At 52.4% G+C, this 70,229-nt stretch overlaps 2 protein-coding genes across 6 annotated transcripts; both read left to right on the top strand.

Annotated features, from left to right (window-relative positions):
- The first annotated feature begins 30,365 nt into the window (after window positions 1-30,365).
- Window positions 30,366-37,531, top strand: LOC123351852 (latent-transforming growth factor beta-binding protein 4-like). The gene is made up of 10 exons (XM_044991525.1): window positions 30,366-30,576; window positions 31,336-31,491; window positions 31,878-32,033; window positions 32,728-32,883; window positions 33,644-33,799; window positions 34,186-34,341; window positions 35,036-35,191; window positions 35,954-36,109; window positions 36,495-36,650; window positions 37,347-37,531. The coding sequence occupies exons 1-10, from the start codon at window positions 30,366-30,368 to the stop codon at window positions 37,529-37,531; spliced, it is 1,644 nt and encodes a 547-aa protein (XP_044847460.1).
- A 1,825-nt stretch (window positions 37,532-39,356) lies between these two features.
- LOC123351403 (adhesion G protein-coupled receptor E3-like) lies at window positions 39,357-59,622 on the top strand. Of its 5 annotated transcripts, none has more exons than XM_044990717.1 (16): window positions 39,357-39,455; window positions 40,700-40,855; window positions 44,506-44,637; window positions 46,633-46,700; window positions 49,203-49,307; window positions 50,310-50,487; window positions 51,021-51,140; window positions 51,836-52,035; window positions 55,228-55,398; window positions 55,567-55,761; window positions 56,284-56,546; window positions 57,293-57,359; window positions 58,130-58,221; window positions 58,489-58,657; window positions 58,774-58,881; window positions 59,219-59,622. In XM_044990717.1, the coding sequence occupies exons 1-16, from the start codon at window positions 39,362-39,364 to the stop codon at window positions 59,264-59,266; spliced, it is 2,166 nt and encodes a 721-aa protein (XP_044846652.1). In that variant the 5' UTR covers window positions 39,357-39,361; the 3' UTR covers window positions 59,267-59,622. The 5 variants fall into 5 exon arrangements, with proteins under 5 accessions (XP_044846652.1, XP_044846654.1, XP_044846653.1 ...); XM_044990719.1 differs by having other exon boundaries at window positions 59,409-59,622; XM_044990718.1 differs by having other exon boundaries at window positions 56,311-56,546.
- The last annotated feature ends 10,607 nt before the right edge of the window (window positions 59,623-70,229 follow it).

Consider the following 70,229-nt stretch of genomic DNA (forward strand, 5'->3'; position numbering starts at 1 on the left):
GGAGTAGGTTTTACTTAAGCAGCCTCTGAGGCATATCAAGGTTTCAGCTGCAAAGAATGCAAAGCACAAGGGTAGCATTGACAGTGCAGACATTCTTTGAGGTGCAAGGTTAAATCCATTTGTCTTTTATTTATAATCTCATTTGCGAGGAAATTAGTGGCTCCGGCTTTCCATAGATTAATGCTGATCCTCACTTTCTACAGGAAACTCTTCAATTTTCCCATAACTTGCTAGTATTACATTTTTCCACATCACCAGTGTTGGAAAGTGACTGCTCAGTGCAACCAAAATAAGTGCTCAAGAGAGCCTGCTGGGAACTCGCTGCTTCACTTAACTGCATCCTCACAGAATGTGTGTGTGCATAGGCCCCAACTCCATGGGTGCTCAGCACCCACTGGGAGGCCCGTGGATCAGCACCTCCCCCTCCCTCCCAGCGCCCCGCGCCCGCTGCGATCAGGTGTTCAACGGCATGCAGGAGGTGCTGGGGGCGAGGGGGCAGAGAAGGGGTGTGGGGGTTTGGGTGTGGGTGGGAAGAGGTGGGGCAGGGGTGGAGGTTTGCTGGAAAGGGTGCATTGGGGGTCGAGCACCCCCTCCCCTCCAATGGGGGGTGGTAGTGTGGTATTGTCTGGGGCGGGGGGGTCCCACTGACTAAAACAGGAAGTAAGTGGCACAGGATCAAATAGGCTGAGCTAGCAATCCAAGGCAGAGTAGGGCAAGGTTATATCCCATAATATTCTAGGCAACTCTGCCAAGAGCACTGTACTACACTCCCCTCCTCCTGCCCCAGAGAGATGGGGCAGAGCCGTGGGCCGCCCCTTTCCCACCCTGAGGAGCAGCAGAAACATCCCTTTACTCCCCCAGAGCTGGCAGTGGGGCCCTCCAGATATTTACCTCGGCAGCCTGGGTGTCTCAGGAGGGGCAGACATGCTGAGCTCTTACCCTCCTGCCCCATCGCACAACCCCCCCATGCTGGAGGGGTGGGGAGGGGGGGTGCTGGCAGAGCCCTGCTGCTGGGCTCAGAGTTGATGCCCCAGTGAGAGGCACAGTGCAGCCAAATTTGGCCTCCAGGATCTCTCTCCCATCCTTCCCTGTATCACTGGTACCTACATGTATTACAATTACTCGTCTCTTCCTAATAACTGGAGTGCCCTCCCCTGGAGAGGTAGCCTCAGTGGGAGAGGATGCCATGGCATCCTCTGGAAGGTGCATCCAGTGTCTGTACAAAGGGAGCAGAGTGGGTCAGAGGCTCAGACCGCAGGGCATATTGCAAATATCACGGTTGCTATTCCCTGTTCACTCTCACTGGCTGTAACAACAACTGTGCATGGAAACCTTATGGATGGAGGCCAGGTGTGCACAAATGTCACTGGGTGATTGGGGGAAGCAGGTTCACCCAAGCCTGATTGTGGGGATGGGGGGGACATATAAAATCTATTTGGGGCTGCTTTCCTCCCAATGCACCCTTTCCTCCAGCAGAGAAGAACTCGTGCAGCTGCTGGATCAAGCATTCTCCACCAACAGCTGTTCTTCTCCCCCTCTCCACACTGCAACCTCCAGTGAAACATGAAAAACACTTAGGAAATGAAACACACAAAAGAAAGGAAATAAAAAGTTCTGCCAGTGACCAGCACATGCCCTCAACTTCTCCACTCCCGGCAGGCTGCACCGTTACCCTGGCTACTGCGCCACACACTGCAAGCTGAGCTCTGCCCCCCCCAGGAACGCCAGCCTGTCATCAGCCGTGTGTGCTCAGCCCTTCGCCAAGTGACTCTGCCAACAGAACCAGCTACGGCACCAAACAGCCACAGCCACTAGAGCTGGGGAAAAACTGAGCTGGGGAGGGAGCAGAGTTCAGGTCGCAGTGCGCAGCCTGTGGCGTATGGGGATGTGTAACCCAGCCAGGGGTAAGCAGGGAGCCTCACTAGCTCTTGGTATCTGGGATTAGCCTCCGTCCTTAGCTTGGTGGTCTGGTTCCAGCAGCCTCAATACTGAGTCTGAGCTCAGTTTCCTCAGTGTAGACGTCGGGTCGTTTCTGACGAGCTTCCTCATTCTCGATAAACTCCCCATTTATGAGCCATGGGCTAGTTTTGGGCACAACACCACCCCTCAATAGTTGGCAGTTCATAAAATAAGGCCAGATCCTCAGTTGGTGTAAATGGGGGTGTGGACTCCTTTGGATCGATGCCGATTTACACCAGTTGGGGATCTGGGAATATCTGTAGTTCTACACTGGTAACTTGTGATTGTGAATCTAACCCTTAAGGGCGCCTGTTCAGAACAGCTTTGCCGATGCTCATTCAGGCAGGGACAGCTGAGTTTACGCATGTCTTCAGGAAGGCACTCGAATGAGGAAGCTTTGGAGAATGAAGTCTTGGTTGTCAGGACAGTATAATGGGGCCCCAGTTAATGACCCCAGCGCACATGCCGTCATATACTCCGCTGGCCAATGGCAAACAGGAGAGCAAAGAAATGTCTTTAGCCACAGGGAATGTGTTGTTCTAAAGCAGACAGAGGAGGAAATAAGGCAGGTGAGCCACACCCCACTGCTCACCATAATCCAGACAGGACAGAGCAAACTACCAGGAAACACCTGAGAAAGGGGAAGTCACTGAGCAGAAACTGACTTTATGTGGCCAAAACCCACTTGTGTGTGCAGTGTTTTTCCTCAGTGGAAGGTTGACCTATTTGGAAGAAGCACGTTTGTGACACTGATTGGACCAGAGCTGTTCCTCTAGGAGGGGCCACAAGAAAAGGAGACCTGGTAAGACCCACACATGAGAGTGATCATAGGAGGAGGAGCTTGAGTGTATTTCTTTCCTCTCTTCACCTTGAGCTTATGGACACCTGGATGGGAGGACTGGAGAGTCCCAAGTCCTGAGGACTCTCCCTTGAAGAACCTGCCTTATGGGACCATAGACAAGGACCATCTGTCGGGAATCAGGGCCTGCAGCAGAGCCAGTCTCCAGGCAACCTAACGAGTGCAGCTGGCCTGTACCAAGCTGCCTGATTGGTAGGAAGGGTCAGCAGACAGGCTCCTAAGCCCAGCAGCAGCAGTTCACTAGCTGCTCAAAGCTTTTGCTCACAACTATGGTAGTTCTGGCCTTGGTGCAGCCCGGCTCCTGCCTTGTCTCTCTCCAAATAACCTGGTTCTGACCCTCAGCTCCGATTCCTCATCTCCAACTTCAGCTCCAACCCTGATTCTGACCCTGGATTTCGACTCCTAGATCCTGCTCTGACCACTAGACCTGACCACCCACATCCCACTCTCTGACACCGTCAAGCACGGATAGTCATTAGCTGCCTCTTCCATCTTCTTCCTGTGTTAACCCTGTTACTACGGCACCACCTGGAACAGGACTGATGTTCTGTCTGCGTCTCCCATACGACAGCTGCAGACAAGAGCTACAATCACAGCTGATACTTGGACATCACCATCTCACGCATAGGGAGACAGACTGTGAGCTGGATGAAGATCTGTTCTTCTGTTTGTTTCTGTTAAGAAGAGCCACAGCTCAGAAAGTGACTTCGGCATTACAGCTGCACCATCTTAGATAACTGCTTACAGCAAGAGTCATTAACAACCCAGGACACTGATATCTCTGACCAAAATGTTAGCAACCAGCCGCTTAGTATGGGCACCTCTTCAGTTTTACTGAATGCAGGATTAAAAAGGTTAGTTGTGACCTGATATTTCACACCAGTTAATTTTAACAAGAGGGAAGGAACACTGGCCAGAATAGGAAAATAACAGATGAAGAATATTTAGCTAAGTTAGATCTATGCAACTCTGCAGGGCCTGATGAAATTCACCCTAGTGTACTTAAGAAACTAGCTGAAGCAATCTCTGAAGCATTAACGATTACCTTCCAGAACTCATGGAGGGTGGGTGAGGTTCATAACAAGGGCACAGTTCAAAACAATGTAAAAAGCAGCTCTTAGGGAAATATAGACCAGAGAACCCAACTTCAATACCCAGAAAGATACTAGAAGAAATGATTAAACTACCAATTTATTAAAACCTGGAGGATAATAGGTGAAAAATAATAACCAACATGGATTTGTCAAGAACAAGTCATGCCAAACAAACATAATTCCCTTCTTTGATTGGTTACCCAATCTAGTGGATGGGGGGAAGAGGTGGCCGTGATGTAGCTTGGAGTTAGTAAGTCTTTCAACACAGTCCCACATGACATTTTCCTACTTGAACTAAATAAATATAGCATAGATAAAACTACCACAAGGAAAGTGCAAAGATAGTTGGAATTCCTTATTCACAAGAGAGGTATAAGGACTCACTGGCTTGGCAGCAGCACTGCAGAAAAGGGTGTGAGGTTTCTGGCAGACCACAAAAGGAATGTGAGTCTACAGTGTGATGCTGTTGAAAAAAGGCAAATGCCATTCTGGGATGTATTAACAGGAGTGGGGTGGGTCAGAGATGGGAAGTGACTATTCTCCTCTACTCGGCGTGGGAGAACCATGTCCAGGTTTGGGTGCTGCGCTTCAAGAAAGATGAGGACAAATTGTACAGAGTCCAGCGGAGAACAACAGAAATGATCCACATGTTCCATAGAATCTCTATGGATAGAAATGTCATGCTCTAGTAAAAATAAAACATTAGGGATCTATTATCGACCACCTGACCAGGACAGTAATAGCGATGATGAAATGCTAACGGAAATTAGAGAGGCTATCAAAATTAAGAACCCAATAATAGTGGGGGAGTTCAATTATCCCCATATTGACTAGGAACATTTCACTTCAGGACAAAATGCAGAGATAAAATTTCTCGATACTTTAAATGACTGCTTCATGGAGCAGCTGGTACGGGAACCCACAAGGGGAGAGGCAACTCTAGATTTAATCCTGAGAGGAGCGCAGGAGCTGGTCCAAGAGGTAACTATAGCAGGACCGCTTGGAAATAGTGACCATAATACAATAGCATTCAACATCCCTGTGGTGGGAAGAACACCTCAACAGCCCAACACTGTGGCATTTAATTTCAAAAGGGGGAACTATACAAAAATGAGGGGGTTAGTTAAACAAAAGTTAAAAGGTACAGGGACTAAAGTGAAATCCCTGCAAGTTGCATGGGCCCTTTTCAAAGACACCATAATAGAGGCCCAACTTAAATGTATACCCCAAATTAAGAAACACAGTAAAAGAACTAAAAAAGAGCCACCGTGGCTTAACAACCATGTAAAAGAAGCAGTGAGAGATAAAAAGACTTCCTTTAAAAAGTGGAAGTCAAATCCTAGTGAGGCAAATAGAAAGGAGCACAAACACTGCCAACTTAAGTGCAAGAATGTAATAAGAAAAGCCAAAGAGGAGTTTGAAGAAAGGCTAGCCAAAAACTCCAAAGGTAATAACAAAATGTTTTTTAAGTACATCAGAAGCAGGAAGCCTGCTAAACAACCAGTGGGGCCCCTTGACGATCGAAATACAAAAGGAGTGCTTAAAGACGATAAAGTCATTGCAGAGAAACTAAATGGATTCTTTGCTTCAGTCTTCACGGCTGAGGATTTTAGGGAGATTCCCAAACCTGAGCTGGCTTTTGTAGGTGACAAATCTGAGGAACTGTCCCAGATTGAAGTGTCACTACAGGAGGTTTTGGAATTAATTGATAAACTCAACATTAATAAGTCACCGGGACCAGATGGCATTCACCCAAGAGTTCTGAAAGAACTCAAATGTGAAGTTGCGGAGCTATTAACTATGGTTAGTAACCTGTCCTTTAAATCGGCTTTGGTACCCAATGACTGGAAGTTAGCTAATGTAACGCCAATATTTTAAAAGGGCTCTAGGGGTGACCACGGCAATTACAGACTGGTAATTCTAACGTCGGTACCGGGCAAATTAGTCGAAACAATAGTTAAGAATAAAATTGTCAGACACATAGGAAAAAATAAACTGTTGAGCAATAGTCAACATGGTTTCTGTAAAGGGAAATCATGTCTTACTAATCTATTAGAGTTCTTTGAAGGGGTCAACAAACATGTGGACAAGGGGGATCCGGTGGACATAGTGTACTTAGATTTCCAGAAAGCCTTTGACAAGGTCCCTCACCAAAGGCTCTTACGTAAATTAAGCTGTCATGGGATAAAAGGGAAGGTCCTTTCATGGATTGAGAACTGGTTAAAGGAGAGGGAACAAAGGGTAGAAATTAATGGTAAATTCTCAGAATGGAGAGGGGTAACTAGTGGTGTTCCCCAAGGGTCAGTCCTAGGAACAATCCTATTCAATTTATTCATAAATGATCTGGAGAAAGGGGTAAACAGTGAGGTGGCAAAGTTTGCAGATGATACTAAACTGCTCAAGATAGTTAAGACCAAAGCAGATTGTGAAGAACTTCAAAAAGATCTCACAAAACTAAGTGATTGGGCAACAAAATGGCAAATGAAATGTAATGTGGATAAATGTAAAGTAATGCACATTGGAAAAAATAACGCCAACTATACATACAATATAATGGGGGCTAATTTAGCTACAACGAGTCAGGAAAAAGATCTTAGTATCATCGTGGATAGTTCTCTGAAGATGTCCACGCAATGTGCAGAGGCGGTCAAAAAAGCAAACAGGATGTTAGGAATCATTAAAAAGGGGATAGAGAATAAGACTGAGACTATATTATTGCCCTTATATAAATCCATGATACGCCCGCATCTCGAATACTGTGTACAGATGTGGTCTCCTCACCTCAAAAAAGATATTCTAGCACTAGAAAAGGTTCAGAAAAGGGCAACTAAAATGATTAGGGGTTTGGAGAGGGTCCCATACGAGGAAAGATTAAAGAGGCTAGGACTCTTCAGCTTGGAAAAGAGAATACTAAGGGGGGATATGATAGAGGTATATAAAATTATGAGTGATGTTGAGAAAGTAGATAAGGAAAAGTTATTTACTTTTTCCCATAATACAAGAACTAGGGGTCACCAAATGAAATTAATAGGCAGAAGGTTTAAAACAAATAGAAGGAAGTTCTTCTTCATGCAGTGCACAGTCAACTTGTGGAACTCCTTACCTGAGGAGGTTGTGAAGGCTAGGACTATAACAATGTTTAAAAGGGAACTGGATAAATTCATGGTGGCTAAGTCCATAAATGGCTATTAGCTAGGATGGGTAAGAATGGTGTCCCTAGCCTCTGTTCGTCAGAGGATGGAGATGGATGGCAGGAGAGAGATCACTTGATCATTGCCTGTTAGGTTCACTCCCTCTGGGGCACCTGGCATTGGCCACTGTCGGTAGACAGATACTGGGCTAGATGGACCTTTGGTCTGACCCGGTATGGCCGTTCTTATGTTCTTATGATCAGAGGTTTAGAAAACATGAACTGTGAGGAAAGGTTGAAAGAGCTGAGCATGTTTTGTCCAGAGAAGAGACAGCTGAGAGGGGGACATGATAACAATCTGCAAATATGCAAAAGGCTGTTATAAAGAGGATTGTGATCTGTTGGTGCCCATGTCCACCAAGGGTAGGAGAAGAAGGAATTGCCTTAGTGAGCAGCAAGGGAGATTTAGGTTAGATATCAAGAAAAACTTTCTAACTCTAAGGATGGTTCAGCACAGGAACAGGTGACCTAGGGAGACTGTGGAATCCCTGTTATTGGGGGGTTTTAAGAACATGTTGGACAAACACCTGCCAGGGATGGTCTAGGGGCACTTGGTCCTGCCTCAGTGCATGGGGATGGATTGTTTGACCTTCTGAGGTCCCTTCAACTCCACATTTCTGTGATTCTGTGAAGTAGTGTTGGGCCCTCTGCACTGTGGTCAGTTTCCCCCATAGGTGCTCAGCAAAGTAAATGATTATGGGTCTGGGAGAAGTGTTAGGGCAGAAGGAAGGAGAGCAGGGCACGCTGAGAAGAGGGTGCTTTTCTGTGTGCAGTACTGTTGATTGATATGATCAGGACATGAGTCAACTTGGTTTCCTGTCTAATTTCCCCAAGATAAGGAGGCTGCAAAGCTCAGAATCCACAGAAATCGACCTGCCCTGACAGCATCTGAGCCACCATGGCAACCCGAGATGATGTGTATCCATTGGGTGAGTGGAACAAAGTCCATGAGCTGAACTCAGGTGGGACTAGGAGAGTCCAGAGGGGCCCAAGGGTCTGTCTGCACTGGAGCTGGAAAGAGAACGTTCCAGCTCGAGAAGACAGTTGAGGGGAGGAAGGAAACCGCCCCCATCACGAGCCAGTGAAGCGGAGTGGGTTGGGACTAGGTTGCTTCACTTCCTGCCACCTGGTGATTGCACAGTGGGCCCAACCCCGCATTCACAGGTGGCGGGAAGTGGAGTGACCCAGCCCCTGCCTGCTCCGCTCTGCTCCCCTGGCTCTCAGGCTTGGGACCTGGGGAGCAGGGTGAACCTCTCCCTAGCATTCACCAGTGGTGTGGCTGGGAGTCAGCGGAGTGGAGCAGGCTGGGTCCAGGTAGCTCCACTCCCTGCTGCCCGGTGAGTGCAGGGCATGCCCGACCTGTCTTGCTGTCCCCCAGGATGTAGCTCAGGGGAAGGGGGGCAGTGGGGCCATGGCTGGGTGGAAAAGGGGTGGGGTTTGGGACAAGAGGAGGAGCAGGATGGGGACAGTTTTCCTGGCCAGCTCAGCCAGCCAGGGGATCAGACTGGCCACTGGAGCAGCATGCAGCTGTGTAGGGTACCTAGAATTTTGGGGCAATTTGGTGCCCCAAATTTCCTGGTGCCCTACGGCGCTGTGTGGTTTGCGTATGGGCAAGGACGGTCCTCCTTGCCACTCCAGGCTTATATTACACTCTCAAGGTTACAGCTTTCCTCTGACCTTGGCTTGGTAACCACTTGCACCGCCTGAATGCAAAATACCCCTTTGAACCCAGGAAGGAGAACTTGGGAATTCCTTCTTGTGGGGTACCCTCAAGCCCTTTCACCCCCCCACTCACCCGGGGAAGAGCTGAGACAGAAAACAAAGAAAATTAGCTGTGGCTACAAGAACATAAGAATGACCATACTGGCTCACACCAAAGGTACATCCAGCCCAGTATCCTGTCTACCAACAGTGGCCAATGCCAGGTGCCCCAGAGGGAGTGAACCCTAACAGGTAATGGTCAAGTGATCTCTCTCCTGCCATCCATCTCCACCTTCTGACTAGGGACACCATTCCTTACCTATCCTGGCTAATAGCCATTAATGGACTTAAACTCCATGAATTTATCCAGTTCTCTTTTAAATGCTGTTATAGTCCTAACCTTCACAACCTCCTCAGGCAAGGTATTCCTCAGATTGACTGTGCGCTGTGTGAAAAAGAACTTACTTTTATTTGTTTAAAACCTTCTGCCTATTAATTTCATTTGGTGGCCCCTACTTCTTGTATTATGTGAATAAGTAAATAACTTTTCCTTATCTACTTTCTCCACATCACTCATTATTTTATATACCTCTATCATATCCCCCCTTAGTCTTCTCTTTTCCAAGCTGAAGAGTCCTAGCCTCTTTAATCTCTCCTCCTATGGGACCCATTCCAAACCCCTAATCATTTTACTTGCCCTTCTCTGAACCTTTTCTAGAGCCAGTATATCTTTTTTGAGATGAGGAGACCACATCTCTATGCAGTATTCAAGATGTGGGCGTACCATCGATTTATATAAGGGCAATAATATATTCTCCATCTTATTCTCTATCCCCTTTTTAATGATTCCTAACATCCTGTTTGCTTTTTTGACCACCTCTGCACACTGCGTGGACGCCTTCAGAGAACTATCCACAATGACTCCAAGATCTTTTTCCTGATTAGTTGTAGCTAAATTAGCCCCCATCATATTGTATGTATACTTGGGGTTATTTTTCCAATGTGCATTACTTTACATTTATACACATTAAATTTCATTTGCCATTTTGTTGCCCAATCACTTAGTTTTGTGAGATATTTTTGAAGTTCTTCACAGTCTGCTTTGGTCTTAACTATCTTGAGCAGTTTAGTATCATCTGCAAACTTTGCCAGCTCACTTTTTATCCCTTTCTCCAGATCATTTATGAATAAGTTGAACAGGATTGGTCCTAGGACTGACCCTTGGGGAACACCATTATTTACCCCACTCCATTCTGAAAATTTACCATTGATTGCTACCCTTTGTTCCCTGTCTTTTAACCAGTTCTCAATCCATGAAAGGACCTTCCTTTTTATCCCATGACAGCTTAATTTACGTAAGAGCCTTTGGTGAGGGACCTTGTTAAAGGCTTTCTGGAAATCTAAGTATACTATGTCCACTGGATCCCCCTTGTCCACATGTTTGTTGACTCCTTCAGAGAACTCTAATAGATTAGTAAGACACAATTTCTCTTTAGAGAAGCCATGTTGACTTTTGCCCAACAATTTATGTTCTTCTGTGTGTCTGACAATTTAATTCTTTATTATCGTTTCAACTAATTTACCCTGTACTGACATTAGACTTACCAGTCTGTAATTGCTGGGATCACCTCTACAGCCCTTTTTAAATATTGGCGTTACATTAGCTAACTTCCAGTCATTGGGTACAGAAGCCAATTTAAATGACAGGTTACAAACCATATTTAATAGCTCCACAACTTCACATCTGAGTTCTTTCAGAACTCTTGGGTGAATGCCATCTGGTCCCGGTGACTTATTAATGTTGAGTTTATCAATTAATTCCAAAACCTCCTCTAGTGACACTTCAATCTGGGACAGTTCCTCAGATTTGTCACCTACAAAAGCCAGCTCAGGTTTGGGAATCTCCCTAACATCCTCAGCCGTGAAGACTGAAGCAAAGAATCCATTTAGTTTCTCCGCAATGACTTTATCGTCCTTTTGTATCTCGATCATCCAGGGGTCCCAATGGTTGTTTAGCAGGCTTCCTGCTTCTGATGTACTTAAAAAAAAATTATTACCTTTGGAGTTTTTGGCTAGCTGTTCTTCAGACTCCTCTCTGGCTTTTCTTATTACGTTTTTACACTTAATTGGACAGTGTTTATGCTCCCTTCCATTTACCTCACTAGGATTTGACTTCCACTTTTCAAAAGATGCCTTTTTATCTCTCACTGCTTCTTTTACATGGTTGTTAAGCCACGGTGGCTCTTTTTAAGTTCTTTTACTGTGTTTCTTAATTTGGGGTATATATTTAAGTTGGGCCTCTATTATGGTGTCTTTAAAAAGCGTCCATGCAGCTTGCAGAGATTTCATTTTAGTCACTGTACCTTTTAATTTCTGTTTAACTAACCCCCTCATTTTCGCATAGTTCCCCTTTTTGAAATTAAATGCCACAGTGTTGAGCTATTGAGATGTTCTTCCCACCAAAGGGATGTTAAGTGTTGTTATAAAGCGGTCCTGTTATAGTTACCTCTTGGACCAGCTCCTGCGCTCCATTCAGGACTAAATTGTGAATTGCCTCTCCCCTGTGGGTTCCCATACCAGCTGCTCCATGAAGCAGTCATTTAAAGTATCGAGAAATTTTGTCTCTGCATTTCGTCCTGAGGTGACATGTTCCCAGTCAATATGGGGATAATTGAAATTCCCCACTATTATTGAGTTCTTAATTATGGTAGCCTCTCTAATTTCCCATAGCATTTAATCATCACTATCACTGTACCGGTCAGGTGATCGATAATAGATCCCTAATGTTATATTCGTATTATATAAGCTAATCAAACAAAAATCACAAACTTCTTAAAACACCAAAAATTCAATCCTGTTCTTAAAAAAGGTAAACTTTATTTTAAAAAAAGGAAAAAATACCTCTGGGACTTAGACTTTTTGGCTAGATCTGAAAAGAAACAATTACAAAAATGAAGCACCCAAAATAGCTTTCTTGGGGGTTCAGCTTAAAGGATACAAGCAAAGAAAAGCATCTGGGGTTAGCCCAGACGAGATCTACAAGCCAAAATAAAAAGAAATAAACCTGATCGTGTCTAGCTAAACATTCCTAATTTACTTACATATTTGGGGGGTTTCAAATAAGTAATTCTAGGTTTGATCTGATGAATTTTCATACCTGGTTCAAACCTTACACAGCATTGCTGCTCCATGTCTCCATCTCCAGAGAACAGACAAAGGGAAAGTTTCTTTCCTAATTTTAAAAAGTTCTAGCTTTCCCATTGGCTCTTCTGGTCAGGAGCCCAATTTTCTTTTTTAACCTTGGGGACTTTTTAACCCTGTACAGGTAAAGCAAGCAGAGAACAGCTACCAAGAGGGACTTTACAGCTAACTGGCTGGCTGGGTGTCCATCAAAGGGGGCTACCCCCCACTTCATTTATCACTGATAGCTTTCCACCACGTTCACAGCTACTGAATCCCAGGGGATAACTGCAGATCAGTTTGCAGCCCAAAGTCTTCCCCGATTCATCCTCAACTGTCCGTAGCCCCAAGGGACCATTCCAGCAGCTGGCAAGAGCCAGAGTGGAGGAGTACGTTGGCCACACCGCTCACCTCCGGGGATACCCACTGTGCCTGGGGGCTGTACCATAGAGCCAATACAGGAGGGGCATTTCCAGGTAGCTGGTTGAGCCAGCTTTCTGTAGGGGCACAATGCTGGGATTCCAAAATATTATGATAGTAATAATAGTTATTAATGAAAGAATTGACTTCATTGGATTTACACCAGAATCACAGTGGGGTAGATAAGCAAAATTTGGTTCATAGACAGGGGCCAGGAGACATATCTTTCTCTTTCTCTTTCTCTGTTGCTTATTTCTGAGTATAACATTTTTAAAATGTGTATTTATTTTTTATTTCTCTCAAGTATTTCTCCTTCTCGTTCTGTTCTCCTCTCTGCCACCAGGGAGCACTCAAGTGTTAACCATTAAGTTCCCAGGCTTGCAGAATGTAATGCTGTATGTGCCGCATTTGTGCCCATCATGAGAGTCTCACAGAATGTGTCTCTGCCATGAAGCTGATACAGTCTTGGCAGCTCTCAAAGGGGTTATTGGCACTGTAATGAGGGGTGAGGTCATTGGATCTGGGTCATTAGGACTAGCTGAATTGTTTAGGTGGGGGTTAAATCAATTTCTGAAGTGTTCACCAATATATACCGGGCTAATATAATATATCATATGATCAATAGGTATGATTCCCATTACTTATATTAATATGGATAGTATGTGCTTAATGCATATAACATTATTTGTATACACACTTCTATCAGTTACATGGCCTGGAACGGTGGCCTGTGTCTTACTATGTCTTGTTCACCTATGCTAAGTATCCCATCACACCTTGCATTAGCCAGGAAAACTGTCAGGATCAGCACATATGGGTGTTCTACCGTAGTAACAGGCAGGGAGTTACTCTCACTGGAATGTCCCAAAGATAAGGACAATATATATGGGACAAGCCTAGGAGGTGCCGTCACGCTTTTGGTAACTGGAATTCATGTGTCCAGAACAAAGAGCTAAAGGGTTTTGACGTTCCCCTCTGGTGTTATCTGGACCGGTGATCTGCTAGGTCACGCCAATCCTGGACTCTGGGAGCCAGCCTTACCCTGCTGTGCTGTGAGAACCCCCACTCCTGGGCTGTTCACGCACAGCCTCTGGCATGTAAGCTGCTCCTTGGATTTTGCTGCTGAATGACATTAGCCAATATCTCTGGTCCCAGACACTATCCTAGGAACCTCCATCTTGCAGTGTTCAGTTATGTCCCCTGGACACTACAATCTTATATGGGTTCATCAATTTAATAAAGAAATTGATATGTACCAGGCTTGTTATCCCAAGGGGAGTCTCTGACAGGCCTCAAACCAAACGCACTGCTTCTGGTAGAATAAACAAAAAATTTATTAAGTATAAACATAGATTTTAAATGATTATAAGTCAAAGCAGAACAAGTCAGATTTGGTCAAATGAAATAAAAGCAAAACACATTCTAAGCTGATCTTAACACTTTCAGTGCCCTTACAAACTTAGATGATTCTCACCACAGGCCTGTGACCAGTCCATGACCTGTACTATATACCCTTAACTAACATTGGGGAGCCAAGGGTGCCCTGGGAGGTGGCCTGGGGGCGCAGCAGGTGCTGGGAGGAGGTGGCCCGGGGGGGCAGCCTGGGAAGGATGTCATAGGTGCTGGGGAGGTGGTGGCACATGGTCCGGGACCCCTGCTGGTGCTGGGGGGAGGGTTGGTGGGGCTGACAGGAGCTGTTCTTGCAGCTCCTGGAGGGGGAGGAAGGCTGGGGGGCTCCGTGCACTGACCCTGCCATGAGCACCGGCTCCACAGCTCCTATTTGCTGGGAACCACAGCCAATGGGAGCTGCGGGGTCGGTGCCTGCAGGAAGAGGCAGTGCGCAGAGCCCCTTGGCCCTCCACCTAGGAGCTGCATGGACATGCCAGCCACTTCTATGGAGCCCCTCCCCAATGTAAGCAGCGCCCCGCACACCAACCCCCTGCTCCAGCCCTGAGCCCCCTCCCACACCCAAACTACTGCTGCGGCTGGGAGGTGCGGTGGCCCAAAACTGCTCCAGCAGCGGCTGCCCAGGGCCAGCCACACCAGCTGCTGCAGAAGTCACAGAGGTCATGGAAAGTTACACCCCATATTCTTCATAGGATATTGTTATGATATGAATCTGGCATAACAGATGTGTTCTATGCAAGATAGGTAATGTGAGGTATCATTGGAAAGACTATGATTTACTGAATATGATTATCCTATTTGCATGTATGTATCAATTTAAGAATATTGACTATGTAATACCTGGGGAACATCCACCAGACAGTAGGCAATCAGCCTTATTTGGCCATTTAAGATGGACAATAGAACTTTGAAGATGCTAATCTTCCACCTTCCTGAGAAGCTTCCTGGGATGCTGCTTTGACACTTCAGGGTCATGGGATCATGTCACCTGGTACTGGACTACTAGTATTTTTCCACTAATAGGGGGTGAGGATCAAACTAGAAAACAAAGGATTCCCGCCATATTTAAATCCTGTTTAAGGCAGGGAAGTGAGTTAATCAGGTTTCATTCTTCACTGAATCCCTGCCCAGGATGACTGCTGGAAACATCTTAGGTCCTGTTTACACTGGTAAGTTTCTGCTCAGTAAAGCAACTTTCTGCACTGTAACTCCCAAGGCATACACACTGCAAGGCCACTTAGTGCACAGAAACTGTGCTGTTGTAGCACTGTAAAAAAACACCTCAACAAGAGGCGAACGGCTATCTGCATCGGTGCCAGTATAGAGACCCTGGCCAATTCCAGCGCTTCAATTGGCCTCTGGGAGGTGTCCCACAATGCCCGTTCTTGCCTGTCTGGTCATCGGTTTGAACTCTACTGCCCTGCCCTCAGGTGACCAACCGTCATCCGCATCCCATAAATTCCTTTGGAAATCCCTTTCCTGTTCGCTTGGTGACCCGTGCAGTGGTCTCAGCACATCTTTCTAAGTGCCCATGCCTGCTCCACACACCAGGCGATCTCCCACTTGGAGCAATGCCGAGCTGCTGAACCTCATCACCATTTGCGGAGAGGAGGCTGTTCCGTGCCAGCTGGGCTCCAGCCATAGGAATTATAATACCTACGGACAGATTTCACGATGCATGACAGAAAGGGGCCGGGACACATTGCAATGCAGGGTCAAAGTGAAGGAACTGCGGAACGCCTATCACAAGGTGCAGGAGGCAAACCGCCACTCTGGTGCTGCACCCACAAGCTGCCGGTTCTACAAAAAGCTGGACGTGATACTTGGCACTGACCCCACCTCCACTGCAAAGGCCACTGTGGATACTTCAGTGGCTCGCGTGCCAGTCAAAAGTCGACCGAGCCAGTAGGAGGAAATCTTGGACAAGGATGTGGAGTGGGAGGGGGACACAGAGGCAGAGAATGACTTGGAGGTCAGAGATGCATGCATCCAGGAGCTCTTTTCCACCTCAGTGGAGGCTAGCCAATCACAGCTGTTGGATGTTGGCAAAGCGCAAACAGGAGAGGAGGCCCCAATACGTGGATTTGATTTTGGGAATTGCTGAAATGAGTTGTTGGGGGAAGGAGGGTTGCACTCAACACCCATCCCTCTGCAGTTTGGCCCTGCTGCATTGTACTTCAAAGGAGAAGGTTGGCTATAATCCCTGGACATACACAAATCTTTAGCCGTCCCAGGACCCCTCCTCCTCCTGGGACCTTCCCTTCCCCCATCCCCCTCACTGCTGATGTTTTTTATTTGTTTTTTAATAAAAGAATTGTGTTGGTTTGAGAGCAATCTTTGTTCTATTAATTGAAAGTAAAAAGATCCCTGCAAAGCAACATACCATTACGTTAAACCCACATATTGCATCGTCTGCATCAATCACCTCCTAGCATTGCAAGCACTGCACTCCTGAGCATAGCAAAAAATATTAGTGGCTTTCGGCTTCAAATTGCTACCTCAAGGCATCTCTGATCCTTATGGCCCTGCACTGCGCCCATCTAATAGCCCTGGTCTCTGGCTGTTCAAACTCAGCCTGAGCCGCTACAATGCAGCCCTGAGTGAAGCTTTCACCCTTTGCTTCACAAATATTATTGATCATACAGCATGTGCCTATAAGCATGGGAATATTGCCATCAGCCAGGTCCAGCTTTCCACAGAGGCAGCACCAGCGGCCTTTTAAATGGAAAAAAAGGACATTCAGTGTCTATTCTGCACTTGCTCAGCCTGTTGTACCACTCCTTGCTGCTGTCAATTTGCCCCGAGTATGGTTTCATAAACCACAACATTAAAGTGTAGGCGGGATCTCCCAGGATCACAATGGGCATTTCAACTTCCCCTACAGTGATCTTCTGCTTGTGGCTTCCTGCTTGCGGCTTCCTGAACAGGCCAGTGTTCCAAAAGATGCCTGTGTCATGCACAAGTATCAGAGGGGTAGCCATGTTAGTCTGGATCTGTAAAAGCAGCAAAGAATCCTGTAGCACCTTATAGACTAACAGACGTTTTGGAGCATGAGCTTTCGTGGGTGAATACCCACTTCGTCGGATGCCAGCCTGTGTTAATGTCTGTGAAATGCCCCTGGTGATCCACATGCGCCTGGAGAACCATTGAGAAATACCCCTTGAGATTAATGTACTCAGTGGCTAAGTAGTCTGGTGCCAGATCTGAAATAATCGTGCCATCTATCACCCCTCCAAAGTTAGGGAAGCCCATTTGTGCAAAGCCATCCACAACGTCGCCCACATTGCCCAGAGTCACGGTCTTTTGGAGCGGGATGTGATTAATGGCCCTGCAGACTTCCGTCAACATGAGTCCAACAGTCAACTTTCCACTCCAAACTGGTAGCATTCTGGAGTATCCAGCTTCCACAGTGCAATCGCCACACTCTTCTCCAATGGCAGTGCAGCTCTCATTCTCCTGTCCTTGTGCCGCAGGGCTGGGATGACCTCATCAGATAGTCCCATGAATGTGGCTTTCCTCATCAGAAATTCTGCAGCCATTGCTCATCATCCCAGACGTGCATCACGATGTGATCCCACCACTCAGTGCTTGTTTCCCGAGCCCAAAAGCGGCGTTCCACTGTGGTCAGCACCTCCGTGAATGCCACAAGCAATCTCGTATCGCAGCTACTACCCATGGCGAAATCAATGTCACACTCCTCTTGCCTTTGTAATTTAAAGAATAACTGCACTGCCATTTGTGACTTGTTGGTCAGAGCAAGCAGCATACTGGTCAACAGTTGGGATCCATTCCTGCAACCCGAAGAGACAGGATGCGCATTACACAAACTGTTGAAAGATAGTGCCAAATTCAGACATAAGCACAGGGAATGCTGGGATGCGAAGCAATGCATAATGGGGTACTCTGCCAGGACCCAAGATTCCCCCAGACCCTCTCAGCTTTCCCACAACTCTGAGTGGCAGAAGAGAAAGAGGTGCTCTGTGGGATAGATGCCCAGAGTGCACTGCTCTGAATACCGCTGCAAGTGCCGCAAGTGTGAACATGCTACTGACAGTGTGAACACACAACAGCCATTTCCATCACATGGAGTCGCACAGACGGGCTGTCCTCTCTCAAACTCTGCGCTAGCTCCAGCTCCAGCTATGGGCTGGATGCAGGAATCCTTGGGTCATTCTCTGGCCTGTGCAGTGCGAGTGGCCGGATCAGCCTGCTCCCTTCCTGGCCTTAGATTCTCTGAATTAATGGCTCAGCCTTCGCTTCCAGGGGAACTGTGATGCCATCACCTCCCCAGCTCCCTCGTCCTCCCCGAGGGGAGATCGGCCGGAGCTGAATTTCAAAGCTGCGCCCCCTTTCTAGCTCCCTTCCTAGGAAAACACAATGGGGTTCCACAGCCCGCTGGGCTTCCCCTTTGCACAGCACCTCGGGCACTCGGCCCCCGGGTCCTTTATCATCTGGTTCTTTTCACCCGCGTGTGGTTAATGACTCAGAGCAACAGGCTATAAATAAACACCAGCAGGAGGGGGCGGATCTGGGCCCATACCTGATCGAAAAGCAGATCAACAGCAGCCTGTGTTGTGCCCCATCCCTCCCTCGGTGCTTCCCCTTTCCAAGTGGGTCTGGCCATTGCATGGACGCACTGGATGACCTTGGGTAAGTTGTTACCCTTCACTGTGACTCAGTTTCCCCATCTGTAAAGTGGAGAGAATGCTCCTCCCTTTGCCTATTGCCATGAACTTTTTGGGTCACAGAATGACTCACTGTGTGTCTGTGCAGCACCGAGCGTGTCATGGCCCTGATCTCGGTCAGTTCTGGGCAGCACCTGGCACAATGGGGGCCCTGATTTTGGTGGGCTCTGGGTGCCACCTGGCACAATGGGCAGGGCCGGATTTCCGATTAGGCACTATAGGCATGTGCCTGGGGATGCCGGCATTCTATGGTTTGCATAAAAATTCAAATTTTGCCACTCTCAGGTCCCAGCACAGGGCAGGGCTAGCAAAGGGAGAGACAGCCCCACACAGCCCTGCTGCTGGAGCGCTCCTCCCTCCGCACGGCAGACAGTGTCACCTCCCAGCGCTGCCAGTGAGTGTGGTCCGGGGGCAGGGCTTGGGAGTGGGTCTGTGGGGGAGTTCATGGGGCAGCTCTGGGCAGACGGGGTGGGGGGTGCTGGCATTGGGCAAGTGGCACTGAGTGTTGGTTACCATCTGCCCATGGGGCCTCACCCTGTCTCTCTGCCTTCCAGGGCTCTGCATCGCCCTGTGCCTGTGGGGCACCGTGGCCCAGAATCATGGCGTACGAGGTAAGGCCGACTCCTCCTGGCTAACCTTCCCCAGCACTCCCGGCTGCCCGGGCTCCGGCCTCCGCCCGCTCCGGCCCCTTTCCCTTGTGGGAGGAGAAAAGAGTCAGGGGTTTGGGGAGCCGGGAGCAGCCCCTTGGCATGGGCGTCTTGGGGTGGGTTTACAGAGCACGGTGGGGGCGTGCAGGGGAGAGGAGAAGGCCCCTGTGTAGCCCTCCCCTTCCCTTCCCAGCCCTGTGGCCAGCAGAGAATAGACCCTGGGGTCCAGGGCTCTACACTGGGGGCTGGAGTGAGGGGCAGGTCCCCTTTGTAGCCCAGGGCCGGGTTACTGACCAGCCCGAATCAAACCCCTGATGGCGCAGATGTTAGAAGTGGTACTTGTAGGTGCCCCCCGCCCTCTAAAATTGGGCTGAACTGAAACCTGGGACCCACGTGCCCACTGCACCTGCCTGGATGGATACCAGCCAAAGGGGAATCGCTTCTTCACCGACCCAACGGAGACCTGTGATGGTAACGGGGCTCCCACGTTGTCCTGGGGGGGCTGGGGCAGAGCAGGGCATTAAGGGCCGGAGCAGCCAACTCCACTGACTGCAGGGCCTGCTGGGGGTGCTCAGCCCGGCTGGGGAATGAGGGGGGGCAGCAGCTCGGGTGAGGGCCGCCCTCCTGGGGATCAAACCGGGGCCTCCAGGGTGAGCAGCAGGAGCCAGGAGTGTTGGGCTCTGTGAATTAGGCACAGGGTGGGGGGGGCATCATACTGACCCGTCTGAATCCCAGTCTGGGCCCTAATCAGCCCCTGGGTATCCAGGGGCAGAAGAAACCCACAGATCCCTGCCCAGAGGAGAGAATGGGGCAGTGCTGGCTATACTATCCCTCACCCCACCCCACAGGGATCCAAGGAGGGAGGGGGGCAGAGGAGAGGGAGCTGGTCACCCCTCCCCCAACACACAGGGAGCCTGGAGCCCCAGGGGGACATCTCCCCACCCTCCTCTCACATGGGGGATGTGGGTGTTTGTGGGGCCGACCCCAGACCCCCCCGTACCTGGGACAGGAGGCTCGGGGGGGGGGGAGCTGTTTCCGACATTCCAGCAGCAGAAATGAGTAACTGAGAATCAGGCCCTTAATCACTAACCGCTCAAGGCCCTGGTCGCCTGGGTCCCGTCACCCAGCTCAATACGGGGGTTGGGGGGTGATACGGGGAACGTTTCCCTGCCAGGACTGTACAGAGCGTCCCCTCTTGCATTACAGATATTAACGAGTGTCTGGGGCCGAGCCCGCCAGACTGTGGACCCAACGCACACTGCATAAACGTGCCTGGGAGTTACTACTGCACCTGCAGTGATGGCTACGAGCCCAGCTCTGGGAAAGCCAAATTCAGGGACATGAGGGAGAACAGCTGCCGGGGTGAGCTCTCCCCTGACCCCACCTGCTGAGACCCCCCCCCCCCCACACACAAATGCTCCTTCCAGGCCTGGCGCAGCACCGGGGCTGCTGCCATCTTTGGCAGGGGCCCAAGGCCGTCAGCTGTGATGATATGTGACCCTTGCCTGCTCCTGCAGCACATGGGGCCAGGCTCACCCCTGTGCCCGGTGCTTGGATGAGGAATAAGCCCTCAGGGTTAGAAACAGATCCATGGAGCAAACTCCTTGTGCTGCAGAGATGTGCAGGGGAGAGGGGAGGGCCCCGTCGCTGGCCCCAAAACGCAGCATCTGGGCTGCTCGTGTCCCCCTGAGCTGGGAAGGGGCCTCGTGTATGAACCATGGAACTAGCACAGTGCGCTCTGCCCTCTATGGGCCCAGGGCACAGACCGAGAGGTCTCTCTGGACTTGCAGTGCAGTGGATTTGGAGACCCCTTTGCGCTGGTGAAGCTGGCGCATGCACCAATACCAGTCCCCTGGCAGGGGATACTCACATGCTGGAGTCTCCGCCGGGGGATGCTGGAAGCTGCCAGGTGCTAAATCACTTTGTGCTGGTCGCTGTCTGTGTTCCCTGAGCCCCCTGAGTCAGCAAAGCACATGCTTAGCTCCAGTCTTGCACAGCTATGCACTTAACTCAGCTCCAGTGGGTCTTAAGTGCATGGTTGAGCTCGTGATGACAATCCCAGGCATTAAAAAAAATCAGATCAGCTTAGAAAATCATGAGCTTTAGAAAGACCAATGAGCAAAGGGGCAGTGTGTGGATTGAATTGAATTGAAAAGGGGCAAATTCAAAGCAGATACAAGGAAATACTCCTCCACCTGAGGCAGCAGTAGCCTCTGGAACTCACTGCCACTGCGGCAAGGGAGCTGTGAATGTGTCGAGTTTTAAAGAGGGACTGGCTGTTTCTAAGGGGAATGACAATGCCTGGAGCTGTGCTAGTTAATGGACAATAACTCTGGGAGGGAGGGAAAAGCTCCCACTTCAGGGCTTAAGCTTGTCACAGGCAGGGGCGGCTCTAGGCACCAGCAAAGCAAGCACCTGCTTGGGGCAGCCCATTTGCAGGGGCGGCAGAACCAACAGGGGCTCTGGGAGCTGTAGTTCCTTGGTTAGCTCCCTGCCGATAGAGCCAGCCCTGGAGCAGGGAAAGAACTACATTTCCCAGCATTCCCTTGGTCACTACCAACTGGAAAGAAAGAAGGGGGACTTCATGCGGCAGCGTGCTGTGAGTGGTAGGGAGACCATACTTTAACATTCAAAAAACAGGACACTCCACGGGGAGGGAGGGTAGCCCCACCCTGCCACCATCCACCTCCTCCGACTGCCCCCCACAGAAACCCCAACCCATCCAACTCCCCCCGCTCCCTGATCACCCCCTCCTTGGACCCCTGCACCTAACTCCCCCCCAGATCCCCAAGCCCTATCTAAGCACCGCTGCTCCTTGTCCCCTGATTGCCCCCTCCTGGGACCCCTGCTCTTACTTCATTTCTCCCAAATCAAATATACTGATCCACTGTAACTTACTGTAGAAAGAGTAGGATAAAATTGAGCAAGAAATGCTTCCCAGTGGTTATTAGGACTGGAATTGCTATTTTCAACAGCCATTGCCTTTTTGTTTGTTTGTTTGTTTAAAAGGAAGACAGTGATATTGGATTGGCAAATTCCCCAGAGAAAGAAAGAGTGGAACAAAAGAATAATAAAGGCACCTCAACTTTTCCTCATTGATATAGGACAGTCTTATAATATGCATCCAGATATCCTCCAATCCCACAAGCTGAAAATTGTTCCACTGTACTGCAGTTCTGTAACCATATGGGAACCAATCCTGTCTGTGTTCTGTGCACATCCAAAATTCCTGCTGAATGACCCGCCCTGGGAGCGAGTTACCAGTGACCCAGGGCTGCAGCAGAAGGAGGGTGCAGGTGTCGGGGGGAGAGCCCAGGACTGGGGCGGCAGGCGGGTGGGGGAGGGCACTGGTAGGGGGAAGGGGGAAGCACAACGCTGGGGTGGCAGGGGGTGTGGGTGGGGGGAAGAGCCCAGGCTGAGGCAGCAGAGGAGTGCGGGGGGGAGCCCAGGGCTGGGACGGGGGGCAGCCAAAATTTTTTTTGCTTGGGGCGGCAAAAAACCTAGAGCCGGCCCTGGTCACACGAGCCCCCTAGCCCGCAAGCAGGTCCAGGAAAGCCCCTTGCAGACGTAAAGTGAGAGCTTGTGATGCTAACACAGTTTTCAATGCACCATATTCTCGACTGGCTGTTCTGCTGCCAGAGCAGCCAAGTGTAGCCTGAGTGTAGCTGAGAATCAGGCCTGTGACTGCTAAGCTCCCAGGGGCCCGATCGCCTGGGTCCCATCACCCAGCTCAGTACAGGTGGGTGGTACAGGAACGTCTCCCTGGCAGGACTGTGCAGAACATCCCCTCTTATGTTGCAGTTTTTGAGTGCCAGGGACACGCAAACTGCATCAATGTGCCTGGGAATTACTTCTGCAAATGCATCGATGGCTATGGGAAAGACAAGTTCATGCACGCGAGGGAGAACAGCTGCCGGGGTGAGCTCTCCCCTGGCCCCACCTGCTGAGACCCCCCTCGCACACACAAATGCTCATTCCAGGCCTGGTGCTGCACAGGAGTTGCTGCCGGCGTTGGCAGTGGCCTGAGTTGTCAGCGAGGCTGTGATGAGATGTGACCCTCACCTGCTCCCGCAGAGCATGGGGCCAGGCTCACCCATGGGCCTGGAGCTTGAACAGGGAATTAACAGACCCACGGAGCAAACTCCTTGTGCTGCAGTGATTTGCTGGGGAGGGGAGAGGGGACTCTCGCTGGCCCCAGCACGCAGCATCTGGGCTGCTCGTGTCCCCCGATCTGGGAAGGGGCCTCGTGTCTGGGCCATGGAAATAGCACCGTGCGCTCTGCCCCCTATGGGCCCTGGTGAGGAGAGAATAGCCACAGCACAGTGTGCCCCAGCCCCACCCCCGATCCTCCCCATGGGTCTTGGGGGGCAGGGAATAGCTGCAGTGCTGGGCACCGGCCTCGGCCCCTAGATCAGTGGCTAGGAGCAGGGTGGGTGCAGGACCCTGACAGCAGCTCCCCACCAGCTGGGGTGGCCCCTTTTGCAGGGTGGGGGATTCACCAGTGGCCGTTCCCTGCCAGAGCAGCTTAGTGCCGCCTGAGTGTAGCTGAGAACCAGGCCTGTGATTCTTAAGCTGCTGGGGGGCCCGGTCGCCTGGGTCCTGTCACCCAGCTCAGTGCCAGGGCTGGGGCGTGTGATAAGGGGAACATCTCACTGACAGGACTGTACAGAACATCCTCTCTTGTGCTGCAGATATTGACGAGTGTCAGGGCCCGAGCCCGGCAGACTGTGGACCCCACGCACACTGCACCAACGTGCCCGGGAGTTACTACTGCACCTGCATTGATGGCTACAAGCCCAGCTCTGGGAAAGCCAAGTTCACACACACGAGTGAGAACAGCTGCCAGGGTGAGGTCTCCCCTGGCTCCCACCTGCTGTAACACCCCCCCGCCACGACACACAAAATGCTCCTTCCAGGTCTGGTGCTGCACAGGAGCTGCTGCCGGCTTTGGCAGTGGCCTGAGGTTGTCAGCGAGGCTGTGATGACAAATGACCCACACCTGCTCCCGCAGACCCCCTACAGCACCCCACATCAGCTGGGGTGGCCCCTTTTGTGGGGTAAAGGATTCTTAAGGGGCCATTGCGCTCCCAGAGCAGCCTACTGCTGTTTGAGTGCAGCTGAGAGTCAGGCCTGTGATTGTTAAGCTCCCAGGGGCCTGGTCCCTTGGGTCCCGTGACCCAGCTCAGTAGAGTTAGGCGATGCAGGAACGTCTCCCTGGCAGGACTGTACAGAGCATCCCCTCTTGTGTTGCAGATATTGAGGAGTGTCAGGGCCCGAGCCCGGCAGACTGCGGACCCCACGCAAACTGCACCAACGTGCCCGGGAGTTACCACTGCACCTGCATCGTTGGCTACGAGCCCAGCTCTGGGAAAGCCAAGTTCACGCACGCGAGTCAGAACAGCTGCCAGGGTGAGCTCTGCCCTGGCTCCACCTGCTGAGACTGACCCCCGCACACAAAATGCTCATTCCAGGCCTGTCGCTGCACCATGGTGGCTGCTCACTTTGACAGTAGCCCAAGGTCATCAGTGAAGCTGTGATGAGACGTAATTCTCACCTGCTCCCGCAGAGCGTGGGGCCGAGTTAACACCGGCGCTCGGATGGGGGATAAACAGACCCACAGAGCAAACTCCTTGTGCTGCAGAGATGCGCTGGGGAGGGGGGAGGGGACCCTCGCCACTGGCCCCAGCACGCAGCATCTGGGCTGCTAGTGCCCCCCTGAGCTGGGAAGGGGCCTCGTGTCTGGGCCATGGAAATAGCACCGTGCGCTCTGCCCCCTATGGGCCCTGGGGAGGAGGGAATAGCCACAGCACAGTGTGCCCCAGCCCCACCCCCGATCCTCCCCATGGGTCCTGGGGGGCAGGGAATAGCTGTAGTGCTGGGCACCAGCCTCGGCCCCTACATCAGGGGCTAGGAGCAGGGTGGGTGCAGGATCCCTACAGCATCTCCACAGCAGCTGGGGTGGCCCCTTTTGCAGGGTGGGGGATTCTCCAGTCGCCGTTCCCTGCCAGAGCTGCCTAGTGCCGCCTGAGTGTAGCTGAGAACCAGGCCTGTGATTGTTAAGCTGCTGGGGGCCCGGTTGCCTGAGTCCCATCACCCAGCTCAGTGCAGGTGGGTGATAAAGGAACATCTCCCTAGCAGGACTATACATAGAATCATAGAATCATAGAATCTCAGGGTTGGAAGGGACCTCAGGAGGTCATCTAGTCCAACCCCCTGCTCAAAGCAGGACCAAACCCAACTAAATCATCCCAGCCAGGGCTTTGTCAAGCCTGACCTTAAAAACCTCTAAGGAAGGAGATTCCACTACCTCCCTAGGTAACCCATTCCAGTTCTTCACCACCCTACTAGTGAAAAAGTTTTTCCTAATATCCAACCTAAACCTCCCCCTCTGCAACTTGAGACCATTACTCCTTGTTCTGTCATCTTCTACCACTGAGAACAGTCTAGATCCATCCTCTTTGGAACCCCCTTTCAGGTAGTTGAAAGCAGCTATCAAATCCCCCCTCATTCTTCTCTTCTGCAGGCTAAACAATCCCAGTTCCCTCAGCCTCTCCTCATAAGTCATGTGCTCCAGCCCCCTAATCATTTTTGTTGCCCTCCGCTGGACTCCCTCCAATTTATCCACATCCTTCTTGTAGTGTGGGGCCCAAAACTGGACACAGTACTCCAAATGAGGCCTCACCAGTGCTGAGTAGAGGGGGATGATCACATCCCTTGATCTGCTGGAAATGCCCCTACTTATACAACCCAAAATGCCATTAGCCTTCTTGGCAACAAGGGCACACTGTTGACTCATATTCAGCTTTTCGTCCACCGTAACCCCTAGGTCCTTTTCTGCAGAACTGCTACCCAGCCATTCGGTCCCTAGTCTGTAGCAGTGCATGGGATTCTTCCGTCCTAAGTGCAGGACTCTGCACTTGTCCTTGTTGAACCTCATCATATTTCTTTTGGCCCAATCCTCTAATTTGTCTAGGTCCCTCTGTATCCTATCCCTACCCTCCAGCGTATCAACCACTCCTCCCAGTTTAGTGTCATCTGCAAACTTGCTAACAGAACATCCCCTCTTGTGTTGCAGATATTGACGAGTGTCAGGGCCCGAGCCCGGCAGACTGTGGACCCCACGCAAACTGTACCAACGTGCCTGGGAGTTACTACTGCACCTGCATCGATGGCTACGAGCCCAGCTCTGGGAAAGCGAAGTTCATGCACGCGAGTGAGAACAGCTGCCAGGGTGAGCTCTCCCCTGACCCCACCTGCTGAGTCCCCCCCCCCCCCCCGCACACACAAATGCTCGTTCCAGCCTGGTGCTGCACCGGGACTTTTTCTGGCTTTCACAGTGGTCCGAGGGCGTCAGCGAGGCTGTGATGAGACATGATCCTCACCTGCTCCCGCAGACCCCCTACAGCAGCCCCACAGCAGCTGGGGTGGCCCCTTTTGTGGGTAAAGGATTCCCAAGGGGCCGTTCCGCTGCCAGAGCACCCTAGTGCTAATTGAGTGCAGCTGAGAGTCAGGCCTGTGATTGTTAAGATCCCAGGGGCCTGGTCGCTTGGGTCCCGTCACCCAGCTCAGTGAAGGTGGGTGATACAGGAACATCTCCCTGGCAGGACTGTACAGAACATCCCCTCTTGTCTTGCAGATATTGACGAGTGTCTGGGCCCGAGCCCGCCAGACTGCGGACCCCACGCAAACTGCACCAATATTTCTGGGAATTACTCCTGCAGCTGCACCAATGGCTACGAGCCCAGCACTGGGAAAACCAAGTTCACCCAGACGAGTGAGAACAGCTGCCAGGGTGAGCTCTCCTCTAGCCCCCACCTGCTGAGATCCCCCCTTCCACAGACAAATGTTCCTTCCAGGCCTGATGCTGCTCCCGCTTGGATGGGGGATAAACAGACCCACCCAGCAAACTCCTTGTGCTGCAGAGATGTGCTGGGGAGAGGGGAGGGGACCGTCGCTGGCCCCAGCACGCAGCATCTGGGCTGCTAGTGTCCCCATGAGCTGGGAAGGGGACACGTGTATGAACCATGGAAATAGCACAGTGCGCTCTGCCCCCTATGGGCCCTGGTGAGGAGAGAATAGCCGCAGCACAGTGTTCTCCAACCATGCCCTTGATCCTCCCCATAGGTGCTGGTGGCAGGGAATAGCTGAAGTACAGGACACCATGATGACACCCCGAATCTTCCCGCTTTTGGTCCTGGGTGGCAGGGAATAGCTGCAGTTCTGGGCACCCTGACCTCAGCCTCTACATCAGGGGCTAGGAGCAGCCTAGTGCCGCCTGAGTGTAGCTGAGAACCAGGCCTGTGATTGTTAAGCTGCTGGGGCCCCGGTCGCCTGGGTCCCATCACCCAGCTCAGTGCAGGTGGGTGATACAGGAACGTCTCCCTAGCAGGACTGTACAGAATATCCCCTCTTGTCTTGCAGATATTGACGAGTGTCTGGGCCTGAGCCCGGCAGACTGCGGACCCCACGCAAACTGCACCAACGTGCCTCGGAGTTACTACTGCACCTGCATCGCTGGCTACGAGCCCAGCTCTGGGAAAGCCAATTTCACGCACGCGAGTGAGAACAGCTGCCAGGGTGAGCTCTCCCCTGCCCCCACCTGCTGAGACCGCCCCCCCTCGCACACACAAATGCTCGTTCCAGGTCTGGTGCTGCACCGGGACTTTTTATGGCTTTCACAGTGGACTGAGGTTGTCAGCGAGGCTGTGATGAGACATGATCCTCACCTGCTTCCGCAGACCCCCTACAGCAGCCCCACAGCAGCTGGGGTGGCCCCTTTTGTGGGTAAAGGATTCTCAAGGGGCCGTTCTGCTGCCAGAGCAGCCTAGCACTGAGAGTCAGGCCTGTGATTGTTAAGCTCCCAGGGGCCTGGTCGCGTGGGTCCCGTCACCCAGCTCAGTGCAGGTGGGCAATGCAGGAACGTCTCCCTGGCGGGACTGTACAGAGCGTCCCCTCTTGTGTTGCAGATATTGATGAGTGTCAGGGCCCGAGCCCGGCAGACTGCGGACCACACACAAACTGCGCCAACGTGCCCGGGAGTTACTACTGCACCTGCATCGTTGGCTACGAGCCCAGCTCTGGGAAAGCCAAGTTCACCCACGCGAATGAGAACAGCTGCCAGGGTGAGCTCCCCCTGGCCCCACCTGCTGAGACCCCCCCTCGCACACAAAATGCTCGTTCCAGGCCTGTCGCTGCACCATGGTGGCTGCTCACTTTGACAGTAGCCCAAGGTCATCAGTGAAGCTGTGATGAGACGTAATTCTCACCTGCTCTCGCAGAGCGTGGGGCCGAGTTAACACCGGCGCTCGGATGGGGGATAAACAGACCCACAGAGCAAACTCCTTGTGCTGCAGAGATACGCTGGGGAGGGGGGAGGGGACCCTCACTGTCCCCAACATGCAGCATCTGGGCTCCTAGTGCCCCCCTGAGCTGGGAAGGGGCCTCGTGTCTGGGCCGTGGAAATAGCACCGTGCGCTCTGCCCCCTATGGGCCCTGGTGAGGAGGGAATAGCCACATCACAGTGTCCTCCAGCCCCACCCCCGATCCTCCCCATGGGTCCTGGGGGCAGGGAATAGCTGCTGTGCTGGGCAACGGCCTCGGCCCCTACATCAGTGGCTAGGAGCAGGGTGGGTGCAGGACCCCTACAGCATCTCCACAGCAGCTGGGGTGGCCCCTTTTGCAGGGTGGGGGAATTCTCCAGTCGCCGTTCCCTGCCAGAGCAGCCTAGTGCCGCCTGAGTGTAGCTGAGAACCAGGCCTGTGATTGTTAAGCTGCTGGGGGCCCGGTCGCCTGGGTCCCATCACCCAGCTCAGTGCAGGTGGGTGATACAGGAACATCTCCCTAGCAGGACTGTACAGAACATCCCCTTTTGTCTTGCAGATATTAACGAGTGTCAGGGTCCGAGCCCTGCAGACTGCGGACCCCACGCAAACTGCACCAACGTGCCTGGGAGTTACTACTGCACCTGCATCGATGGCTATGAGCCCAGCTCTGGGAAAGCGAAGTTCATGCACGCGAGTGAGAACAGCTGCCAGGGTGAGCTCTCCCCTGGCCCCACCTGCTGAGTCCCCCCCCCCGCCTTGCACACACAAATGCTCGTTCCAGATCTGGTGCTGCACCGGGACTTTTTCTGGCTTTCACAGTGGACTGAGGTTGTCAGCGAGGCTGTGATGAGACATAATCCTCACCTGCTTCTGCAGACCCCCTACAGCAGCCCCAAAGCAGCTGGGGTGGCCCCTTTTGTGGGTAAAGGATTCTCAAGGGGCCGTTCTGCTGCCAGAGTAGCCTGGCACTGAGAGTCAGGCCTGTGATTGTTAAGATCCCAGGGGCCTGGTTGCTTGGGTCCCGTCACCCAGCTCAGTGCAGGTGGGTGATACAGGAACATCTCCCTAGCAGGACTGTACAGAAGATCCCCTCTTGTCTTGCAGATATTGACGAGTGTCTAGGCCCGAGCCCGGCAGACTGCGGACCCCACGCAAACTGCACAAATATGTCTGGGAATTACTCCTGCAGCTGCACGAATGGCTACGAGCCCAGCACTGGGAAAACCAAGTTCACCCACACGAGTGAGAACAGCTGCCAGGGTGAGCTCTCCTCTGGTCCCCCACCAGCTGAGATCCCCCCTTCCACAGACAAATGTTCCTTCCAGGCCTGGTGCTGCTCCCGCAGAGCACGGGGACAGGCTCACCCCTGTGCCCGGCGCTTGGATGTGGGATAAACAGACCCACACAGCAAACTCCTTGTGCTCCAGTGATGCGCAGGGGATAGGGGAGGGTACCCTCGCTGGCCCCAGCGCGCAGCATCTGGGCTGCTAGTGTCCCACTGAGCTGGGAAGGGGCCTCGTGTATGAACCATGGAAATAGCACCGTGCGCTCTGCCCCCTCTGGGCCCTGGTGAGGAGAGAATAGCCACAGCACAGTGTGTCCCAGCCACACCCCCGATCCTCCCCATGGGTCCTGGGGGGCAGGGAATAGCTGCAGTGTTGGGCACCCTGACCTCAGCCTCTACATCAGGGGCTAGGAGCAGGGTGGGTGCAGGACCCTTACAGCAGCTCCACACCAGCTGGGGTGACCCCTTTTGCAGGGTGGGGGATTCTCAAGTGGCCGTTCCGCTGCCAGAGCAGCCTAGTGCCGCCTGAGTGTAGCTGAGAACCAGGCTGTGATTGTTAAGATCCCAGGGGCCTGGTCGCTTGGGTCCCGTCACACAGCTCAGTACAGGTGGACGATGCAGGAACGTCTCCCTGGCAGGACTGTACAGAGCGTCAACTCTTGTGTTGCAGATATTGACGAGTGTCAGGGCCCGAGACCGGCAGACTGCGGACCCCACGCAAACTGCACCAACGTGCCCGGGAGTTACTATTGCACCTGCATCGATGGCTATGAGCCCAGCTCCGGGAAAGCCAAGTTCACACTCGCGAGTGAGAACAGCTGCCAGGGTGAGCTCTCCCCTGGCCTCACCTGCTGAGACCCCCCCTCGCACACACAAATGCTCCTTCCAGGCCTGGTGCTGCACAGGAGCTGCTGCCGGCTTTGGCAGTGGACTGAGGTTGTCAGCGAGGCTGTGGTTAGAGGTGACCCTCTCCTGCTCCCGCAGAGCATGGGGCCGGGCTCACCCCTGTGCCCAGCGCTTGGACAGAGAATTAACAGATCCACAGAGCAAACTCCTTGTGCTGCAGAGATGCGCTGGGAAGAGGGGAGGGGTCCCTCGCTGGCCCCAGCATCTAGGCTGCTAGTGCCCTGCTGAACCTGGGAAGGGGCCTCGTGTCTGGGCCATGGAAATAGCACCGTGCGCTCTGCCCCTATGGGCCCTGGGGAGGAGAGAATAGCCACAGCACAGTGTGCTCCAGCCCCACCCCCGATCCTCCCCATGGGTCCTGGGGGGCAGGGAATAGCTGCAGTGCTGGGCACCAGCCTCGGCCCCTACATCAGGGGCTAGGAGCAGGGTGGGTGCAGGACCCCGACAGCAGCTCAACAGCAGGTGGGGTGTCCCCTTTTGCAGGGTGGGGGATTCCCCAGTGGCCGTTCCCTGCCAGAGCAGCCTAGTGCCGCCTGAGTGTAGCTGAGAACCAGGCCTGTGATTGTTAAGCTGCTGGGGGCCCGGTCGCCTGGGTCCCATCACCCAGCTCAGTGCAGGTGGGTGATACAGGAACATCTCCCTAGCAGGACTGTACAAAACATCCTCTTTTGTCTTGCAGATCTTAACGAGTGTCAGGGCCCGAGCCCGGCAGACTGCGGACCCCACGCAAACTGCACCAACGTGCCTGGGAGTTACTACTGCACCTGCATCGATGGCTATGAGCCCAGCTCTGGGAAAGCGAAGTTCATGCACGCGAGTGAGAACAGCTGCCAGGGTGAGCTCTCCCCTGGCCCCACCTGCTGAGACCCCCCCTCGCACACACAAATGCTCGTTCCAGGTTTGGTGCTGCACCGGGACTTTTTCTGGCTTTCACAGTGGACTGAGGTTGTCAGCGAGGCTGTGATGAGACATAATCCTCACCTGCTTCCGCAGACCCCCTACAGCAGCCCCACAGCAGCTGGGGTGGCCCCTTTTGTGGGTAGAGGATTCTCAAGGGGCCGTTCTGCTGCCAGAGCAGCCTAGCACTGAGAGTCAGGCCTGTGATTGTTAAGATCCCAGGGGCCTGGTCGCTTGGGTCCCGTCACCCAGCTCAGTGCAGGTGGGTGATACAGGAACATCTGCCTAGCAGGACTGTACAGAAGATCCCCTCTTGTCTTGCAGATATTGACGAGTGTCTAGGCCCGAGCCCGCCAGACTGCGGACCCCACGCAAACTGCACCAACGTGCCTGGGAGTTACTACTGCACCTGCATCACTGGCTACGAGCCCAGCTCTGGGAAAGCCAATTTCACGCACGCGAGTGAGAACAGCTGCCAGGGTGAGCTCTCCCCTGGCCCCCACCAGCTGAGATCCCCCCTTCCACAGACAAATGTTCCTTCCAGGCCTGGTGCTGCTCCCGCAGAGCACGGGGACAGGCTCACCCCTGAGGCCGGCGTTTGGATGTGGGATAAACAGACCCACACAGCAAACTCCTTGTGCTGCAGAGATGCGCTGGGGAGAGGGGAGGGGACCCTCGCTGGCCCCAGCACGCAGCATCTGGGCTGCTCGTGTCCCCCTGAGCTGGGAAGGGACCTCGTGTATGAACCATGGAAATAGCACCGTGCGCTCTGCCCCCTCTGGGCCCTGGTGAGGAGAGAATAGCCACAGCACAGTGTGCTCCAGCCCCACCCCCGATCCTCCCCATGGGTCCTGGGGGGCAGGGAATAGCTGCAGTGTTGGGCACCCTGACCTCAGCCTCTACATCAGGGGCTAGGAGCAGGGTGGGTGCAGGACCCTTACAGCAGCTCCACACCAGCTGGGGTGACCCCTTTTGCAGGGTGGGGGATTCTCAAGTGGCCGTTCCGCTGCCAGAGCAGCCTAGTGCCGCCTGAGTGTAGCTGAGAACCAGGCTGTGATTGTTAAGATCCCAGGGGCCTGGTCGCTTGGGTCCCGTCACACAGCTCAGTACAGGTGGACGATGCAGGAACGTCTCCCTGGCAGGACTGTACAGAGCGTCAACTCTTGTGTTGCAGATATTGACGAGTGTCAGGGCCCGAGACCGGCAGACTGCGGACCCCAGGCAAACTGCACCAACGTGCCCGGGAGTTACTATTGCACCTGCATCGATGGCTATGAGCCCAGCTCCGGGAAAGCCAAGTTCACACTCGCGAGTGAGAACAGCTGCCAGGGTGAGCTCTCCCCTGGCCTCACCTGCTGAGACCCCCCCTCGCACACACAAATGCTCCTTCCAGGCCTGGTGCTGCACAGGAGCTGCTGCCGGCTTTGGCAGTGGACTGAGGTTGTCAGCGAGGCTGTGGTTAGAGGTGACCCTCTCCTGCTCCCGCAGAGCATGGGGCCGGGCTCACCCCTGTGCCCAGCGCTTGGACAGAGAATTAACAGATCCACAGAGCAAACTCCTTGTGCTGCAGAGATGCGCTGGGAAGAGGGGAGGGGTCCCTCGCTGGCCCCAGCATCTAGGCTGCTAGTGCCCTGCTGAACCTGGGAAGGGGCCTCGTGTCTGGGCCATGGAAATAGCACCGTGCGCTCTGCCCCCTATGGGCCCTGGGGAGGAGAGAATAGCCACAGCACAGTGTGCTCCAGCCCCACCCCCGATCCTCCCCATGGGTCCTGGGGGGCAGGGAATAGCTGCAGTGCTGGGCACCAGCCTCGGCCCCTACATCAGGGGCTAGGAGCAGGGTGGGTGCAGGACCCCGACAGCAGCTCAACAGCAGGTGGGGTGTCCCCTTTTGCAGGGTGGGGGATTCCCCAGTGGCCGTTCCCTGCCAGAGCAGCCTAGTGCCGCCTGAGTGTAGCTGAGAACCAGGCCTGTGATTGTTAAGCTGCTGGGGGCCCGGTCGCCTGGGTCCCATCACCCAGCTCAGTGCAGGTGGGTGATACAGGAACATCTCCCTAGCAGGACTGTACAAAACATCCTCTTTTGTCTTGCAGATCTTAACGAGTGTCAGGGCCCGAGCCCGGCAGACTGCGGACCCCACGCAAACTGCACCAACGTGCCTGGGAGTTACTACTGCACCTGCATCGATGGCTATGAGCCCAGCTCTGGGAAAGCGAAGTTCATGCACGCGAGTGAGAACAGCTGCCAGGGTGAGCTCTCCCCTGGCCCCACCTGCTGAGACCCCCCCTCGCACACACAAATGCTCGTTCCAGGTCTGGTGCTGCACCGGGACTTTTTCTGGCTTTCACAGTGGACTGAGGTTGTCAGCGAGGCTGTGATGAGACATAATCCTCACCTGCTTCCGCAGACCCCCTACAGCAGCCCCACAGCAGCTGGGGTGGCCCCTTTTGTGGGTAGAGGATTCTCAAGGGGCCGTTCTGCTGCCAGAGCAGCCTAGCACTGAGAGTCAGGCCTGTGATTGTTAAGATCCCAGGGGCCTGGTCGCTTGGGTCCCGTCACCCAGCTCAGTGCAGGTGGGTGATACAGGAACATCTGCCTAGCAGGACTGTACAGAAGATCCCCTCTTGTCTTGCAGATATTGACGAGTGTCTAGGCCCGAGCCCGCCAGACTGCGGACCCCACGCAAACTGCACCAACGTGCCTGGGAGTTACTACTGCACCTGCATCACTGGCTACGAGCCCAGCTCTGGGAAAGCCAATTTCACGCACGCGAGTGAGAACAGCTGCCAGGGTGAGCTCTCCCCTGGCCCCCACCAGCTGAGATCCCCCCTTCCACAGACAAATGTTCCTTCCAGGCCTGGTGCTGCTCCCGCAGAGCACGGGGACAGGCTCACCCCTGAGGCCGGCGTTTGGATGTGGGATAAACAGACCCACACAGCAAACTCCTTGTGCTGCAGAGATGCGCTGGGGAGAGGGGAGGGGACCCTCGCTGGCCCCAGCACGCAGCATCTGGGCTGCTCGTGTCCCCCTGAGCTGGGAAGGGACCTCGTGTATGAACCATGGAAATAGCACCGTGCGCTCTGCCCCCTCTGGGCCCTGGTGAGGAGAGAATAGCCACAGCACAGTGTGCTCCAGCCCCACCCCCGATCCTCCCCATGGGTTCTGGGGGGCAGGGAATAGCTGCAGTGTTGGGCACCCTGACCTCAGCCTCTACATCAGGGGCTAGGAGCAGGGTGGGGGCAGGACCCCTACAGCAGCTCCACACCAGCTGGGGTGACCCCTTTTGCAGGGTGGGGGATTCTCAAGTGGCCGATCCCTGCCAGAGCAGCCTAGTGCCGCCTGAGTGTAGCTGAGAACCAGGCCTGTGATTGTTAAGATCCCAGGGGCCTGGTCGCTTGGGTCCCGTCACCCAGCTCAGTACAGGTGGACGATGCAGGAACGTCTCCCTGGCAGGACTGTACAGAGCGTCCCCTCTTGTGTTGCAGATATTGACGAGTGTCAGGGCCCGAGACCGGCAGACTGCGGACCCCAGGCAAACTGCACCAACGTGCCCGGGAGTTACTATTGCACCTGCATCGATGGCTATGAGCCCAGCTCTGGGAAAGCCAAGTTCACACTCGCGAGTGAGAACAGCTGCCGGGGTGAGCTCTCCCCTGTCCTCACCTGCTGAGACCCCCCCTCGCACACACAAATGCTCCTTCCAGGCCTGGTGCTGCACAGGAGCTGCTGCCGGCTTTGGCAGTGGACTGAGGTTGTCAGCGAGGCTGTGGTTAGAGGTGACCCTCGCCTGCTCCCGCAGAGCATGGGGCCGGGCTCACCCCTGTGCCCAGCGCTTGGACAGAGAATTAACAGATCCACAGAGCAAACTCCTTGTGCTGCAGAGATGCGCTGGGAAGAGGGGAGGGGACCCTCGCTGGCCCCAGCATCTAGGCTGCTAGTGCCCTGCTGAACCTGGGAAGGGGCCTCGTGTCTGGGCCATGGAAATAGCACCGTGCACTCTGCCCCCTATGGGCCCTGGGGAGGAGAGAATAGCCACAGCACAGTGTGCCCCAGCCACGCCCCCGATCCTCCGCCCTGGGTCCTGGGGGGCAGGGAATAGCTGCAGTGCTGGGCCCTGGCCTCGGCCCCTACATCAGGGGCTAGGAGCAGGGTGGGTGCAGGACCCCTACAGCATCTCCACAGCAGCTGGGGTGGCCCCTTTTGCAGGGTGGGGGATTCTCCAGTCGCCGTTCCCCTGCCAGAGCAGCCTAGTGCCGCCTGAGTGTAGCTGAGAACCAGGCCTGTGATTGTTAAGCTGCTGGGGGCCCGGTCGCCTGGGTCCCATCACCCAGCTCAGTGCAGGTGGGTGATACAGGAACATCTCCCTAGCAGGACTGTACAAAACATCCCCTCTTGTCTTGCAGATATTAACGAGTGTCAGGGCCCGAGCCCGGCAGACTGCGGACCCCACGCAAACTGCACCAACGTGCCTGAGAGTTATTACTGCACCTGCATCGATGGCTATGAGCCCAGTTCTGGGAAAGCGAATTTCATGCACGCGAGTGAGAACAGCTGCCAGGGTGAGCTCTCCCCTGGCCCCACCTGCTGAGATCCCCCCTCGCACACACAAATGCTCGTTCCAGGTCTGGTGCTGCACCGGGACTTTTTCTGGCTTTCACAGTGGACTGAGGTTGTCAGCGAGGCTGTGATGAGACATGATCCTCACCTGCTTCCGCAGACCCCCGACAGCAGCCCCACAGCAGCTGGGGTGGCCCCTTTTGTGGGTAAAGGATTCTCAAGGGGCCGTTCTGCTGCCAGAGCAGCCTAGCACTGAGACTCAGGCCTGTGATTGTTAAGATCCCAGGGGCCTGTCGCTTGGGTCCCGTCACCCAGCTCAGTGCAAGTGGGTGATACAGGAACATCTCCCTAGCAGGACTGTACAGAAGAACCCCTCTTGTCTTGCAGATATTGACGAGTGTCTGGGCCCGAGCCCGGCAGACTGCGGACCCCACGCAAACTGCACAAATATGCCTGGGAATTACTCCTGCAGCTGCACCAATGGCTACGAGCCCAGCACTGGGAAAACCAAGTTCACCCACACGAGTCAGAACAGCTGCGAGGGTGAGCTCTCCTCTGGTCCCCCACCAGCTGAGATCCCCCCTTCCACAGACAAATGATTCTTCCAGGCCTGGTGCTGCTCCCGCAGAGCACGGGGACAGGCTCACCCCTGTGCCTGGCGCTTGGATGTGGGATAAACAGACGCACACAGCAAACTCCTTGTGCTGCAGAGATGCGCTGGGGAGAGGGGAGGGGACCCTCGCTGGCCCCAGCACGCAGCATCTGGCCTGCTAGTGTCCCCCTGAGCTGGGAAGGGGCCTCGTGTATGAACCATGGAAATAGCACCGTGCGCTCTGCCCCCTATGGGCCCTGGTGAGGAGAGAATAGCCACAGCACAGTGTGCCCCAGCCACACCCCCGATCCTCCCCATGGGTCCTGGGGGGCAGGGAATAGCTGCAGTGTTGGGCACCCTGACCTCAGCCTCTACATCAGGGGCTAGGAGCAGGGTGGGTGCAGGACCACGACAGCAGCTCCACACCAGTTGGGGTGGCACCTTTTGCAGGGTGGGGGATTCTCAAGTGGCCGTTCCGCTGCCAGAGCAGCCTAGTGCCGGCTGAGTGTAGCTGAGAACCAGGCCTGTGATTGTTAAGATCCCAGGTACCCGGTCGCTTGGTTCCCGTCACACAGCTCAGTACAGGTGGACGATGCAGGAACGTCTCCCTAGCAGGACTGTACAGAGCGTCCCCTCTTGTGTTGCAGATATTGACGAGTGTCAGGGCCCGAGCCCAGCAGACTGTGGACCCCACGGAAACTGCACCAACGTGCCTGGGAATTACTCCTGCACCTGCATTGATGGCTATGAGCCCAGCTCTGGGAAAGTGAAGTTCATGCATGCGAGTGAGAACAGCTGCCAGGGTGAGCTCTCCCCTGGACCCACCTGCTGAGACCCGCCCCCCGCCTCGCATACAAAAATGCTCGATCCAGGTCTGGTGCTGCACCGGGACTTTTTCTGGCTTTGGTAGTGGCCTGAGGGTGTCTGCGAGGCTGTGATGAGACATGATCCTCACCTGCTCCCACTGACCCCCTACAGCAGCCCCACAGCAGCTGGGGTGGCCCCTTTTGTAGGGTAAAGGATTCTCAAGGGGCCGTTCTTCTGCCAGAGCAGCCTAGTGCTAATTGAGTGCAGCTGAGAGTCAGGCCTGTGATTGTTAAGCTCCCAGGGGCCTGGTCGCCTGGGTCCCGTCACCCAGCTCAGTGAAGGTGGGTGATACAGGAACATCTCCCTAGCAGGACTGTACAGAAGATCCCCTCTTGTCTTGCAGATATTGACGAGTGTCTGGGCCCGAGCCCGCCAGACTGCGGACCCCACGCAAACTGCACCAATATTTCTGGGAATTACTCCTGCAGCTGCACCAATGGCTACGAGCCCAGCGCTGGGAAAGCCAAGTTCACCCACGCGAGTGAGAACAGCTGCCAGGGTGAGCTCTCCCCTGGCCCCCACCAGCTGAGATCCCCCCTTCCACAGACAAATGTTCCTTCCAGGCCTGGTGCTGCTCCCGCAGAACATGGGGCCGTGCTCACCCCTGTGCCCGACGCTTGGACAGAGAATTAACAGATCCACAGAGCAAACTCCTTGTGCTGCAGAGATGCGCTGGGAAGAGGGGAGGGGACCCTCGCTGGCCCCAGCATCTGGGATGCTAGTGCCCCCCTGAGCTGGGAAGGGGCCTCGTGTCTGGGCCATGGAAATAGCACCGTGCGCTCTGCCCCCTATGCGCCCTGGGGAGGAGAGAATAGCCACAGCACAGTGTGCCCCAGCCCCACCCCCGATCCTCCCCCATGGGTCCTGGGGGGCAGGGAATAGCTGCAGTGCTGGGCCCCGGCCTTGGCCCTACATCAGGGGCTAGGAGCAGGGTGGGGGCAGGGCCCCGACAGCAGCTCCACACCAGTCGGGGTGGCCCCTTTTGCAGGGTGGGGGATTCTCCAGTGGCCGTTCCCCTGCCAGAGCAGCCGCCTGAGTGTAGGTGAGAGTCAGGCCTGTGATTGTTAAGCTGCTGGGGGCCCGGTCGCCTGGGTCCCATCACCCAGCTCAGTGCAGGTGGGTGATACAGGAACTTCTCCCTAGCAGCAATGTACAGAACATCCCCTCTTGTCTTGCAGATATTAACGAGTGTCAGGGCCCGAGCCCGGCAGACTGTGGACCCCACGCAAACTGCACCAACGTGCCTGGGAATTACTCCTGCACCTGCATCGATGGCTATGAGCCCAGCTCTGGGAAAGCCAAGTTCACACACGCGAGTGAGAACAGCTGCCAGGGTGAGCTCTCCCCTGGCCCCACCTGCTGAGACCCCCCCTCGCACACACAAATACTCGTTCCAGGTCTGGTGCTGCACCGGGACTTTTTCTGCTTTGGTAGTGGCCTGAGGGCGTCAGCGAGGCTGTGATGAGACATGATCCTCACCTGCTCCCACTGACCCCCTACAGCAGCCCCACAGCAGCTGGGGTGGCCCCTTTTGTGGGTAAAGGATTCTCAAGGGGCCGTTCTGCTGCCAGAGCAGCCTAGTGCTGCTTGAGTGCAGCTGAGAGTCAGGCCTGTGATTGTTAAGCTCCCAGGGGCCTGGTCGCTTGGGTCCCGTCACCCAGCTCAGTGAAGGTGGGTGATACAGGAACATCTCCCTAGCAGGACTGTACAGAACATCCCCTCTTGTCTTGCAGATATTGACGAGTGTCTGGGCCCGAGCCCGCCAGACTGCGGACCCCAAGCAAACTGCACTAATATGTCTGGGAATTACTCCTGCAGCTGCACCAATGGCTACGAGCCCAGCACTGGGAAAGCCAAGTTCACCCACGCGAGTGAGAACAGCTGCCAGGGTGAGCTCTCCTCTGGTCCCCCACCTGCTGAGATCCCCCCTTCCACAGACAAATGATTCTTACAGGCCTGGTGCTGCTCCCGCAGAGCACGGGGACAGGCTCACCCCTGTGCCCGGCGCTTGGATGGTGGATAAACAGACCCACACAGCAAACTCCTTGTGCTCCAGTGATGTGCTGGGGAGAGGGGAGGGGACCCTCGCTGGCCCCAGCACGCAGCATCTGAGCTGCTAGTGTCCCCCTGAGCTGGGAAGGGGCCTCGTGACTGGGCCATGGAAATAGCACCGTGCGCTCTGCCCCCTATGGGCCCTGGGGAGGAGAGAATAGCCACAGCACAGTGTGCCCCAGCCACGCCCCCGATCCTCCGCCCTGGGTCCTGGGGGGCAGGGAATAGCTGCAGTGCTGGGCACCTGCCTCGGCCCCTACCTCAGTGGCTAGGAGCAGGGTGGGTGCAGGACCCCTACAGCATCTCCACAGCAGCTGGGGTGGCCCCTTTTGCAGGGTGGGGGATTCTCCAGTCGCCGTTCCCTGCCAGAGCAGCCTAGTGCCGCCTGAGTGTAGCTGAGAACCAGGCCTGTGATTGTTAAGCTGCTGGGGGCCCGGTCGCCTGGGTCTCATCACCCAGCTCAGTGCAGGTGGGTGATACAGGAACATCTCCCTAGCAGGACTGTACAAAACATCCCCTTTTGTCTTGCAGATATTAACGAGTGTCAGGGCCCGAGCCCGGCAGACTGCGGACCCCACACAAACTGCACCAACGTGCCTGGGAGTTACTACTGCACCTGCATCGATGGCTATGAGCCCAGCTCTGGGAAAGCGAAGTTCATGCACGCGAGTGAGAACAGCTGCCAGGGTGAGCTCTCCCCTGGCCCCACCTGCTGAGACCCCCCCTCGCACACACAAATGCTCGTTCCAGGTCTGGTGCTGCACCGGGACTTTTTCTGGCTTTCACAGTGGACTGAGGTTGTCAGCGATGCTGTGATGAGACATGATCCTCACCTGCTTCCGCAGACCCCCGACAGCAGCTCCACACCAGCTGGGGTGGCCCCTTTTGCAGGGTGGGGGATTCTCCAGTGGCCGTTCCCCTGCCAGAGCAGCTTCCTGAGTGTAGCTGAGAACCAGGCCTGTGATTGTTAAGCTGCTGGGGGCCCGGTCACCTGGGTCCCATCACCCAGCTCAGTGCAGGTGGGTGATACAGGAACGTCTCCCTAGCAGCACTGTACAGAACATCCCCTCTTGTCTTGCAGATATTAACGAGTGTCAGGGCCCGAGCCCGGCAGACTGTGGACCCCACGCAAACTGCACCAACGTGCCTGGGAATTACTCCTGCACCTGCATCGATGGCTATGAGCCCAGCTCTGGGAAAGACAAGTTCACACACGCGAGTGAGAACAGCTGCCAGGGTGAGCTCTCCCCTGGCACCACCTGCTGAGACCTCCCCTCGCACACACAAATGCTCGTTCCAGGTCTGGTGCTGCACCGGGACTTTTTCTGGCTTTGGTAGTGGCCTGAGGGCGTCAGCGAGGCTGTGATGAGACATGATCCTCACCTGTTCCCACTGACCCCCTACAGCAGCCCCACAGTAGCTGGGGTGGCCCCTTTTGTAGGGTAAAGGATTCTCAAGGGGCCGTTCTGCTGCCAGAGCAGCCTAGTGCTGCTTGAGTGCAGCTGAGAACCAGGCCTGTGATATTAACGAGTGTCAGGTCCCGAGCCCGGCAGAGTGTGGACCCCACGCAAACTGCACCAACGTGCCTGGGAGTTACTCCTGCACCTGCATCGATGGCTATGAGCCCAGCTCTGGGAAAGTGAAGTTCATGCACGCGAGTGAGAACAGCTGCCAGGGTGAGCTTTCCCCTGGCTCCCACCTGCTGAGACCCTCTCCCCCCCCCACACACAACTGCTCCTTCCAGGTGTGGTGCTGCACTGGGACTTTTTTTGTCTTTGGCAGTGGCCCGAGGCTGTGATGAGACGTGATCCTCACCTGCTCCCGCAGACCCCCTGCAGCAGCCCCACAGCAGATGGGTGGCCCCTTTTGTGGGTAAAAGATTCTCAAGGGGCCGTTCTGCTGCCAGAGCAGCCTAGCGCTGAGAGTCAGGCCTGTGATTGTTAAGATCCCAGGGGCCTGGTCGCTTGGGTCCCGTCACCCAGCTCAGTGCAGGTGGGTGATACAGGAACATCTCCCTAGCAGGACTGTACAGAAGATCCCCTCTTGTCTTGCACATATTGACGAGTGTCTGGTCCCGAGCCCGCCAGACTGTGGACCCCACGCAAACTGCACCAATATTTCTGGGAATTACTGTTGCAGCTGCACCAATGGCTACGAGCCCAGCACTGGGAAATCCAAGTTCACCCACGCGAGTGAGAACAGCTGCCAGGGTGAGCTCTCCCCTGGCCCCCACCAGCTGAGTTCCCCCCTTCCACAGAGAAATGTTCCTTCCAGGCCTGGTGCTGCTCCCACAGAGCACGGGGACAGGCTCACCCCTGTGCCCGGCACTTGGATGGGGAATAAACAGACCCACGGAGCAAACTCCTTGTGCTGCAGAGATGTGCTGGGGAGAGGGGAGGGGACCCTCGCTGGCCCCAGCACGCAGCATCTGGGCTGCTAGTGTCCCCCTGAACCTGGGAAAGGGCCTCGTGTCTGGGCCATGGAAATAGCACCGTGAGCTCTGCCCCCTACAGGCCCTGGGGAGGAGAGAATAGCCACAGCACAGTGTGCTCCAGCCCCACCCCCGATCCTCCTCCATGGGTCCTGGGTAGCAGGGAATAGCTGCAGTGCTTGGCAACTCATGGCTCATTCAGCCATTGCCGTCTGCACTGGTATTGCAGCACTGGGCATCACCTGATCTGCTTGATAACTTTAGGAAGCAGCAGGCGCGTGTCCTGGCAGGGCTGCTTTTCCCTTCCCAGCTGGAGCGGCTCATTCCGGACAATAGCCACTTGCTCCTGTTTGCTGACCGAGTAACCGAACTCCTGGCTGTAACCAGCCCCGTCACCCCAGTGCCCAAGATGCAGCTCCTAGATCAGCCTGACCTAGCGCTTTCTCTCTCCTTGCAAACATTGACGAGTGCCAGCGAAACGCCACAATCTTTGAGCCCCACGGGAACTGCATCAACATGCCAGGGAGCTACATGTGTAAATGCAGTTGGGGATTTGGAAAGAGTCAAAAGGATACGTGTAAGATCTGCACAGGTACAACAGGAGCTGGAAACAATTGTGGCACAGGCATGCTGCTTCTGGCTTTTCTGCAGTGTTGCTAACGCGTGGCCTTGCCTTAAAGCCCCACCTCCTGGAGTCACGTGATTCTGCTTTTGGCTAAAATCAAAATTAGGCCCAGGTCCACATGGCGGAGGAAAAACTGCAAAATGTTACGCTGGGGTGACCAAGAGCTCCCAAACCAGAGTCATCCAAAACGAAGCCAAAATGGATTTTAAAAAAATCTTGCAGTTTTTAAACCGATCTCGTGACTTTTTTGCAGCCTGACTCATGGTTTGGGGCTTTTATTGACTGCTTGGCATTGGCAATGCTGTTAATGCATCATCACTGAACTGACCTAGGATCTCTGACACTAACCCGCATGCCTGGATGGGGAAACTAACCAGGTTGCCCTGAGGTCTCGCTCTTTCTCTGCGCCCCACCCGGGCAAAGTGTCTGTTCTGACTCCCAGCCTGTCTTACAAATTGGAAACCGAGCCCCGGGGTTGAAGGTCGCCATGTCTCTTGTCATGCTGCGTAATTCCACCGAGGCACGAGAGTAGGGGAGGTTGTTAGAAGCTGCAACATCCCCCCAAACCTGCAATCAGAGCCCAAGATGCTCTTTCGTAGCACAGCACTGAAGTGGGGGAAGGTCAGATCTTTGCAAAGCAAACTGGGCTGAGAAGGAGCCGAGGACTCTGTTGGACAAAAGGCTCACAGGTTTCTGGAACCCATTAACCGAACCCTCAGCAGCTGCTAAGGCTGGGGAAGGAGCTGACATCCCAAAGGAACCAGCTTGGGTCATCAGCAGGAATCAAACCCAGGATCTGTCTACTGAAAGGACACATCTCAGCTGCTGGAGCTAAGGGAGTAACTCCATTAGCCAGTCATTGTAGCAGGCTGTTATCTACTTATGGGAACCAGCCACTAGAGCAGGACAAACTTGCTCTCTCCTTGTTCTGAGGCACAGCATCATCATCAAGAGGTCGGCACATACAGGTCCCCTCACAGGCATGGCGTAGGCTCGTTGCCTTCCAAGAGGTTTAACAATGGAGCAAAAGTTAAGTTTTCTGCCAAAGGAACAAGGGATTTTTTCCAGCCCTGATGCACTCCCGGCCGTGAGCCAGGAGACACAAAGCTCCTCTCAGTGAGGGGGAGCAGAGGGTAAAATCTGCATGGTGAGGCAGGGGAGATACATTCTTGGCCTTCTCTGGAGGAAATAAGCTGAAAGGGACAGGTCTAGTGGATACGCTATGAGAACTGGGTTCTAGTCCCAGCTCTGTTCTTGCTGAGTGTCCTTGGGCAATTCCCTGCCTCAGTTTTCTCTCCCACCTCTTGTCTATTTAGTCTAGAGGCTCTTTATGGCCGTGTGGGTGCAGTGCTCTGGGTGCTGCTTTTATGCAAATAACGACCGAGGGGAAGGGGCGTAGCGGGAAATAGCAAAACGCTGCCACGGGAAAGAGAGAGAAGAGGAGTCTGAGAAAGAGCTGCTGGAGCACGGCCCAAGGGAAGGATCCGTGAGCGCTCTGGACTCTCCCCACTGATTGACTTGTTTGCTGATGTCCAGGTGAAGGGGATTTTAGCCACAAGGATTTCTGTGAGAAGCAGAAGCGTTATGGATAAATATCGGGGAGAGTTTAGCTTTCTTCAGGGGCCCTGCCCCTACTTCCTCAGGAAGGATCGCCACCAATTAGCAGGGAAGAAAGCAGAATTGAATGGGGGAGGAGTTAGATGGAGCAGACAGACTGACAGACAGACTAAGCCCCCTAAGCCCCCTAAAATTGGGGGCTCCATGTCATTCACCCCAATGTGCTCCCAGCCATGCTGTGTGTGACACCCTCCCCCCCGCTTTCCCCTCTCAGACATCGACGAGTGCAACAAGACCACAGATATCTGTGGGCCCAAGACCATGTGCATCAACACCAATGGGAGCTACCGGTGTGAGTGCCTGGCTGGCTACATCCCCTCCAATGGGAACACGACGGTGTGCAAAGGTGGGTCCTGCAGCTGGGAACATGGAGGAGGCACCTGGGGGGCTGAGCAGCGTCTGGGGCTATACAGGCAGAGGTCTTGCCTAAGGGGGCAGGGAGCTGGGAATGGGTCTGGGGCTCTCACCTTCCCCCAGCCCAGTCTGTCCGTCCACTGGGGTGTTTCCAGTTATGTCAGAGCCACAGGCACCAGCATGCCCAGGTCTGGCTTGGGGAGCGGGTTAGGGGCCACATCAGGGCCAGGCTGGAATGAGACTGATCCGTGCCGGAGCCAGGCCGGGGAGTGGGTGAGCAGGGCCCCCAGGGGCGGAGCGTCTCTTCCCTAGGGCTGCCAACTGTCTAATCACACAAACCAAAACACCCTTCTCCCTCCCTTTCTCCAAGGCCCCGCCCTGCCCACTGCATCCCTCTCCCTCCCTTTCGCCCACTCTTACTCACTTTCACAGTATGGGGCAGGGGTTTGGGGTGTGGGAGGGGGTGCGGGCTCTGGGCTGAGCCTGGGGAAGGGGGCTGGGGTGCAGGTGGGTTTGTGGGGGGAGGGTTGTGGGGTGCAGGCTCTGGGAGGGAGTTTCGGTAAGGGAGAGAGCTCAGGGCTGGGGTAGCAGGTTGGAGTGTGGTAAGGGGTGTGGGATCTGGGAGGCGGCTCACGGCTAGGGCAGAGGATTGGGGTTGCGGGAGGGGGTAAAGGTTGTGGGCTCCAGCCGGGTGGCGCTTAGCTCGGTGGGTCCCGGTCGACAGCAAAACAGGCCTAGGCAGGCTCTCTTCCTACCCTGGCCCTGCACTGCTCCCGGAAGTAGCTGGCAGGTCCTTGTGGCTCATGGGGGGTGGGTCAGGAGTCTCCGCGCACTGCCTCCACCTGCAGGCACCGCCTCCGCAGCTCCCATTGGCCACAGTTCCAGAGTATCTCCAGATTTACCCCAGTGTGAGAGCAGAATCTGGACCCACCGGGAGGAGGCCTAGGCTGTGGGGGGCCCTTGTGAGTGAACTTAAGCCATCAAAAAAAGTTTTCTCTCAAGTGGGATCCCCTGCTGGCTATCAGATGTGCTGGGCGTTCCCAGCCCCCAGTGATTTCAGTGCCCAGAACCCGTGACTATGAGGCCAGGCCCGTTAGGCTCTGGTGGCTCCCTTCTCCTCCCATGTGAACTCAGAGCAGGCCCAGCCTCTGCTGGCAGGGAGCAGAGAGGGCGCTGGCCAAGCCCTCTGGGTGGGAATCTCAGTGTCACCAACCCCAGGAGCGCAGAGATCAGGAGTCAGACCCCCAAAATCAGTAGATTGGCCTCAAAATTGTGGGATTTTTTTCCTCTCATCGTGTCGGGTCTGTATTTTGACTTATGAAGCCACCCTCCCGTGTGCTGGTGGCCATTCCCGCACTGCCCGCTCTTCCCTGGGTAGGTTACAGTGGTTCTGTCCACACAGCAGGAGATCTCTGGTTCCTGACGGCACAGAGCCTCCAGCTTCTCCACCAATCCCCCCACATTATGGTTAATTCATTCTGTGCCCCTCACCCAGCCCAGCAATTAGTTCTGCTCCCTGCAGCCTGCACATGTGCCTCTGCACCCCCCGGGCACCTCAGCTCCTTCTGCAGCCTCAGGGGTTCTTCACCCCTGTCCAGGCCTGCTGCTTCAGGTATGGAGCTGGGGGGACAGAGAGAGCCCAGTGCAACAACAACGACGGGAGTTACCAGTCTGCCTGCCCAGCCGGCCAAATCCCGTCCACTGGGAGCTGGGTCCAGAACCAAACCACAGGAGCAGCAGGGACAGGAAAAGTGGACTGTAAATGGAGGGGGGAGAGAGAGAGAGTGAGACGGGGAGGAAGGGAGGGAGATGGGAGTTTTGTAGCAGCCGCATGTTAAACTATTGGCAGGGCAGGACTGGCATGTGGACAGAGAGCGGCCATCGGGGCTGGGAAGAGAAGGGGATTTTCCCCTAGGCAGGAGTGAGTTAATATGAAAATCTGATGTGAAAACTCTAATGACTGCTCCTCTCTTCCCATCGCTCCAAGTCCCCAGCATTAACTCCAGTGTTCAGTTCGTGGCCATCAAAGAGACGTTCAGGAATTTCTCTCTGCAGGTACGTTTGACCCCATTGTTCATTTGTTGGGGATTTTGCTCTGTGTGTTTTACCACCAATATGGAAATTCCCAGACAAAAACCTTTGCTGTTGCTATTACGGTGACCCATGTAAACCCCAATCCAAGATCAGAGCAATACTGTGTTTGTTCCTTTCATCCCTGGGACTCGATCCTCCTCATCCTTCTAGGCTAGTCCCATCTACATGCGATCAGCTATTCAAGTCCTTCTCCATTCCAGTTTGTCTTGAAGCAGTTCCTCAGAAACTCCACAGCTCATCACATCCTTTTGTATGACAGCCTGAGCCCCCCATCTAGTCTGGAGTCTCCCAATCCTCTTATCTTCTGCATCTAAGTTTAGCACCTTGTTTCCTGTTTGTTCTTCTGACCTTCTTGTCACAGGCCCACACCATCTGAGCGTGGATCCCTCAGCATCTCTATCATTGGTCCTATTTTCACTTGCCCTAATTCCCTCATGTCAAACATGGCCCGTCCTTGTAACTCCAAGCATCCATTTTAACATTTTCACTTCCTCTGTCTTCATGAATAGCTCCTGGCTCTTCCTCAGTCCCCTGATTTTGGAACCATACAAAAGTGCAGGCCTGATGACCATCTTCTAGATCTTACTTTTCTATTTGACAGATGTTCTCCTTTCTCAGAGAACCCCCTCACTTCTCTCCCTTTACTCCATGACTTTCCCAGTCTGCTTATACGTTTTTTGTTGAGTTCATCGTTTTCCTGTGATATCATAGTATTATAGGAATAGAAGGGACCTTGAGAGGCCATCTAGTCCAGTTCCCTGCAGTGATGGCAGGAATAAGTATTATCTAGACCATCCCTGACAGGTGTTTGTCCAACCTGCTCTTAAAAATCTCCAGTGATGGAGATTCCACAATCTCCCTAGGCAATTTATTCTAGTTCTTAATTATCCTGACAAGAAACTTTTTCTAGTGTCCAGTTTAAACTGTCCTTGCTGCAATTTAAGCCCATTGCTTCTTGTCCTATCGTCAGAGGTTAAGGAGAACAATTCTTCTCCCTCCTCCTTGTAACAACCCTTCATCTATTTGAAAACTGTTATCATGTCCCTTCTCAATCTTCTTTTTTCCAGACTAAACAAATGCAGTTTTTTCAATCTTCCCTCATAGGTCGTGTTTTCTAGACCATTGATCACTTTTCTCACTCTTCTCTGGACTTTCTGCAACTTGTCCACGTCCTTCATGAAATGTGGCACCAGAACTGGACACAATACTCCAGTTGAGGCCTAATAGAATTTCATCCTATTTTCTTCAGATCATTTCTCCACTTTGTCCAGATCATTTTGAATTTTAATCCTATTCTCCAAAGCACTTACAACCCCTCCCAGATTGGTATCATCCACAAACTTTATAAGTGTTCTCTGTGTGCCATTCTCTAAATCATTGATGAAGATACTGAACAGAGCCAGACCCAGAACTGATCCTTGCAGAAGCCCACTGGATACGCCCTTCCAGCTTGACTGTGAACCACTGATAACTACTCTCTGGGAACGGTTTTCCCACTAGTTATTCACCCACCTTAGAGTGGCTCCATATAGGTTGTATTTCCCTTGTTTGTTTATGCGATTACGTGAGACAGTGTCAAAAACCTTACTAAGGTCAATATATACCATGTCTACTACTTCCCAGCTATCCACGAGGCTTTTTACCCTACGAAAGAAAGCTGTTGATTTGATGGGATTTGTTCTTGACAAATCCATGCTGACTGTTATTTATCACCTTGTCAAGTATCACAGGGGTAGCGGTGTTAGTGTGGATCTGTAAAAAGCAACAAAGGGTCCTGTGGCACCTTACAGACATATTGGAACATAAGCTTTCGTGGGTGAATACTCACTTCGTCAGGTGCATGTGTCATATTGACCTTAGAAAGGCTTTTGACACTGTTTCACATAACCTCATAAACAAACTTATCAACTTATTATATTCTAGGGGGTTTCAAATTGATATTGAACCTTCTAAAACTTCTGTAGCTTTGCTAGTGGCTGGTCCGCAGACTTACACACCCATTGTCTTCCTGCAGGAGAGCACTGAATCTACAGACCATGTACTGTGATTTCTTCTGCTGATTTTCATGCTGTTTCTTTCAATATGCACCTGCATGTCTCTCTGCATCTTCCTTCACTTCCTCTTTTCTCTCCCCCACAAGCACTACATCAGCTACAAAACTCACGTGCCAAGGGGCCACTCTCTGGCTGCTTTCTGTCAATGCATCCAGCACCCATGTGAACAAAAAGGGGCTTTGTCCCAAGCCTTGATGTATTCCAGCTGTTACTAGAAACTGTTCCCTTTCTCCACATGAACCTCTCGCTGTGGCAACAGCACCATCGTACATGTCTTGGACACGTCTGGTATAAAAGCTTTATTCACTCAATGAGGGGTGTCAGGATCAGGCCCTGCATAAGGCAAACACCAATGTTGGTCGCCCTTCAGCGCCTGCAGAACTCACCCTCTGCCCGGGTCTCTCTGCAGGGAAAGCGGAGCGGTGAAAGCAGCATTTTTTCCTCTTTCTTTAATTCGACCTTCGACATTTTGATGTCCATGTTTGGAGACGGGAATGTGACGTTATCACTGGAGGTGAGAGGCTCCGCCCCTTGAATGTGCCCTGCAGACTAGTGCCCCTGTGTGTGCCCCAGAGCCCTGTGTGCTGCTGTGCCAGGTTAGGAGTCTCACTGGGGGAAAGGAGACATGTAGATACTCCTCAGAAAAGATCTGTGCCCTCCTCTGCTGTGGGGAGGGTGGGTGCACCCTCAAGTGGTGTTTGTGTCTGTGTGCACATGTGCTCTAGTGGTGTGAGTGCATGTTGGTGTTTGTCCACCCACATGCCCCCTCTAGTGTTCAGAACTGTTGTTGTTCATCACAGGTGCTATACCAGGGGTCGGCAACCTTTCAGAAGCGGTGTGCCAACTCTTCATTTATTCACTCTAATTTAAAGTTTCACGTGCCAGTAACACATTTTAATGTTTTTTAGAAGGTCTCGTTCTATAAATCTATAATATATAACTAAACTATTGCTGTATGTAAAGTAAATAAGGTTTTTAAAATGTTTAAGAAGCTTATTTAAAATTAAATTAAAATGCAGAGCCGCCTGGACCGGTGGCCTGGACCAGAGCGATGTGAGTGCCACTAAAAATCAGCTCATGTGCCGCCTTCAGCACGCATGCCATAGGTTGCCTGCCCCTGTGCTATACTGTTAACAGTTAATGGGGATTCTCCTTCAGCTCATCTGTCAGTGAGATGCCAGACATTTCTGAGCAGCTGCCAGATGCAGCATAGAGACAGCCTAGGAAGCCGTGGGCTTGTGACAATGTTGTTCCCTGGCATCTGTAATGGAGGGATGGGGGAGCAGGAGCGAAGAACGAATGACAAAGGGTTCTAGCCCCAGTTAGCTTCAGGTCCCAGCGGGGGCCCTGAGCCAGCCTCAGGGACCCCCTTTGTAACGGGCTTCCCCGCTGAGAGCATTGCAACCCCCTGAACTGGGAGAGGCTGGGATGCCCGATGTCCCCTGGGAACTCACGGGACGTGGCCCCTGAACCCCCGAACTCCTCACTCCCAGGGTCTTTCCTTTCCTGTCCCCAGAACGCGACTCTCCCTTTCAACTCGGTCCTGAACAGCACCTCCCGCTTGGACGGTGGAGGCAAGGGCGAGGTTGTGTCGGCTGTAACGTTCGTCCTGCAGACAATGGAACTGTCCACGCTGGCCATTGCGCTCCAGTCTCCGGAGAGGACAACACAGGACGTGACCACAGAGTCTCTGGGTGAGGGGGGATGTGTGGCTCTCAGCGCCACCTACTGGCTGCCGTGAGATACGAGGTTACACACTGTGCCCCAAATCCACTGGAAGTTAGAGCCTTTATACCATTGTGATGTGAGCCTGTGTTCAGTACTGACACAGAACAGCACGGCCCCTGCACCAGGAAAGATAACCCAGCCCCGCCAGTGCCCCCAGAAGCAATGTCTGAGAAGAGTTTAAATGTAATATTTGGAATTCCATCTCTAGGGGCTGCCACACTGAGCCAGGCGCCTCCCCCCACCCCCACTACTCCCCCTTCGGGGGATGCAGCATCCCCAGGGAGACAGAGCCAGAATGGGGGGAGGGGATATGGGGGGTGGTCATTGCAACTTGGAGGGGGGCTCCAAATTTCCCCCTCCCGCAGTGCGGAAGAGCCCTGAAGCCCTCTGGCTCCAAGCGGAGTGGGAGGGGGGTGGATCTGGCCCAGAATGGACAGATTCCCAGGGAAGTGGTTTCACAGCGAGGGGCTCTGTCATTCCTCACCCCCACCCCCCGCAGCTATCCAGACGCGGCTCGTCACAGGGAACTGCAGCCAGCACAGCGAGGTCTTCACGCTGAGAGCTCACGAGGAGACGATGGACGTGCACTGTGATACAATCACCGGGGCAGCCACACAAGGTACCATTCTGGGGATGGAGACACCCAGGGCCCAAACCATGGCACAGAGTGGTTCCCGGGCACCGAACCCCAGTCTGGGTTCCCCCCTTCCTCCCTCCCTCCCCATGGATCCCCAGGCCGGGCCCTGGCCTCTGTCTCTAGCCCTGGAGTGCTCCTTGCTGGCTGAGCATGTGGTTCTCAGGCTGTGGCCATGGAGCTGACACCTTCGTTCCTGCCTGTCCCACAGCTTGAGCCCCCAGCAGTGGGAGTTGGGGGCACAGAGGGGAGGCGGCTCATGAGAGGGTCTCTGGTATGAAGTGGGCCCAGAGACTGGAAAGGGCAGAGACGCCCTAGTCTAGCTAGACCCCCAAATGGAGATGTGGGGGACCAGGTAACGTGGACCTTTAGCTGTCAGATTCAGGGCCCCAAATCCTCCAGCACCAGGGGACGCTCATCCCTGGCCAGCCCCTCTCCTGGTCTCGCTGAGAAAAACTGAATCTTCATCTCTGCATCCTGCAGCTGGACGTTACCAGCCAGACGTGTTCCTGGGGGCTCCGAGGGAGGAGGTATCATGGTCCAGTGGCTAAACCTTAAGAGTTGTGGCTCCATTCCCAGATCTGCCACAGACTCACTGTGACCCCTGGGCACCCGGCCGGCTCGTTCTTTGCCATAGTGTCCCAATCTCCCTAACGAGGGATCATGTCCTCTCCCAACAGGTGTGGGGGCTGCTGCTTTTATTTCCTACTCCACCCTGGACTCCATCATCAGTGCGAGACGTCTCAGCGAGGGAAATCTACTGGTTGGTGGGAAGCTGGAGAAGAGTCACATCAACTCCAGGGTGGTGAGTGGGGCCGTCGGAGACGGGAGCCCCGTTCATCTCTCCAGCCCCGCAAACTTCACCCTGCGACATAAACAGGTGCGTGGAGGGAGATCCCCTTTTGTTTGCTCTGTATCTGGACTATCAGAGTTGCATATAGAAGGCACCATCTCCTGCCAGGCATTTGGACTGTGCTGCCTTTCTGGCTCCTGATGGTCCTGAGAAGAGGAGGCCTCCTCATTCCTGACGCCTTGGGGCTGTGTTACTAGAGGAGGTTACCGGGGGGGTCGCACCACGACACAGGGCTCTGCAAAGTGCTCTAGGGAAACAGCTCCGCCTAGCTCACCCCTGAGCCGGAATAACTGGAAAGCCGCTTTCTGTAGATAGTGGGGTTCAGGGAATCAGCATGAAACATAAGATCGGCCATACTGGGTCAGACCAAAGGTCAATCACGCCCAGAATCCTGTCCTCTGACAGTGGCCAATGGCAGCTGCACCAAAGGGAATGAACAGACAGGTTATCATCAAGTGATCCATGCCCTGTCACCCAATCCCAGCTTCTTGCAAAAAGAGGCTAGGGACACCATTCCTGCCCATCCTGGCTAATAGCCATTGATGGGCCTATCTACCTTCCTTTTGAACCCTGATATAGTCTTGACCTTTGCAACACCCTCTGGCAAGGAGTTCCAGAGGTTAACAGTGTGTTGCATGAACAAATACTTTCTTGTGTTTGTTTTAAACCTTCTACCTATTAATTTCATTTGGTGGCTCCTTGTTCTTGTATTATGAGAAGGAGTAAATAACACTTCCTTGTTTACTTTTACTATACCACTCATGATTTTATAGACCTCTATCATATCCCTCCTTAGTTGCCTCTTTTCCAAGCTGAAAAGTCCCAGTCTTATTAATCTCTCCTCATACGGAAGCCATTCTATATCCTTAATCATTTTTGTTGCCCTTTTCTGAACCTTTTCCAATTACAATATATCTATTTCGAGATGGGGTGACCATATCTGCATTCAGTGTTCAGGATGTGGGTGTACCATGGATTTATACAGAGGCAATATGATATTTTCTATCAATCCCTTTCTTGATGATTCCCAACATTCTGTTTGCTTTTTTGACTGCCACTGCACATTGAGTGGATGATTTCGGAGAACTATTCACATTGACTCCAAGATCTCTTTCTTGAGTGGTAACAGCTAATTTAGACCCCATCATTTTGTATGTATAGTTAGGATTATGTTTTCCAATGTGCATTACTTTGCATTTATCAACATTGAATTTCATCTGCCATTTTGTTGCCCAGTCGCTCAGTTTTGTGAGATCTTTTTGTAGCTCTTCGCAGTCTGCCTGGGACTTAACTATCTTGAGCAGTTTTGTATCATCTGCAAATTTTGCCACCTCACTGTTTACCCCTTTTTCCAGATCATTTTTATGAATATGTTAAATAGGACTGGGCCCAGTACAGATCCCTCAGGGACACCACTATTTACCTCTCTCCATTCTGAAAACTGACCGTTTATACCTACCCTTTGTTGTCTATCATTTAAACAGTTACCAATCCATGAGAGGACCTTCCCTTTTCTCCCATGACTGCTTATTTTGCTTAAGAGCTTTTGGTGAGGGACCTTATCAAAGGCTTTCTGAAAATCTACATACACTATATCCGCTGGATCTCCTTTGTCTGTATGCTTGTTGACCCCCCTCAAAGAATTCTAGTAGATTGGTGAAGCATGATTTCCCTTTACAAAAACCATGTTGACTATTTCCCAACAAATTATGTTCATCTACGTGTCTGACAATTTTGTTCTTTGTGATAGTTTCAACCAATTTTCCCAGCACTGAAGTGAAGCTTACTGGCCCGTAGTTGCCAGGGTCACCTCTGGAGCCATTTTTAAAAATTGGCATCACATTAGCTAACCTCCAGTCATTTGGTACAGAAACTGATTTAATTGATAGGTTACAGATGACAGTTAATAGTCCTGCAATTTCACATTCAAGGTCCTTTAGAACTCTTGGGTGAAGACCATCAGGTCCTGGAGACTTATTACTGTTTAGTTTATCGATTTGTTCCAAAACCTCCTCTAATGACACCTCAATTTGGCACAGCTCCGCAGATCTTTCACCCAAAAAGAATGGCTCAGGTTTGGGAATCTCCCTCACATCCTCAACAGTGAAAACTGATTCAAAGAATTCATTTAGTTTCTCCGCAATGGCCTTATCATCTTTGAGCGCTCCTTTAGCATCTCGATCGTCCCGTAGCTCCACTGGCTATTTAGCAGGATTTCTGCTTCTGATGTATTTAAAACATTTTTTGCTCTTACTTTTGGAGTCTTGGGCCTGCTGTTCTTCAAATTCTTTTTTGGTCTTTCTAATTATATTTTTACTCTTCATTTGACAGAGTTTATGCTCTTTTCTATTTAAAGGATGCCTTTTTGCCTCTCACTGCTTATTTTACTTTGTTGTTTAACCACGGTGGCTCTTTTTTGGTTCTCTTACTATGTTTTTTAAATTGGGACATACATTTCAGTTGAGCATCTATTATGGTGTCTTTAAAACGTTTCCACAAAACTTGCAGGGTTTTTACTTTTGGTACTGTACCTTTTAATTTCTGTTTCACTAACCTCTTCATTTTTGTGTAGTTCCCCCTTTCTGAAATTAAATGCTACGGTGTTCGGCCGCTGTGGAGTTTTCCCCAATACAGGGATGCTAAATTTTATTATATTATGGTCACTATTACCAAGTTTTCCAGTGATATTCACCTCTTGGACCTGATCCTGTGTTCCACTTAGGACTAAATTAAGAATTGCCTCTCGTCTTGTGGGTTCCAGGACCAGCTGCTCCAAGAAGCAGTCATTTGAGGTGTCAAGAAACTTTATCTCAGCATCCCTTCCTGAGGTGATATGTATCCAGTCAATATGGGGATATGGTAATGAAACACGTTGTTACGGTAATGAAGTGGTTAGGGCGCATATGGGTATGTGTGCACACAGCACTGCCCTCTGCGGGATGCAGTCAGAACTGCTCAGCCATGTGCCACATTCCTTATAGTGCTAACTGCTAGGAAGGATTTATTTCCCTTTTGCTCCGATAGCAGGGCCTGGACTTTTGCAGCAGCAGGATCTGTGTTCTCTCTTCGCTGTCACCGGGATGGCCCCAGTGGGCACTGGGGGCTGCGTGGGGAGAGCCGTGGAGCTGTAGGTGGCCTCGAGTTTGCTATAGACATGTGATAACAGAAATGACGTTCTGTGGTCCCGTGAGGATGAGGATGATTCTGTTGTGTTTCCAGGCCAAAAAAGAGGAGGAAGAGGCTCTCTGCGTCTACTGGAAAGTGGTGGCCGAGAGCGGCAGCTGGTCTCCAGACGGCTGCACTGCCGTGCACACGAACAGCACTCACACCACCTGCAGCTGTGACCATCTCTCCAGCTTCGCCGTCCTAACGGCTCCCACCGCAGTGACGGTATCTCACCGTGAGACTCGGGTCACAGGGCAGGACCCTGAGCTCCGCACCCAGCCATGGGCAAAGCTCTCCCTGGAGCGACTGGAGGCTTTGCTGGGGAAAAGGCTGAGTCGGAGCCAAGGGGGCTGGGCTGGGGTCACTGGTGATTCTCCCTTTGCTGTGTTACAGGAGAGCTACCCACTGACCATCATCACCTACGTGGGACTGACCCTCTCCCTGCTGTGCCTCTTCCTGGCCATCCTCACCTTCCTCCTGTGCCGCTCCATCCGCAACGTCAGCACCTCCCTCCACCTGCAGCTCTGCCTCTGCCTCTTCCTGGCCGACCTGCTCTTCCTCACCACGGTGACCCGCCCCGGCAGTCAGGTACGGCCTGATTCTCCCCTGCTCTGTTCCTCCACTCGCAGCAGGGCTGGGGTGTGGGGCTTTGAACCCCTTTGTGCTCCCTGGATTCTGGGCTGTGCAGGACATGGGGGGATTCCCGGGGGGTGGGGGGATGTTTCCACCCCGTTAGGCCCCTTCACACTGGGCACAGTGCTCTGAGTGTCCCCAACCCCTGGAGTTCAGCCAGTTCTATCCCTATGTCACAGTCTCCCTGTGCCTCGATTCCTCTCCTACGTGACTTGCCCAAGGTCACCCAGTGACTCTGTGGCAGGGCTGGGCACAGAACCTGGATCCCCTGAGCCCTGCTCCCCTGCTCTAACCACTAATATCTGCTCCCTTCCTGCATCAGCAATGTGCACCTGCAGGACCCTGCATAGACTGAGGAACCTGCCGTCCCTGGGTCACAGAGCGCTATAACTGGAGAACTGTGCTAGCAAGAATCCCAGTGTGACCCCGCCCCTGGCTGGTCTCCCCCATACTCAGCATTTCCCTTCCCCACCGCAGTGCCCCTGGGCGCTCTGTCTCCCCCAGGTGGTGTGTGCTGTCATTGCTGGCCTCCTACACTACCTCTTCCTGGCCTGCTTCAGCTGGATGTTCCTGGAGGGGCTGCATCTCTTCCTCACCATCAGGAACCTGCAGGTCGTGAATTACACCAGCGCCGGCCGGTTCAAGAAGAGATTCATGTACCTGTTCGGCTATGGATTCCCAGCCCTGGTGGTGGCTATTTCTGCAGCGGTGTATCCTGATGGCTACAGAACGTCCAAACAGTACGTGCAGCGCCCATCCCGAAGGGGAGCTGGGATGTGGCATCCATGTGCTTGTGCGGCTCACCCCAGGTCTGACTTGAACCCAGATTTCCCGGCTCACCCTGCCTGGGAGCTGAATGTCCCCCTGGGACCATTCCCATCCCCAGGGACACGAAGCTGCCCCAAGCGCTGCAGTTGAGTTGCCCCCTGTCAGACATCTACACTCCTCACCCCACTGATGATGCGGAAGAACAAGCCAGAAAGATCCCAGCTTGACTCCCAGCTCCCAGGCTGGGTTTGTGGGGCTGGTGGGTAGGAAACAAATGCACCTTCTTCCTGTGTGCAAACCCCTGAGCATCCCCTCTCTAAAGTGAGCGACGCCACTAAAACAGGGCGTGGCGTGTTCTAGACACCCCAGGCGACATCCTCAGCTGGTGTAAATCAGGGCAGCTCCACTTCCTTCAGTGCAGCTAGGCCAATGTCCCTCCGCTGCATGTCTGGCCCTCCATCAATACTGCGCCCATCCACCAGAAAGGGTCATTTGAGGAGGTGGAAGAGGAAGTGGTGGCTGAAAGCAGGAGATGCTGAGGTACATGGGAAGGGCTGTTTGCCTGGTGCCCGCAAGAGAATCGGCCATGTCACAGGCAGGCTGAGATCCATCTTGCTTTTGAGACCCAGCTGCCCTGTGACACCCCTTCTCTGCCCCCAGGACTGAAAACGGGCAGTAATCCCATGAAAGTCACCTTCTTCTTCCCCCGTCCCTGTAGCTGCTGGCTCAGCCTGGACAGAGGATTTCATTGGAGCTTCCTGGGACCAGTCTGTGCCATAATCCTGGTGGGTACCTCACAGAACCACAGGGCCCCATTCTCCTCGCACCTCTGCGACCCCATTGATTTCAGTGAAGCAGGGAGGGGAACGTGGCCCATAAAACACAAGGAAAGACCCAGTTAGGTCCCACCTGGCTCATCTGCTGTGGTCAGTCACGGCATGAGTCCCTGTGCTGTGTCCCCAGGCCTGCAGCCGTTACTCGGGCCCAGCTCCCAGGGACGTCAGCAGGAGTTTTGCCAAGTGAAGACAGAAGAGTTTGGTCTAGTCGAGTTAATGACCCAAGGAATGAGGAAGGGAGAGGGCTGCACTCTGCAGTGGTTTTTGTAGCGGGGGAAACAAATGTCCCTACATATTCCCCTGGGGAAGTTGGGGAGGGAGGGCGGGGGGGATTTGTTACAGCCTGGAAGTGGCAGACAGTATTCTAGAGGCAGGATCTGGAATCTCTGAGCCAGATTCTGCTCTCAGTTATACCAGTGTAAACCCAAAATAACTCCTGACTCCACTGGAGAGGCTCCATATTGAACTCTGAGCAGCATCTGGCCTCTGTGATCCCATTGATCCAGATCAGCCCTGGCTGTGCTGTCAGCTCCATGCATGGGGAGGGACCAAGAGCTGCCAGGGGATATTACAATAGAGGGGATGATTCCCACTGGAAATGAGCAGTCCCTGGTTCTGGAGTGTTCGGCTCGGTCCCCTGGGATTGTTCTCTGCCTCAGCAGGAGTCACTAGCCCCGGATGGGATGTTTTACAGGAAATATTTCCCACTCTTCCCATAGATAAATATAACGTTCTTTGCCCTGACCCTGTGGATCCTGAGAAACAAACTCTCCTCCCTCAATGCAGATGTGTCCACTGTCAAAGACCACAGGTGAGAAGGCAACAAAACAATCCTGGAGGGTCAGATGCCTTGGTTTGGAAGGTCCTTGGCACGAGAAGGGGGTGAGGGATTGCAGGAGGGGAACAGCATATCTAGGATCCATAGGAATGAATTCCCAGTTTGTTTGCATTGAGAGTAACCCTGTCCCACATAGGAAAGCCAGGGCAGGTAGCTCCACCCCACTCTGCTCAGATCCTCCTGACCCAATTGCTCTCCATAGGGTTATTGTAACGGGATCTCTCCACTGCCTTTATCCAGGTTACTGACCTTTAAAGCCATCGCCCAGCTCTTCATTCTGGGCTGCACATGGAGCCTTGGTCTCCTCCAAGTTGGCCCAGCAGCCACGGTCATGGCGTATTTATTCACCATCGTCAACAGCCTGCAGGGAGCCTTCATGTTCCTGGTGCACTGTCTCCTCAATCGCCAGGTAACGCCCACGGCCCGTCAGCGCCCACCCAGCACCTTCACCGGCCTCGCGGTGGCCATGTCTGATCTTCTCAGCGCTAGTTACATAGTGCAGTGACCATGTCCCTCACTCTCCAGGTGAGACAGGAATACAGGAGATGGCTCAAGGGATTCCGAACATTCACCATGAAATCTCAGACATACGATCTGTCCATGTCTGCTGTCCCCACCACCAGCACCAAGACGGTAAGAGGTCCTCTGCTCTGCTCCAATACCAGCCTGTGACACAGTCATCTCTAGCTGGGTCTCATCACTGCTGGAAAGGTGCAAAGCAGTTCCCTGTGCTGAGTTCCTAGACAGAGTAGGGTGCCAGCTGGGAAAGTGATTACAAGTGTCAGTGAGAGTCGGTCACTATCGAGGGGTATCCTAGATGTCTGAGGCACCAGAACAGAATGTCTTGTCCTGGCACCTCCGCGTTCCCTTCCCTTGGCTCTCCTGAGAGCTCCAGGGGTCACTCACTGTGGACTAGGCCGGCATCGGCTCTTGCAGTGTCATGATTTGAATATATCATATTGTTCCCTAGGATTGTCAGTGCAGACGGATTATCCCCGATGAGCACTCAGCACCGTGAAGAATTGCCCTTGGCTCCATTATCCCTGTGGGTCAGGATCCAGGGGCTCTGTGCGTCACCTCCCAGATTCAACACACTGGTTTGCACATTACACTCTTAGTGGCTTTGGAACCTATTGTCATTTTTGTGCTTTTCTTGCCAGGACTAACCTTTCTCTCAGGTGGAGGCGGCAGCAACCCAGTCCGGGTTCAATACCTAGGGGGTTCCAATACAAAACAGAACCAGCTGGAGCTCTCACCCAGTAATCTGGGAAAACTTCACACCACCCCAGGTGCCTCCGAGAGGCAATACGTCCCCTCTCAGAAGCACTGAGTCTCTGTATAACAAAGAGAACTTTTAATAAAAAGGAGAAAGGAATCTGGCATTAATCTGAGAAACCTCCCAGCACTATTTGAAAGCTTGTGACCATGAGTAAGGCTAAGATATTTTTAGTAAAAATCTCCGACAAGTCGCGGGAAATAAACAAAAATTCACGATTGCCTGTGACCCGTCCTGACTTTCAGTAAAAAGATACTGACAAAACAGGGAGGCGGGTTCAGCTCAGAGCCACTGCTGCTGGCGCTCCGAGGTCCCCCACCACCATGGCAGTGAGTGGGAGCTTCGAGGGGCTCCATGCCACCTGTGAGAAGTGGAAGCTCTATGGTCCCCCACTTCCCATGGGGGATGGGATGCTGTGGGGTACCCTCACCCCCCATGGCAGCTGAGAGCTCCCCGGAGTCCCCCCTCTTCCTGGCATGGCTGGGCAACTGCAGAGGGTCCTCCGTCAACCACCGTGGGGCAGTCGGGGATGCTTGGTGATGGAGACAGCCTTCTCCCTGCCGCCGCTGCACCCTACGTGGCCCCTTTCCAAGGTGTCAAGAAGATCAGCACCGCGGCTGAGCCCGTGGGAGAAGACAGGCCCCGGCAGTGGAGCCTTGCCAGGTAGGGCCCAGCGCAGGCATCTGGGAGCTCCCTGCCCCCCTTGTCAATTCTGGGGTGGGGATTATTGGGGGGAAGAGCTAATTGGAGGGGAAAGGCCTCCTGTCTGTGACATAATCATAGCCTTAGCCATGAACAAAATCCTACCCCAGAATATACTGGGCAGTGTCCTTTGCCTCAGTTTCTCCCCTTGCTGTGTGAAAGTCCAACAAATTCTCCTTTAACCTGCCTTTGCCTTTTCCCTCCCCTGCACCCCACTCACAGTTGCTGCCCTTGGTCGGCAAAGGCCCAGAGTTCATAGCGTTCATGTGAATTAAACTCCTGCTGGAGGGATGGGAGGTGGGGAGATGCCGTCGAGAAATGCCTCGGCTGCTGCTGCCACCACCACGTAGACAACTGAGGTCTGGTCTGAACTACAGACCTATATCGGTGTAACTGTCACTCAGGGGGGTGAAAAATCCACACACACCCGCCCCCTGTGTGACATAGTTATACCAACCTGACCCCCTGTGTAGACACCGCTGTGACATTCTATACTGTACGTGCCCGGGAGGGCTGGACAGAGTGCTGAGTAGGGAGAGCTCAAGGAAAGCTTTGTGGGGCTGCAAGAGGGCAGGTGACAGGACGATGGGGGCAGTCTATGGAGACATACATGCAGCTGGGTAGATGGCGGTTGTAGAGGGGTTCAGATCTGGAAGATGGGTCGGGCCCTCCATGCTTCCCTGGGACACACGGTTGTCCCAGTTTTCCTCTGCTGTTCCACTGGGAGCCCTGAGATTCGCAGGAAAGTGGACGGGGGGGAACCAATTCTGAGACCGCCCCTTCTGCAAAGCTGGGAGGGGACCAGGATGACGTCACTGCTGAAGCAACAAGCCGGCCTGTGCCCTGTGCGATGTAATTATATCCACCTGACCTTCTGTGTAGACACCGCTGTGTGGGCAGGAGAGCTTCTCCCATCGACTCAGCTACCGCCTCTCGGGGAGGTGGATTAACTACATTGATGGGAGAAGCTCTCTCCCATCAGCTTAGAGCATCTCCATTAAAGTGCCACAGAGGCACAGTTCCCTCGGTGCAGCTGTACGGGTGCAGCATGTTAAGTATAGACGTGCCCTGAGTCTCAGCGGCTAGACCTGGTTCTCAGTGATTTCAGCTCCAGCGATCACTGAACACACCAAACACTCTCCAGTGTCTGATCAGCTCTGTCTTTACACAGTGGGGAGGGAGATGGTCAAATCGCCTCTAGGACTCTTTAGGCAGAGCCCACGCCCCCGGATACAGACACCTGTCCCCACCCTCTTTCTCTCTCACTCTCAGGGGATTTGGCGTCCCTACGCCCCTGCTTAGCGAGTGAGCGTCAATCAGGGCAGGTGAAGCACAGTTCTGCTGCCCTTTCCTCACACAATCAGGGTGACAACCTGCCATTCCCCTGCACTCCCTACTAAAGTGATTTGTAACCCAACACCTGCCAAAAGGGTCACTTTGGCAAAGCAGTTCCCTCTGCTGAGTTCCTAGGCACAGTAGGGTGCTTAGGCAAACACAGTCTGCTCCTGGAGTCTGTTCCCCCAGCTCATCACTCCACGTCAGAGGGGAGCTCAGTCCGACCCCACTTACACAACAATGAAGAATGTGGAGGGAAAGCGGAGCCTTGTGTGTCTGAAACACCTCCCTGCTCCCGCCCAGCTCCAGACACTGCAGCCTTCGCATGGGAGAGGAAGCTGCTGGTTCATTACAAACAGCTGATTGCTGCTCCTCAAGGTGGGGGAAGGGAGCAGGCTCTGTCTTTCCTGGGCATGGGAAGTCCTGTCAGAACCATCCCCAGCAGCTGGAATATTCCACAGAAAAATCAGGCGTAACCCCATTGAATTCAGTAGAGTTACTCCTGCCCTGCACCCGGGTAACTGAGAGCAGTAGCTGGCCCACCTCAGCCCCACACTGGTGTCCCACAGCTCTGACTCGTCTCCCAAAGCCCTGGGAAGTGGCCAGTCTCCAATCTTAAGGGTGGATTCTCAGGGGAAGGAATAACTGACGTCCCAGTCAGGAACCCAGAGGGAGATCGTCCCTAGGACATTACAAGGCCTGGAGGTTGAGGAGATACAAAGAGCCTTTCACCTCCAGAGCAGCAGTTGACCCCTTGTTGAGGAGAGGGGCCAGACCAGCCTGTGTTGGACCAGCACCCTAGGACTACCTACCTCTTCTGTAGCTCATTTCCTCAGAAGATCTCAATGTCCTTTACAAAGGAGGCCATTATCCGTATCCCCATGTTACATAAAGTTCCTGGGAAGCAAGTGGCAAGTTTTGAAATTGAAGGGTCGGGAAGCACAGTCCCTGGGGATTGTTAGATAGTGTTGGCAGACTCTCCACACCCGAGTCTGGTGACATGGTGCTGAGCTGCATCCACATTACAAAACGTTTGAGCTCTGACTTGCATTTCAGTGGGACTTCGGCTCCAACCCACCACCTCGCAGGCTCTGCATACCTCATTAAAACTAACTTCTGTATGGACAGAAGTGGGGCTTGGTCTTAAACCTGAGTCAGAGCCCCAGCTTAGTATGCACTGTAGACATACACCTCCCACCCCCTCGCTTCTCTCCGCCCAATGAGCACCCTGTATAATCTATTGCAACTTAATTGTTTTGCAGGGTCTCTGAGCCTAATAAGCAAATTGACACCAGCTGTGTGTGTAATAAACCCTGCTGCTTGACTCTACACAGTGTCCATTGCTGTTCCTTCAACGACAGGGCATGGATCACTTCATGGTTACCTGTTCTGTTCATCCCCTCTGGGGCACCTGGCATTGGCCAGTGTCGGAAGACAGGAAACTGGGCTAGATGGACCTTTTGTCTGACCCAGAATGGTTGGTTTTATGTTGTTTGTTCTTATGTTCTCTGCAGGTTAATGATTAGCATTGTGCTCAGACTGTAAATGGGCGCTGGTGGTGAACCATCCCGTCCTTCATTCCCACGTGACAAACCAAAGTGAGATAAATATCTCTCCCCCCATTCCAGTACCCGGTGTAAGTGGATTGCCCTATACTCTGTCTGGCATCTCAGGAGTATTGTACCACTATCTTCTTACAGATCCCCATACGCCCTCTCTTGCCCTATCTGCCTAGCCCACAACAGTGGCAAACCAGTATGAACTAAACCAGTTGTGCACCCCACCCCGTGGAGAACCTTTGTAAATATCCAGATTAATTTTTCAATATGTAAAAATATTGTTCTTATAAATATGTCCTTGTTTGTATTTGTATGTATTCCAAATAAATAGAGGCCTACCTTTGTGCCAGGGCTGATTCCATCACAGTGGCTAAAAATGTTAAAAAAAATTTATTCCCCGGTTTGATCTACCCTTCTCTATCAACAGTAACCAAGGCACCCATTTCACAGACCGGATCATGCAACAGGTGTGCAAGGCCCTTAACGTCACCCAACACCAGGCACTAATAAAATGTGTCAGGTCTCTTTATACACAGGTAAAAAAGGCACTACTCAAGGATCCTAAGCAACCCTGCCATTCGCTGGAACCAGAAGACTGGGTCTACATAAAGGTCCATCAGCGAAAGACCACCCTGGCCCTGCTCTGGAAAGGCCCATAGCAAGTCCTGTTAACTACCAACACAGCTGTAATGTGCCAAAAACTAACTGCCTGGACCCATGCTTCACACTGCTAAAAGGTTCCTCTGCCACGAGATGTCTCTCCAGTTAATAAGCAGGCTATCGCTCCTTTTGGTGCAGCTGTTCCTTCTGGACAGCAGAAGAAAAGGACAAGGTGAAGCACTAGTAACTTCTCCCTTGTCTGCTAACAGAACTACTATGCATTTAAATTTTACTAAAAGACCCAAATCATTACAGGGCGATGTGCTAGTAACCTCTCCCCCGTATAATGCTAAACCATGACTGTTCCAAAAAAGAAGAAGGAACACTCGCACTGTTAAACCCCCCAAGGTCCATTAATTCCTGACAACAAAGGAGATTAAAAATTGGCCCTCTAAAAACTATAAATTCACACTACCCTTATCCAGCTTCCAAATCACCTCTGCACAGGTGGGAAAGGCCTTAGGAGCTGGAAAGCCCTAGGCTGGTAACTCCCAGGCTACAGGGGCTAGTTCTAGGTCTCCAAGGTAGTGGGCTTGCAGGGGGGCAGCCAGAGGGTGGGTAAAGGCAGCCTGTCCAAACCTCTTGTTGCCTGTGATAATTGGCTGATACACTGCAGTCTGCCCCAGGGTGTGGGGACTAAACAGAGACTGGCAGTAGCCATGACTGAGGTGATCTGGGGATAGAGGGTGGGGAAAGCCAGTAAGACTGTGGGGTACTGCAGGAGGTGGAACCCTGGGATAAGGGCACCGGGATCCTGGGAGGGACACAGGGGCCAATGACAAGCGGATCACTGGCCTGCAGAGGGTGCTCCTGGGTCAAAGAGCTAATTCCTGAGGATGACCAGCAGGAGGTGCTGCAGGGGTGAGTCCATGCTGTGGTATGTCATGATGATGTCTGCTGGAAAGGTATGGAACAAGGAACTACTGTAGCAGAATACCTGCTTTTCCAAGCAAATAATAACTGTATATGTTAAGGGCACCACTTAAAAAAATACACTTCAACCTCACCTGTGCTGCAGGCGGTAATATTATTTATTGGCCTGCAAATAAAATTTTACAATCAGCAGTTAAGTTCTAATTCCTTTTAATTGAACAGCCTTGGTACCTAATCGGTTCCAAAATTTGCTTTTACACCTACTAAAGGTCCAAAAAATTTCTAAATTACAAAAACAAATCATATGTGCCAAAATATATACCATATTAAAAAGCATGCTTTCCACATGGCCTATAAACTGTCTACTTTATGTACTAAGTATAATGTATTGTGTTTATTAACTAAAGCGATATAACAACCCTATCGTATTATTAAAATGAAAATGTTCATGCTTTTATTATTATGGTTTGGCCTAGAATTATGTTGTTGTTTGTAAAGAACATAATAATCCTAGCATTTTCCATGTTCATACTAACCAGGCCAGTTCAGGGAAGTAGTTAATAACTGTTGACAATAACCTTTGGGCAAAAAAGAGAAGGAAAAAAGGAAGGAAATTAACAGGCTTATAAGTATGGAAATTTAGGCCAAGGTGGTGCCAAAAAGGCACCAAAGGGGGAATTGAAAAGGAAAGTTGAGTAGGCCTAAAATGTTGTTCAAGATAACGGTGTATGTGGTCATAGGGAAGAAAGAGGGGGGTGAGGAAAATTACTAACAAGACACAATTGCAACAGCAAATCTTGAAAAATATAAGCTTCTGTGCTAACTGCAAAAGAACAACCTGTTAATCAACAGAAAAGCTTGTGCTTCTGTATTCCTAATGAAGGGCTGTTTTTCTGTTAAACACTCTTATTAATTTTTTTAACTAATTGTAGTTTTAAGCTATATAAGCTTTTGTGTTTCATTATTTGGAAAAGCTGCCAAACTGATGGGCTCTCCCTGCATGCTAATAATATACTGGGCCTCAGGCTGTTCTAGTCCAAACACAACACATGGTTATTTTTCCACAACAAATGTAAAATGCTGAATCCTTACAGAAGGTGGTGGTTCCTTCCCAATGGGCAGGACTATTGAATCCAAATGGGCCATTGTGGGACATCACAACACAAAGGCTTTTTTAATGACCCTATCACACCCATGGAGAGGCTCCATGCAAAAGTGCTCAATCCATCATCTTAAATTGTGGAAGAAGGAAATAAAACTAGATGACAAACTTTCTCATCTCTCTCTCTTTTGTTGTTTGGACTCTCACAGGGCTGGCACTAGAAAACAGGAGCTGAGATCCACTGGGTCAACCTGGGTTAGCCCTAAAAGATATTCAGTGCTGACAGGTTGCTACAACTCTGTCACCTTTTAGAACCACAGAGTGGTAACTCATTTGCGTACGCATGCTGCCTACATGGTTTCTGTAAAGGGAAATCATGTCTTACTAATCTATTAGAGTTCTTTGAAGGGGTCAACAAACATGTGCACAAGGGGGATCCGGTGGACATAGTGTACTTAGATTTCCAGAAAGCCTTTGACAAGGTCCCTCACCAAAGGCTCTTACGTAAATTAAGCTGTCATGGGATAAAAGGGAAGGTCCTTTCATGGATTGAGAACTGGTTAAAAGACAGGGAACAAAGGGTAGGAATTAATGGTAAATTCTCAGAATGGAGACGGGTAACTAGTGGTGTTCCCCAAGGGTTAGTCCTAGGACCAATCCTATTCAATTTATTCATAAATGATCTGGAGAAAGGGGTAAACAGTGAGGTGGCAAAGTTTGCAGATGATACTAAACTGCTCAAGATAGTTAAGACCAAAGCAGATTGTGAAGAACTTCAAAAAGATCGCTCAAAACTAAGTGATTGGGCAACAAAATGGCAAATGAAATTTAATGTGGATAAATGTAAAGTAATGCACATTGGAAAAAATAACCCCAACTATACATACAATATGATGGGGGCTAATTTAGCTACAACGAGTCAGGAAAAAGATCTTGGAGTCATCGTGGATAGTTCTCTGAAGATGTCCATGCAGTGTGCAGAGGCGGTCAAAAAAGCAAACAGGATGTTAGGAATCATTAAAAAGGGGATAGAGAATAAGACTGAGAATATAGTATTGCCCTTATATAAATACATGGTACGCCCACATCTTGAATACTGTGTACAGATGTGGTCTCCTCACCTCAAAAAAGATATTCTAGCACTAGAAAAGGTTCAGAAAAGGGCAACTAAAATGATTAGGGGTTTGGAGAGGGTCCCATACGAGGAAAGATTAAAGAGGCTAGGACTCTTCAGCTTGGAAAAGAGAAGACTAATGGGGGATATGATAGAGGTATATAAAATCATGAGTGACGTTGAGAAAGTGGATAAGGAAAAGTTATTTACTTATTCCCATAATACAAGAACTAGGGGTCACCAAATGAAATTAATAGGCAGCAGGTTTAAAACAAATACAAGGAAGTTCTTCTTCACGCAGCACACAGTCAACTTGTGGAACTCCTTACCTGAGGAGGTTGTGAAGGCTAGGACTATAACAATGTTTAAAAGGGAACTAGACAAATTCATGGAGGTTAAGTCCATAAATGGCTATTAGCCAGGATGGGTAAGAATGGTGTCCCTAGCCTCTGTTCGTCAGAGGGTGGAGATGGATGGCAGGAGAGAGATCACTGATCATTGCCTGTTAGGTTCACTCCCTCTGGGGCACCTGGCATTGGCCACTGTCGGTAGACAGATACTGGGCTAGATGGACCTTTGGTCTGACCCGGTACGGCCATTCTTATGTTCTTTAACTCTCATTTCATTTACCTAGTTAATAAACCTTTAGTTAGTTTATTACAGGATTGGCTACAAGCGTTGTCTTGGTGTGTGATCTAAGCTACAGTTTGACCTGGGATAAGAGGCTGATATCTTGGGACTGGAAGAAACCTGAATATTAGTGATCTTTGGTATAAGTGACCCTTTCTCACTTGGTCCAGTTTGACTGGGTGGTAAGATAGACTGGAATGCCCACGGGGATTGTCTGTGACTCCATGGTAAGACTGTTACAGTGTTTCAGAAATTCATACTTGTTCTATGATTAGCTTTCACCAACCCAGTAACAACATAGCACCAGTTTGGCATCTCTGCCTTGAGGTTGGCACTCAGTTATGAGCCGTTCCAGACAACGTGACAGTGACCATTTGTTTCCAATATTCTCACTCTCGATTATGGGAATCTCTGTTTGATAATAAACTTGTTCTTGTTTTCACTACAGTAGAACCTCAGAGCGGTTAACCACACACCTCATTTGGAACCAGAGATGCTCAATCAGGCAGCAACACGGGGAGTGGGGGAGGCAGTACAGTACTGTGTTAAACATAAACAATTTTTTTAAAAAGGGAAAGGTTAAAAAAAAGATTGAGGTAAGGGAACAGTGTCTTTGCCTGTTTTGTTTAAATTAAGACGGTTAAAAGCAGAATTTTTTTCTGCATAGTAAATTTTCAAAGCTGTATTAAGTCAATGTTCATTTGTAAACTTTTGAAAGAATAACCAGACTGTTTTGTTTGGAGTTACGAACATTTCAGCGTTACAACCAACCTCCATTCCTGAGGTGTTCGGAACTCTGAGGTTCCACTGTATATGTATGGCTAAGCGCTGTGTGTTAAGTAACGTGGTGATCCTGAGCTGAGCCTTACAAGCTGGTGTGTGCCGTTCCTTTGGGAAGTGCGGCTCTAGTAGCTCTGGGAGTGCTCAGTGGGAGAGGGGCTGAACAGTCCAGAGGGACACTCAGAGGACTCCAGGGTTGGTGTGTGCCTATCAATAAGCTGTATTGAGAGAGCAAGGCCTGCGGGAGCCTGGAAGGCAGTGCTTGTGTTGCCCAAGGCTGGTAGTTTCCGTAGCAGACACAGACAAGAAGACTTCCCCATGCTAAGGCCAGATGGTGGCGAGGTGTGTTACGTGTCTGGGAACTCCTGGGAAACGTCACACTGACATATCACAACAAATTGCAGAGAGAGAGATAGCAGGCTGCTCCCTAAGGCAAGAATGGTGCTGGAACAATTTGTACAGCCGGGGTGTTGACAGCCATTGAGCCAACCTGTAAACTCTCTATCATGGGAACTAATTAAGACCGGGGTGAGGCATCACCCCCAGAACCCCTAGTCCAGCACCTATGTAAGGCAGACAGGCACAACTCACCCCATCTTGCCCTGCTCATTGCAGGCTGATGGCCAGATAAGAAGGACCATACTGGGTCATACCAAAGGTCCATCTAGCCCAGTATCCTGTCCCCTGACAGTGCCTCAGAGGGAATGAACAGAACAGGTAATCATCAAGTGATCCATCTCCTGTTGCCCATTCCCAGCTTCTGGCAAATAGACTCATAGACTTCAAGGTCAGAAGGGACCATTATGGTCTTCTAGTCTGATCTCCTGCACAACGCAGGCCACAGAATCTCACCCACCCACTCCTGTAACAAACCCCTGACCTATGTCTGAGCTACTGAAGTCCTCAACTTGTGCATTAAAACTTTAAGGTGCAGAGAATCCTGCAGCAAGTGATCAGTGCCCCATGCTGCAGAGGAAGGCAAAAAAAAACAAACAATGCCTCTGCCAATTTGCCCTGGAGGAAAATTCCTTCCTGACCCCAAATATGGTAATCTGCTAAACCCTGAGCATGTGGGCAAGACTCACCAGCCAGACAGAATTATCTGTAGGGTGGGATCTGAGTTACTATCTAGTGTCCAATCACAGACAATCGGGCATATTTACTGCTATTAGTCAAAGATCAATTAATTGCCAAAATTAGGCAATCCCATCATACCATCCCTTCCATAAACTTATCCATAAATAGAGGCTAGACACACCATCCCTGCCCATCCTGATTAATAGTCACTGACGGACCTATCATCCATGAATTTATCCAGTTCTTTTTTGAGCCCTGTTATAGTCTTGACCTTCATAACATCCTCTGGCAAGGAGTTCCACAGGTTGACTGTGGGGGGGGGAATACTTCCTTTTGTTTGTTTTAAATTAGATGACCCCTAGTTCTTGAGTTATGAGGAGTAAACAACACTTGTTTACTTTCTTTATACCACTCATGATTTTATTGACCTCTATCATATCCACCCTTAGTTGCCTCTTTTCCAAGCTGAAAAGTCCCAGTCTTATTAATCTCTCCTCATATGGAAGCTGTTCCATACCCCTAATCATTTTTGTTGCCCTTTTCTGAACCTTTTCCAATTTCAATGCATCTTTTTTGAGATGGGGTGACCACATCTGCACACAGTATTCAAGATATGGGCATACCATGGATTTATATAGAGGCAATATGATTTTCTCTGTCTTATTATCTATCCCTTTTGTAATGATTCCCAACATTCTGTTCACTTTTTTGATTGCCGCTGGACACTGAGTGGATGTTTTCAGAGAACTATCCACAATGACTCCAAGATCTTTCTTGAGTGGTATCAACTAATTTAGACTCCAACATTTTATATGTAGAGTTGAGATTGTTTTCCAATGTGCATTACCTTGCATTTATCAACACTGAATTTCA

This window comes from Mauremys mutica, chromosome 17, assembly GCF_020497125.1.
Source record: "Mauremys mutica isolate MM-2020 ecotype Southern chromosome 17, ASM2049712v1, whole genome shotgun sequence".
NCBI classification, from domain to species: Eukaryota; Metazoa; Chordata; order Testudines; family Geoemydidae; genus Mauremys; species Mauremys mutica.

Bases quoted from the DNA above. Each gene is read 5' to 3' on its own strand.
- LOC123351852 (XM_044991525.1), top strand. From the start codon at position 30,366: ATGCAGGAACGTCTCCCTGGCAGGACTGTACAGAGCGTCAACTCTTGT. The intron at 31,492-31,877 runs GTGAGCTCTCCC...CTTGTCTTGCAG, and splicing joins GAGTGAGAACAGCTGCCAGG to ATATTGACGAGTGTCTAGGC. The intron at 32,034-32,727 runs GTGAGCTCTCCC...CTTGTGTTGCAG, and splicing joins GAGTGAGAACAGCTGCCAGG to ATATTGACGAGTGTCAGGGC.
- LOC123351403 (XM_044990717.1), top strand. From the start codon at position 39,362: ATGTCTGGGAATTACTCCTGCAGCTGCACCAATGGCTACGAGCCCAGC. The intron at 58,222-58,488 runs GTGAGAAGGCAA...GCCTTTATCCAG, and splicing joins TCCACTGTCAAAGACCACAG to GTTACTGACCTTTAAAGCCA. The intron at 58,882-59,218 runs GTAAGAGGTCCT...ATTGTTCCCTAG, and splicing joins CCACCACCAGCACCAAGACG to GATTGTCAGTGCAGACGGAT.